Here is a 71,587-nt window from a genome sequence, read left to right as displayed (position 1 = left end):
TAATAAAAAAAAATGAATGGAGCTCCAACTTTAAAAAATTACATGTCTTTTTTTTTTTTACATGTAATTGAGTCAAGTGAGTCAAGAATTTTTTTATGAAACTGATGTAAATACAAAAAATATAAAGTCACCTTCTTAAAATGAAATAATGGCCAGTGTTTTTGCTTTTTTTATTATTTTTTTGCCAAAAGTGGCAAAAACAAACAAATAAAAACAACAACAACAGAACAGCAAAGCAAACAAAAAAAAGCACTTTTGGCAATAATGACTTTGGTATTTGAGTTATGCTTCTTAAAAAAAAAGAGCTGCACTTACCCGGTTCTCCGTTAGGGGGCGGTGTAAATCAAATCGTTCTCTTCCTCCCGCTGATGGCCGAACCGGGCCGAGCAGAGTGAACCTAACCGAGGCTGATTCGCCATCACTCCTCCTCAGAGTGTCTGCCTCTCACCCAGTCACAGCCGCAGCTCCGTTTGCCTCTCAGCCTCGGTTTACCTCGCCTTCCTGTTTGCAGGTGGTTTGTTCGCTTCGCGTCACAGAGTGAATATGGACATCACTGAAGAGTCCTGACAATAACAGGAAACAATAACAGTCACTTTATTAGGGTGTCATCTTAAAACCACTGAAGATGGAAGAAAGGAGCAAATTTCTGCTACAAAAACTGAGAAATTTTGAGATTAAATTTTTATTTATTTATTATTTTTAAGCAAAAACAAGAATATCAGAAATCAAAAGAAAGAAATCAAACATTTTGAGATTAATCTAAAAAAAATCTAGAAGAAAAATGGAAATGTCTGTTTTAAAAGTTTAAAATTTGCTAGAAAAACCTCAAGAATTTTGAAATTAAACTCAATTTTCTGGAAAAAAACTGATTTCTGTCTTAAAAGTTGAAAATTTGCTAAAAAAAATCTAATAAATATTAGATTAAACTCAGAAATTTTCTAGAAAAGAAAGCTGAAATTTTTTTACTTTTAAAACTCAGAAAATTCATTTTTTCCTGGAAAATTCCTCATATTAATCTGAAGATTTCAGAGTTTTTTTTTCCAGTAAATGTTGAACTTTTCCAGCTCATAAATGTTCTTGTTTTTTTATTATTTAGAAAATTTACAAGATTAATCTTTTAAAGCTCAGAATGTTTTTTTAATTAATTAAGCAAGTTTCTTAGTTTAAAGATGTTTTACTGGATAAACAATTTATTAGTATTTTGTCTAGTGTTTATATGTCCTAATGACATCACTCCTCAGAATATGTAAAATACCCACTAATAGTTTACTTAGTAATTGATAAAAAAAACTTTTAATATTTAAAAATCACATTGTCAGACAGACCAAAATATAAAGTTAAGTGGAAATTTTTGTATTTTAAAAATGAAAATGACAATAAATCACATAAATAACAAAATCAGGCAAAAGAAAATTTTTCCAAATCAGTTTCTTTCAATAAAAAATTTATTAAACTTTAACAAAACTGTAGATGTGTGTCTGTTTCTGGTAAATATTTGGTTAAAACATGTTTCTTTTTCATCCAGTGGGAAGAAAATCCAGAAATTTTACTCAAATAAGAGTACAAATACTTCATAATAAAATTACACAAGAAAAAGGAAAATGTACAGCGTGGTAAAAATACTAGTAAAAGTAAATTTTCTCAAAAGAAGTTACTCAAGTCGATGTAAATGTAACTAATTACTCTGCACTGTTCTGAAAAACTCGTCCTAGATTAACCGTCCGTTTGGAGTCCTGAAACAGGAAATAAAACACAGCTCATTTTGTGAGCATTTTAAAGCTCATTTTGTGACAAATGAAAAAAGTGGTTTCATTAATTGCCGCTGCTGCTGCCACAATGCATTGTGGGATATGTAGTTGGACAATCAAATATTTAACTTTTTTAACTTATCAAGCATTCCTTTTAATCCAAAGGTTCACACCACTTTTTTTAAGACGAGTAAACAGTTAAGTTCACTTTAATCTTTTATTAAACAGAATGTTTTGTTTTACAGTGTTGCAGCAGGAGGGACTGGTGCACTTTAAAAACAGATTATGAGGACATTTTGATTTATTCAGTCAGCAAGCTGAAGCCTGGGCTTTAGTGACTTAACAAGAACAAACCGTTTTAAATTTCCTCAGGTTCAGATCTACGTTAAACGTTTTTCAACAAGCCTCATGAAGGAGTGAGAGCGAGAGCATCTTTTATTTACCTGAATCTGATTCTTCTGAATGTTGTGGCTTAAAGAAAAGTAACAGGATTTAACCTGGAGAAGCTCGTCTGAACGTAATGTGCCGTCAGACGTCTTGTTGTAACTTTCCACCAAACTGAAGTGACACAAACTCACTATAACCCACTAATTAGACTTCAGTAATTTCATTTCTCAGGATAAAATTTTAGTTTATACACGGTTTTATCACAAAGGCGGTCTATAAATACCGCAGGTCTCAGAAGCTTGCAGCACTGTTGCTATGGAGTAGAAACCTGAGGAGGTCTAAACGGCAGCAGCAACGTTTCTGCAGCTTATATTAAACCAGAGAGCGCTTGATTATGGCAAAGGTGGTGCAGGAATGAAAGCCCAGAGATCAATCCCACAAGTTACGGAAAGTTTTACTCCCAGAAGTTTTCCCTCCTGAATTTCTGAATCAGTTGCAGAGTAAGTCTGAATTAAGTCTGCGATCACCTGGGAGTATTTGAATGTTTCAAGGATTAAAGAGCGAATGTCTGACAGGTGTAGCAGAGCTGCTTCATGCAGCGGACTTGATGACTGCAGCTGAGTTTTATGGTCTGCAGGAGAGGCTGATGGGACGGCAGTGGCTCAGGAGGCTTCACCTAAATCTGAAAAGTGCGTCTGAGCTCTCTACGCTGCTGGGGCTGATTTTTAAAACTGATGGTTTAAATGTAAAAACTCAGAACTTATTTTTTGTCTCTCCATTGAAGTTTCTATTTAAAACATGTTTATGTTTTATTATCCAATGTTACTCCTGTTCAAAGAATCAAAAAACCCAAACGCCCAGGGCTGAATTTAGAAGAATAAGGGCCCTGGGCTGCAGCAGTCAGTTTTGGTGCCCAATACCCCCAGAAGAAAAAAAACTCCTTTTGATCATATAAATTGCCTTATATTAACAGATAATCAGGTCCATTAAAAAGGGCAGAAATCTGGGGCAATAAATACAAAACTACAAGAAAGAACAAAAAGAATAATTCACCAGGTGGAATATTTATAAAACACCAAAACATTACTGGTAAAATCTAAATTGTTATAAAACTATGAATAGTTCTAGTTCTTTACAAAGCCAAAAAATAAACAATTACATAAAAACATTCAAAAATTGTTTAAGACCAAAAAATTGAAATTATAAATTCAGGGAGGAATCAGAGTTTAAAATCAGTAAATTCAAAGATACTTGGAAAAACTTTTTGCATCAGTAAGTGAGTTAAACTGGAAAAATTTGAATTTTGAACTTAGATTATGTCCAAACATAAAACTGATCAAATTTTAAACAAATGATTATAGCTGGATATGATATATAATATTATTATTGTTATTGATGCTAGATTTTTTTTGTTTTTGTTTTTTTTGCATGAAACTTTAAGAAATAATGATTGTAATAATGGATTCAATATTAAACATAGATTTAATTATTATATGTTACTATTATACATTAAATAAATGTAACATTATGAGGATAAGGACTGGGAATATTGATGAGTTTTTGCTTCCACCCAGTTTATTAAATATGTACAACAAAAGTTTTGACATTATGGTCCATGCTGTATTTGTTTGTATATATTCAAACAAATAAACAAGCTTTTCTTCTCTTTTTTAATCTTTTTTAACCTTTTAAAAACAAACTCTTGGTTATCTTTATTACTTTTGATTTTTTTTCTCCTTTTGTTTTGGTGAAATTAATTTCCAACCACTTAAATTATAAAGAAAATGTTTCCATGAAAAAGTCAAGGTTCATTTCACTTGAAGAGCTTTTATTTTTCAGATTCACTTGTTGAAAAAAAGTTTTCAGTTTGATTTTGACACATAAAATTATACATTTTTCTTGTTTTTCCTTCTACATAAACCTCTGATTTGCAGTCTTTGACCCAATGGGTGGTTTGTCATTTTGGTTTCAGGAAAATGGTCATTTATTCAGGTTAATTCTTAAATGGAAAATATATTTGTTAAAGGTTTTTCATTTTTAATTGTGTTATAGTTGAAGTAAAAATCTGTTGTGAAACAAAGAAAATGAACATAAGGAAGACAAATTTCTAAGATTATTAATCCTGCTTTGCCCCGACTGTTGTAAAAACCTTTTGTACGTGTTTGAATAAGAAAGATCTTGACCGTCTCCATTCAGTTCAGAAACCCGCTGTCTCTTTAGTGTGTTATCAAACACACTAAAGAGACAGTTTTACTCCCTTTATATGTCAGAATTAGTTTTAAATTTGACTCTTTTCTTTTTGAGCCGCGCCGGGTCAAGGTTCTGCCTCCGTCTCTGACCCTCTGGAGATCTTCCAGTCAAAAGGTGTTAATGGTTCCACCAACACATTTTAAGGCAAGAGGGAATAAATCCTCCATGATTGTGGAAAGCTTTACTCCCATCTTTGCGCTGCCATGTTTCTTTTAGAAAAGGGTCAAAGAATCATTTATTCAGACTGGATTTTACGCTGTTTTTAATATTTGATTTAATGTTTTTAGCCTTTGTGATTTTAATTTTGGTTTTCTGTAAACCATTTTGTATTTTTTAGCCTGTGAAAGGTGCTACATGAATAGAGTTTATTTACTTACTCGCTAGAAGAGGAGGAAGTCAAGAGAAAAAAGAGCAGTAGCCTGAAGACCTCACAGACCGGCACCCTGTCAGGAGATTTAAAGGAGCAGTGTTATGTAAAATCAACTTTTTTCAGCTTTACATCATGTCATAATGTTATACAGATTCTCTTCTGACCTTCAAAACACAACTCAAAACTCATCTGTTCAAGTTAGTTTTCTCATTTTAATTTCTTTAAGTAATTTTGTGGTTTTGTCTCAATAGCCATTTTTTTGTTGCCGTTTTAATTTGTGTTTTTAATATTGTAAAGTGACTGGGTGTTTTGAAAGAGGCTGTCAAATAAAATGCATTATTACTATTATTATTACTCTTTCATCAAAAACAAACCTGGAGTGTTTCTTTGATTCTTTCGCGCATGTTTGAGAAATCCTTTAATCTCCATGGCAACCAGCCAGCTGTCCAAAACGCTTGGGTGGACCTAGCTCCGCCTTCGAGGCGCAGCTCCTCCTCAGAGCTGCAGCTCCCCACTCAGCTCCTTCAGACTAGCCACCAGTGAGTAGCAAACACCTGGAGGAACAACCCATCAGCTGAGCTCATTATAGCATATGTGTCTGGAAAACATATAATACCGCCCCTTAGAGCTCTATGGCAAGATTAGTCTGTCTGTAATTCACCACAGTTCTCTTTTAGAGAAAAGTGGCTCCATGCATTTTTTTGCACTATTACTATAATAGAATCAAAAGGGACTTGTATCCATCTGGACAGGTCATTAGTTAATCAGAACGTCAATAAAGACAGAGCAAAAACATTTAAACTTGTACTCACCGACCCTGTTTAGTCCGCTTTCATCAAACTCTAGTTTGTTTGTTTGGGGAGAAACAAACTCTGATACGGACCAAAACAGTGATGTCTGCTGCGGTTTGAATGCATATTTGGATGCAAGCGGATCGGAGACGCTCCAAAAGCAGGAAGCGGATTATAGCGCAGGGCATTCTGGGTAAATACAATCAAAACAAGCGCTAGCGGTAGAAATGGGTTGCTGTCTTTTACCGACGAAAAATGAGAAATCGTGCCGCCAAAATCTGACGCTACACCATTTTTGTTTACATTTTGTGAAGAAGGAAGTTGCGCTGGTCTTCCTCAGAGGTTTTTGTGTCGTTTCCTTTGATCGTTCTTGGTGCAGCGCCCCCAGAGGCGAGGAGGGGAACAGGTTTTTCTAAGGGATTTGATTCGTTCGACACTGAAAATGTAACAATTTTGCACTTTTGGTCGCCAAATGACTCAAGTATACCGGATTATCAAGTGTGAAAACACCCTTAGTCGATTAAGGAAACTGGAAAACTCAATTATGAACCGGAAGAACTTGCAAGGTAAAGGCCCAAGGACCCTTCTTACCTCCAATCCACCGCTGGTTCAGCACATCTGCCATCCTCCGTTCATATTATTCTTCTGGCAAAACTAGATCAGGTTTTATCAGGACCGGAGACAAAGCCCAAACCTTCACCTTTACAAGCTACATGAAACCAGCATGATTCACAACCAAAACATTTTCAGTTTGTGGCCTTCTTCAGGGTTATCAATTCAGGAATTACTGTTTTTGGGGTTTGATTTCCTCCCAGAATTCAAAAGTTGAGTTCGGTGGTGATAGACACCAAATTGCCTGTAAATGTGTTTCCTTGTTTGATTTCTTTTAAGTATCTCTGTGTGAAAGATTGACTGAAAATGTTCAGGGTGTTTTGGAAACAGGCTAATTTTACAGAGACGACTCAGAAAGATCCACTTTATCCAGATGAGTGTGCTTGTGCACATTTGTGCTTGTTTGTTTGGAGCACAGGATTAGATTCTTTCATGTGGGGTCTCTCAGTGTGAGACAGTCTCGACTGTGGCCCTCCAGGACAGAAGTAGTTCACCTCATGGGGATCGGAGAGCGCGCAGCGGGAGATTGTGGGCATAATTACGGCATCTTTGGCTCATTAGGAGCGAGGAGGCATGACCCCTTCTGTCCACAGGACTGACAGCTGAGGAGCACCGATGGTGGCAACAATCTCTGCTTTAAAGCTGCATTTTGTAACTTTTTTTTAAAAAGAAAAAAAACTTGTTTTTATATATTTGTTAAATATATCACCATGTCATAACAGCTTGTTGCAAGACTGATAATATGTGAAAAGCTCAAGCTTGTCCACCTCCTCCCTGAGCTGCTATGAAATGCACCAAAAACAACCAATCAGAGCCAGGAGGAGGGGCTTAGCGCTGTCAATCAACTGTGTGAACACATCGGTCAATGTGCTAATGGCGGAGAAACAACTTACCATTACAGGAAAACCATCTGCTGTCATCAACCATTTATCATCTGCCATGCTAACTAGCGTTAGCATTTTTTGTGAATTTTTTTGGTGAATTTTATCTCAATACAATTCATATTTTATTGACATAAAATCTTTATTCACATATGAAGATGTCAGCAAGGAAAACATGTTGCTGTTTAACTTGTATTATGGTTATTTTCATCAATGTAATTCACTTCAAGATGTGTACTTTTAGCTTTAGCCTGTTTTGCTTGTAAAATACTGTGGCATTTTTGTGACCAAACTAAAGGGTTAGAAATCTCTTCACTGCAGTTTGATAAACTAGGGGGCCCCTAACAGCATCACAAAGCTAGACACGGCCCTGCATTCTACCTCCATAACTCTGTTAATCATCAGTGATGTTTGTTAGTTCAGTGGTTTTTGTGTCGCAATCCAATAACCAGATCTGTAGTTCATAACATTCACATGGATCAGTTATTTGACACAAATAATCAAACTGCGTTTTGAAGCAGTTTGATTTACCCAGACTTCATTTAGTCTGGATAACATCAACCCAACGGTACCATGTTAACCCAAACCGGGTCAATAAACCTTAGTGTGTAACCACCATGTGTTACTTATAGCTTAGCTTCATGTTTTTGGGTCACATTAAAAAAACAGGAACTTCAGCAGAGTCTCTCAGATTCTAAATCTGTGATAATTTTTCACATTAGACAGACTGAAACAAACATCTACATCTGCAAACTAACAGATACAGATAGCATAAATAAACTGGAGACGTAAAACCTCTCTTTAAAAAGTAACTGATTAATTTAAATTCATTAAAGCAACAAAGGAATCTGAATGTCTCCTAACGTGTTTGTACTTTCTGAGGCAGAACAACCAACTTGGAGATTTATCACAATTTCAGCTTTTTTACGACAGAAAATGATCAGTCTAAAGAGAGATTGTTTACTACAGACCTGATAACTTCACTGCCTTTACTTACAACCTTGTAATATTTCAAATCTCACACAAATGGCCTCTCTGATGTAAAACACAAAGTTATGTTCTTAAGCTTTACAGTTGTGGGACTCTGTATTATGAAATTCGCAGCTATCTTGACCTCAAAATTCCTCAAAAAGTTGCGACAAGGAAGTTCTTGCAACACTTTTTGGGGAAGTAGTCCTTTGAGAAGGAGAATCTGTGTCCTGCACTGCAAAACATAAAATCTTACCAAGCATTTTGGTTGTTATGAACACTAGTTTCTAGTGTTAATATCTTAGTACACTTGAAATAAGACAACCAACCAATTTACAGGTAACTTATCAGCAAGATACAGGAACTTGCTTTAAGTCAACAATTGTTTGATAATGTTATATAAGTACTAGTTATAAGTTATATACCTTGAAATTGAACCTCTGTCTCTTTAAACCTTCCTGCTCTTTCTGAAACTCCATCACAACATTGGATGTTTTTACTGGCATTACGCTAAGAAGTAGCTCATATAGTGAGATCCACAGATGTGCACTTCCAACAGGTATTTGCTAATTGCTGCTGGCTAGTCTGAAGGATTTCTCTGTGGCAGAAACTTAGAAACTGCAGCTCTGAGGAGGAGCTGTGCCTCGAAGGTGGAGCTAGGTCCACCCAGTTGTTTTGCCCAGATGAATGGTTGTCATGGAGATTAAAAGATTTCTCAAATATGCATGAAAAAAATCAAGGCATGTTTTTGATGAGGGAATGACATTATAACATGATGTAAAGCTGAAAAAAGTTGATTTTGCAAAAGGCTGCTGCTCTAAAACAAGCTGCTCCATCTCACTGAAAAGTTTCTTGTCAGCTAGTTTTGTTTTATTTGAAAGGGTAAGAAGATATTTGCACTAGAAGCTAGGCCAAAAATACTCTGTAAGATTTTGTGTCTTTATAGTGTTCTTTCATGTGAAGCAAGAAATCTTGAATATTTGGGTCTTAAAGCTACTCTTTTGAGATTAAAGCAGGTGCAGAAATGCATCTTGGGGAGTCTGTAGTTCAGCTTGCGTGCAGGCCAGTCCTGAGTGAAGAGACAACATGGAACCAAATGATGAAATCAAATGAAATAGCACGGAAAGGCCTTCGTTCTTCACTCCTCTCCCTTCCGCGTGTAATCCGTCTGCCGGACAGACACAGAAACAGGTTGGAGCTCGGTGCTTCTTGCAGCTGACGCCGTGGAGAGCGACTGATCACCCAGTCGAGGTGGGGCTTCTTGGCCCAGCGCGCGGCCGTCTGAGTCAGGATGGAGCGATGAGGATGGGGCATCCCACTCACCCTCTGCACGGCCGGAGACACTGCTGCTCTGCTGTCATGGAAACAGCAGCAGTCACCACCACCAGCATGGGCCCATAATGCTCACAGACACACACACACACACACACACACACACACACACACACACACACACACACACACACACACACACACACACACACAGGGAGCAAAATGAGATATTCTAAGTGTGCTGCTTCTTCCTCAAACATCTGCACACATTGAAGCAAAAGCAAAACACCTCAGCGGGCTGCTGAAGCCTTTAAGATGAGAGACAAACAGAAAATACACGACAACGCTCTGCGTTCGTCTTTCTGACTGGGACACAGGCTCCACAGGTGATAATTCACCACTCAGACATGCTGGTTTTTATTCATAAATCAGAGTGTAAACTCCTCATGAGGAACAACACTGATTTATAACAACTGTCCCATACAGAGTCTTTCAGAAATATTTGAAATCTTAAACATTTTATTGTTTATCAGGTAATTTATAGGGATTTAATGTGACAGACCAACACAAATGTGTAGAATTAAAGAACGGATAGAAAATGAAAATGGTTTTCAAAACTGTATCCAATAAAAGTGAGACATGGTGGTGGCAGACTCATGCTAAGGGATGCTTTTCTTCAGTTTTAGGAGCAGGGAGTCTTAATCAGAGTTGATAGGAAGATAGTTGGGCAATAAAACCAGTTAGTTAAGATTTCAGACTCCAAACGTTCAGTCAGTTTTATACTGGAGTGATTTAGATTAGAAAAAAATATTAATGTGGCTGAATGGCCCAGTCAAAGTCCAGAATTAACTTAAATTGAGAATCTTGCTCAATTTAAAAACAGAAATGCACAAACCGGGGCGTATTTACGAGGATTTGGGGCCCTGGGCTGGAGCCAGTTTTGGTGCCCAGTCAACTACAGAAAAATGTTCTGCTAATGCAAATTACATTGCATTTGTAGTCATAAATATCAGCAGGTATGAACTGATGCATGGCAGGTTTAATATGGCTCCCAGTCAACAGCTCCATGTTGCTTCCATAGAAATCAACTTCATCACTGAAGTTATAAGTATTCAGAAAAAAGGGGCAGTATGATGTAGCGCCATTTTATAACACATTAAAATAACTATTTATCAAACATAACATAAAAGAAATCAGATTTTTCTGTTTGCCGGCTTTTAATTGACCCTCTGTCTCTTTAAAATCCTCCTACTCTTCCTGACACTCCGCTCCAGCAATCATCTCAACATTTCTCCACTCAGCTGTTTACAGCCGTTCTTAGGCGCTTCAGACTGAGAAATAGTTCATCTGATGAGCTCAGCAGATGCGAAAATCCACCAGGTGTTTGCTAATTGCTGCTGCCGCTAGTCTGGAGGAGCTGTGTGGAAAAGGCTGTCAGGGGAGATTAAAGGATTTCTAAAACATGCATGAAAGAATCAAGGCAAAACTCCAGGTATGTTTATGATTACAACATGATGTAAAGCTTAAAAAAGTTGATTTTACATAATACTGCCCCTTTAAGGCAATTCATCAGATGTTGGCCTATGACTTTTACGTGAAGTACAAGGTTTGCAAAACATGCAAGAAATAAAACAAAAAGTCTTTGAGGTCCCCAAAATTGGGAGTCCTGGGATGGTGACCCAGGAAACCATTTAAAGTCTGGCCCAGTTCATAAACGATCTCATCCTATCAGAGTTAATGCAAACCACCAAAGTAAATTGTGCACTTTACCTTCAACAACAGTACTTTAATGCTCAGGTCCGATTTTTTGTGAAATCCTATTTTGTATCAATGACGTTCAGGTCGGATGACCTGAACGTCATTGATACTGTTTCGTCATTGATACTGTTTCTGTCTGACCTGGCCAGACAGAAACAGGTCACATTGGAAAAGACCAGATAAGTATCAGATTTAGAACCACATATCCAGGTGGGCTGGGTCGCATGTGTAAAAAGCTCACCTGTGTTTTTCAGATTGTCATGAAAAGACCAGATACAGGACAAAAAACTGGATTTGGTTCCGCTCAGGCTGCAGAGTGAACATAGACTGAACCCATACCCGCGGCCGGGCCAGCAGGAAATGTCCCGGTGCTCCCGATGGCCGGTCCGCTGCTTATCTCCATGCGGTCTAACGGATTTGTTCTGGGAGGAAGAACTGGCAACCGTAATTCATCTCTGCGTGTGCAGGGCTGATATAACCCAGCAGAAGGTGGCTAAATTAAAACTATGCATAATTTTCAGAGTTGGTCGATCACATAAAACCCTGTGAAAATACATTAAGTTGGAGGTTGTAATATGTCAAAATGTGTATAAAGTTACCGCGGTGTGAATGTTACCATGACTTCTGCCACACTTTCATAAATGAGTGTTTTTCACCGGATGATTTCTCCCACCTGCCCCAGTCTCGAAATCGGACATTTTCCTCCGCGCCTACATAACGCTGCCTTTTCCTGCAAATTAGCCAATAGTAGAGGTCTGCGTGTGCTTTCCTGCGTGTTAGCGGGGATCCGCCAGCAGCGCAGCGCAGCGCAGATCCCATTCAAACAGGTGTGAGGAGCAGAGACGGTCCCAGGTGGCGCATGTTGGTCGGATACGTGGCTGCAGCCTGGAGCCCGCAGGAGCAACGGCGTGAGCATCTTCGGCGCTTTTCTGAGGGCTGAGCAAGCCGCATCCGAAAATAGTGTTGGCTGTTAGAAAGTAGGTCGATAGGAACTGAAAGCGACGGTTGTTTCCACGCTTTTGTCTCTGTTCTTTGTTGTTTAGCGAGAGGACTGTGGTCTCTTTTTTTTCTTCTTCTTCACAGCCCACCCTTGTGTGTGGAGCCTTTTTACGCACAGGTGGGAGAAACCCGCTCTGCGTGTAGGACAGCCCCCCCTCCTCTTCTCTCTCTGCTCCTCAGCGGATGATATGAGGAAGTGACATTTTTTTTTAACCGCTGCGGTTCGGGACAGCTCGGCTCCTCTGCAAACAGGTGTTCCGCTTCTCCGGGTCACTTTTCACCACGAAGCGTCCCAGAACCTGAAGGGAGGCTTCTGGGTTCGGGACAGCCGCGGGTTTTGGGGGGGCGGGGGGGAGTAAAAAAGCCAGAAGAAGTCAGCTCTTTATTAGCCTGGGCTGCCTGGTCGGGCTCAGACGGAGAGAGAGAGAGAGGAAAGAGAGAGAGGAGAGAGGGGAGCGATGGCAACGAAAAAGGCGTGCGTGGATGCGCCCAAGAGGAGCCGGAGTCCGGTCGTGCTGGAGGCTGAGATGTTCCGAGAATTTCAGGACTGGTGTCTCCGAACTTACGGGGACTCCGGCAAGACAAAGACCGTCACCCGGCGAAAATACAACAAAATCATGCAGACACTGTTGCAGAACGACGAGCCGGACGGGGTGTACGTGGACAACAGCCACATCAACGCCAAATTCAAATTTTGGGTGAAGTCCAAAGGCTTCCAGGTCGGAACCAACGTTCTGGGGGAGCACAACAAGAAGGGAGCGCCGGGGAAGCCCGTCCTTTACGTCCCGGTCAAGTCAACGGTAAACTGTATTTTTTTTTTTTCGTGTGCATGTTTGCGTTGCATGTGTGTGTGTATGTATGTGTGTTTGTGTGTGTGTGTGTGTGTGTGTGTGTGTGTGTGTGTGTGTGCGTGTGTGCGTGTGTGTGTGTGTGTGTCTCGCGAGCTGGCGCGCTGTAAGTAGTTGTCATGATGCGGGCTGCGCCCACGCACCCTATAAAGGGGAATAAAAACGACAACTTGTGATGCTTTTGTGGTCCTGATGAATCGCCACTTTGTCCATATCCCAACCAGAACAGCCCAGCACACTCTCCACTCTCATCCCTTGCTGCCATAGCAACGCCGGTGCCTCCTGGCGATGGCAATTGCAAAAAAAGAAAAAGAAAAAAAAAAAAAGAAAGAAAAAGGTAGGCCATCGTGAGCGCCAGCGAGGTTGAAGTCCTGTCAGCAGCAGGCTTCAGAGAGGGAGATAATTGATTATTTAATTATAAATGTTTATTTCTGCTGATGTCTCGTGCAGCCCGGTGTGGTGCGCGCGCACGTGGATGCAGCGGCATGTCGGTGGGTCTGCCAGGGTCCACTCCAAGTGTCTACACGGGCTGTAACGCCACTTTATGGACTGTGAACATTTCGCTTTAAACGTCTGGCTTTCAGCCGGTGACGCGCTGTCCCGTCCAAACCCGCAGCTCGTGCTTTTTATTTTTATTCATCTGCTAAATAAAAAACGACGATGTGATCCAAAAACTGTCACGCATGAGACGTTTTTTTAAATTATTTTTTTAGAGGATGTGATGCTGTGTAGAGCGCTGCGTTGTCACCCCGCTCCTCATTGTCCTGGGCAGGATGCGGCTCGGCTCGGCAACTCGTTGCTCTGGCAACACCTGTGTGCAACCCAGGACAGCCTGCCGCTGCCGCATTTTGTTATCTGGGCCACATTCCGACATCATGAAACGCGTCCCGTCATGTTTTTTATTAAAGGTTTCTTGCGCGTAAATTGGTGACCACGTGAATGGAGAGCGGGGATGGGGGGGAACAAAAGGCTCCGCTCGGGACTGAGAGCGACCCACGCCCACAGTTGGTGCTCAGACTTGGTGATAGGTGGCGATGCTCCTGTCGGGTCACATCCGTCCCGCTGTGCGGCTGCGCGGAGCGTGAAGGGTTAAATCGCAAGAAAGATAAACATGTTCTTGACAGACTGTCAGCCGGTGGTTTGGGGTGAAAGGGGGGCCGCCGCCGTGCCATCCGACACACAACCACCATTTTAAATATGGGCGCCTTCGGGGATCCAGCCATCGTTTTGTGTTAACAAACCGGACCGGATACTGGCCCGGATTAGAGACGGAGCCGTTTGATTCGAGCTCGGTGGCGCTGATCCCCTCCACAGGTGTTTTACCTGTGTGAATGGACGATTGAGATTTGGGCCAACCGCCTTCGCAAAACTCCTCTAATCTCTGCAGGATATTGTGTTTCCCTGTGGGCAGGTGTGCAGGTGCAGATGGCGCCTCAAACGTGCTGTTGATTAGCTTTTTGTTGTTTTGTTTTTATCTTTCCTGATCTAAAATCCTGCCTGACATATGCACATAAACCAGAAACCAATCACATTGATTTTATGTATATATATAATAAATGTGTCTTTTGACATTTGTCCACATTTTGTCACGTTTAAAATCACAAACTTGAACGGATTTTATCCCGATTTTTAGTAGTTAACCGACACAAAGTAGTTGTAAAGTAAAACAGAAAAGATTCGGGATTTTATTTTAAGGTATTTCATTCTTTTTTAGATATAACAAAAAAGATTTGGACAAATCAGTTCACACTCATTTTTATTTTGTGCCAAATCAAGATGATGAATGTTCTTAAAGAGTCGAATGTATTGATAAAACCTTTTAGTAAAAATATTATTACATAGCTGCATTTTGATAAGTGCTTCTTACAATTAAATAATATTAAAAATCTTTTCACACTGATCAGGATTTCACGATTGTTTCTGTGATTTTTTGTTATTTTAAAATTGCATATTTTGTGGTGCTATAATTTAGAAATATATCAAAGGGGTTTAGCAATATTAGTGCATATGTGACTTATGTGACTTTGTGTTACTGGCCATATCGATCAGTGATCGATAATTTGAAAACAATGAAGTCTGAGTCAAAAGTAAGAAATACTGCCACCTACAGGTGGGAGTTGGAGTCACTTAAACCAAATGTTTTTGACGATTTTTGCGGGAAATTTGCGATAAACTCACAGGTATAACAGCGCGAAGAATGCGGGAATCTGTTGATGTTGCTTGAATTTCGTGATCACAAAAAACTACATTTATATCGAATTGATTGATTGTAATTTGACGTCTGGAGAGCAGATCATCCGGGCCTTGAGTTGTGTTCTAGGGATTTAATATATTTTTTAAACTAAAAGCTCAGTCAGATTCGTTTTTTAGTTTTGAGACTTTGACTGGACCATTTAACTCATTATATCTATTGATCAAAGTCATTTCATAACTTCTGAACAGATTTTCTTCCAGTATTGATTTGTAATTCGCTCCGTCCATCTTCCCATCAATTATAATCAGCTTCCCTGTCCCTGCTGAAGAAAAGCCTCCCCACAGTACGATGCTGCCACCAGTATGCGCTGTATGGGCAAGATGCTTTACTAGATCATAGGCCAAAAAGGTCCAGTTGAGCCTCATTTAGGGAACTTATACTGTTTATTGTTGTACCAAAAACTAAATTTAGTGTCTTGGATGTTTACTTTTACTATCTTTTCCACTGCTGGTCACATCAGAAGAGAAATAGATGCCAGTATTTTTAAAAATATGATTAAATGCAGTTATTATGTGCTGTTTGTTCTCTGCACCTGTTGCCAAAAAGTTTGTATCATTATCAGAATTATATTTTGAAAAAATAGTGATATACTCTTAAGGTCATATTGTCTCTTTGCTGACCTTAGGAAATCTTCCGGATTACCAGAAATCCCAGATTAGTAGATTATAGCATAGACTAGTATATTATTAATGTAGGACTAATATTTGTCATTCTGACAGATTCTGAAGTTACACTTGGAGCTCACAAAGCATGATGCTGCCACCACCGTTGAGATCACTTTTGGTTTCATCTGACCAAATTACCGTCCTCAAAATATTTGTTGTGTGATTTGATAAATATGACCAAAACAAAACTTGTCGTTGTAACAAGACAAAATGTGAGAAAGTTGCAGAAACATCTTTGAAGGTACTTCTTCTAGAACACTGATAATACTTTAACTGTCCTAAATCGTAACTTAACATAAATGTTCTGTTTTTTTCTTCCAACAGAAGAGCTGCTAGGGTCAGATATGAATGTTTACACGAGAGAAAATCTTGTAATCTGTCGTCTTTAGAACAAAACTGGCCCGATTAGAGGCAGAAGAAAGCCAGAAATCAGCTTGGCAAAGTCTGATCAGCTCATCTCTGATGAAAATAGATCATAAAATCACGATAAAGGCGTTAAAACTGAGCACAAAATCAATACAAAGTAATACATAAGGTAAGAAGAAAGAAAAAAAATCTACATTTAATTTAAATACTTGGTATACAAGCTAATTAATTAAAGTAACAAACTAAACAAAATGGTTTCTAAATGGTGAAACTCTCACAGGAAACAAGTCCGAATTCTTGCCAGAAATTAGGTAAATAATTACTCAAAATGAGGTAAAATTAAGAACAAATAAAGTTAATTACTAAACTGCTCAAAGCCAAACTCTTAATAAAGTCTGGCTGATATTTAAGATGTAAGATTTAAATATCTGTTAGTTTTCCTTTAAAATCTGCAGCAGGTATCTTTTATGAAAACTACACATCTGTATTTTGACAAATATAAAAAATATATATTTATAAAATAAATATTTTTATATATTTATTTATATCTTGACAGTATAATATGAGACAGATAATCTGTGAAAAGATTGACTTCCTCCACCTCCCCCCTGACCTATGATTGAAATTAACGCTTTGAACAAAATCAACCAATCAGAGCCAGGGGGAGGGTCTTAGTGCTGTCAATCAGTCATGTAGTCAGTGTGCTAATGGTGGAAAAACAACTTACAGTGACAGAAAAACCATTTATCCGCCATCATTAGTGGCTATGCTAACTAGTGTTAGCAAGGGATGATTGACAGCACTAAGCCCCTCCTCCTGGCTCTGATTGGTTGTTTCTAGTTAGCACTGGGAGAAAGCAGAGGAGCTTGATTTTTTCAGAGATTATTTGTCTCATACCATCCTGTCATACCATAGTGACAGTTTAAGCAAATATATATAAAATGAAACATTACAAAAGTTACTGCAGCTTTGAAGCCTGGTTGACCACAGCAGAGCAGAGTTATTGTTGCTGGGTCAAACTGTATCGGGGCTGAGAAAAACTCAGTCCTCTCAAAATAAAACGTATTCTGCTGTTTACTGAGAGCAGCGCACATGTTTTGCAGCTAATATCATAAGGCATCGGGGGGGAAGCCTCCCCCTGACTCAGCTCCACTTGGGAAATTTAAACAACAAACAAAATATCAGCCAACACAAGCTGCTCCTAATGATGACTCAGAGGCCACAAATCAACCAATTTACTTGCATGTTCGTGCATCAGGAAAACACGACTCCGGCTTCAGCTTCTGTTTGTGGCTTTTATAAATAGGCTGTCCTGGGCCACTGGAAAAGTGACATACACGTGCAGACAGACCCACACACACACATGCAGAGAGACGCAGCGGTCGGTGGCTGCTCGCAGCGCTGCAGGGCCGGGGGCGTCTCTCTGCTCTCTGGAAGCCCCGCTGCAGCTGCTTCCAGGGTGTGCCAAGTTTCTGCATGGGGGCAGGACATGACAGGAGGCCGGGTGGGGGTAGGGATGGATCCTGGCTGATGTGAAGACAGAGAGGGTCTCTTCTGCGCGTTGCCGAGACACACAAGGGCGACTTCAGTGTGTGGCGGGACAGAAAGGGCAGGACGGCCTCAGCGCATTGCAAATATATTATTCTTTCTTTCTCTCTGTGCGTTTCTCTTTTTTTTTTTCCAGAGAATCCACGCAGGCCTCGGTGTGGAGATGCAACCTCGTTTAGCTCTCATTATGTCCTGATTAGGGGATGCTACAGAGGAGGAGGGGACCAGACACACACACACACACACACATGCACACACACACATTCAGACGCACGCCTTTCACCGAGTGCAGCCAGTTTCAAAGGAAACACTTAAACGCCATGTGCATTTTCCTGTTGCTTTCTGTTGCCATGTCAACTGAAATCTGTAAAATGTTTTTCATTTCTTCACATAAAGAAACGCGTCCCGTATTGTTACCAGGCCTGACGCTGGACTGACCGACAGCCGCTCAGCTGACGGACAGAAACATGTTTGTTTACCTTCACTGATGCGTTTGTTTAACAAACATCCCCAAACTGATAGTGGCAGATAGATATGTTGATCAGTTTTATTGATTCAATGTTTCTGTCTCTCTTGATCAGACTTTATTTCCTTACATTCATTTTTGATAAATTGACCTGCTTTAGTCTGTATCATTAGCATTTTACCCATCAGTATATTGATTCCTAAAAAGAAAAAAAAAAAGTCAGTTTCACTCTCTGGTCCAAGTTTAATTCAAAGCTGGAGTGTACCTGTGCTTCTAAAGCATTAAAATTAAAATTTTATGAAAGTTTTACAAACAAAACTGATTTACCAAAATTCACAAACTATTCTTTAAAGAATTTGCATGTATTGTGAGATGCAGATTTTTAAATAAAGTTGACCTGAGTTGATCTAGATGCCTCAAAAGCAAATGGTCAAAAGATCAAAAGTCAATTTCGGCATCAAGTTTTGTATTTTCAACTAAATTTAAAGCAGCTCCACAGATAATGTTGTACTCAAATGAGCTGGAATTTGATTTAAAAAAAAGAACAAAATCTAAAAAAGTGAGGACTGTGAATTGAAACCTGAAGGAACCTTGCTGCAGTATTTCATGCAGACATCATGCTCTGCAATGGATAGTGACGGGAGCTGAAAGAGTCGGTCTGCCCAGCATCCGTCCCACAGCAGCTGCAGGAACAGGGCCTGAACCTTTTCAGACTCCTCACAGCCTCTGGATGAACGGCTGCTGTCAGACAAATATAATCGCAGTTAAGTACTTTATATGATTGCTATGACAGTAATTTTTGTTTTTAAACTTATTTTGTATCTTTCCATATTTTTCACAATGATTTTCACATGAGCTAGTATGGAACTCTCATGTAATGATAACTCGTAGTAAATGGTTTTATTGTATTTACACAAAAATGTAAACAAGATTTTCAACTTTGTGCAATTAGCACAATAAAAACAAAAACAAACATTATTTGTTCTTTTCTACATTGACTGAATTTTAGTGAAGTCAGAGATAAAGTGAACTGGTTAATCTGGTTAATGTATTTATAGAGCAAAAATAGAAGGAATGCTTCGTCTTGATGCATTTAAGGTACAGGGAAAAAGCATATTTTATCTTCTGATCATTGAAAAATTGGGTAATTTTGATCTCTAGATGGCTGCCTTTTAGTTTCTACATCATAACTAAGTGTTCATGTACTTTGAACAGAAATAGTGCACAGCAACAGGTAGGGGAGGGGAGCAGTAATGCATCACTTACAGTCTATACAGCAAGAGAAAACGCAGGTAACTCCAATTCTTTATCTTGTAAAAAGAACCTAAAGTTTATGTGGTTTTGAAACCACAATATTATATAACTTATAACACTGATTTGTTGTACGCTATTATTTGTACAGTGAAATGGCAGACAACCCTAAGTAAGCTAATCGCTAGCTTAGCTAGCTTGCAAATTGGCTAACTTTCTACAGTGGACTCCGTGTATTTACGGTTCAGCATTCGCGGGTTTTTCTTCGGAACGTAACTCCGAATTATTTACGGAAAGTTCTGCCTAATTCTTGATTTATTTGGTAGGCCACATGTAAAAATAATCGATAGAAAATGCAGCTTTGGAAGCTCAAATATCTAGGCGGCGGCGCAATGCTACTTAACATGCTATTGGAGGACATTTGCAAAGCAGCCAATCCAGGAGCGGCGGCATTCATTGTCCATGGCGCTGATTGGCTGAAGAGCGTAGCTAATGAATCCCTTAGCTACGCGCTTCAGCCAATCAGCGAATACTGTGTGTACTCGTACCTATTAAAGTATATTTGGTGTTTGAACTAACAAAAAAATCAAATTAAAGCGTTTTTAAAATGGGTTAGGGACTGTGGAGGCAATTTTACTGCTGTAAAATAATTGTGATCTCTAACCCTGTGAATACCAGGAATAAAATGAATTTATTTGCTGTGAAATTTGAAGATTTCCATCTGCAGTTAATTGAGCATCTTTTGGTTTAAAATTTAAAATGAGCTCAGCTGAGTCTTCTACTGATATTTTTTTTCCAGATTTTTGGCTCTAGAGGCCTTTAATGAACAGTAAATTGACAGGAAATAGGTTGGAGAGAAAAGCAAATAGCCTGAGATCAGAAAGAGAACTCAGCTTAGCCCCCCTTTTGCAGATCTTTTATTTAAAATAAATTGTCTTATGATTAAGAATTAACAATTGAAAAAAAAAATTCTATCAGCTCTGCCACAAAAAGAGGTTTTTCAAGTGCTGGATTCAAAATGGCATCCTCTTACGAAAACAAAGGTTTGTCCTGGGACGTCCCCTTCTCGCTTAGAAATCACAATGGCGGTTTCCAATCTTTGTCCTGGAAATTAGGCACCTAAACGTTGGCGCCTCACGTCAGATGGGATGAGGAACATCGTCATTATTATCTGATTAATTAGTCCGAATTTCCCCTGAGTGCCCGTCTTTTATGGAAGGGCCGCAGAGTCAAAAGAATACTGGCCCTATTAGCCGGCAGCATTTGCATTAATGCTGTTTTTGCATAGTGGATCTCTGGCGCTTTTGTCCTGCATTTTTTTATACTTTGTTTCTTTTTGGTCTGGCGGGGATGATTAGGAGCAACACATGGCAAAATGCTCCTGTGGCTCTCAAAAGGATTCACACCCGGTTAAAATTCAAAGCTTCTTAGTCTAAGAAAAATTCATACTATGGTCATTTTCCCTTTTTTCATATTCAAATTGAAATATTCTGTACCATTCAATAGAAACACACATTATGTTGTGTTTCTGTTGTGTAAGATTGTATTAAATAGCAATAATACGAGCTTACATGTGTTTGGTTGCCATATTCAGTATTCAGGCCTGATTAGGGGATGCTACAGCCTAATAATTCAATGTGTTGAATTATTAGGATGTGAAATGGAGGAAAAATGGGACAAAAACAATGTAAGTGGACACTAAAGTGGTCAGGTACAAACATGTTTCACATGGTTTATGGTGTTCTTTTAATGATGTGCCAAACACGTCTTTGGAAAATGTGGGGTAAAAGTTTGCTACTTTCAGATCATAATATTTTTTTTTCTTAGCAACTTTATTTTAATTTTGTTAATGCAGAACACGATCAGTGCTTGTTGAAAACTTACAGGTCTTTCTTTTTAGTTATGTTGTTTCTGCCTGAAATCTTTGTTTTTCAGTTGACTCATGCATACCATGTGTCACATTAACAGTGGAAAAAATTTGAAAATTATTTTTTAATGGTTTGTATTTCACAAGTTTTGGTTTTCACCACAGGTGCTGTCCAGACCTGCTCTGAGTTTGGATGAGGCGAAATGTGTCAGTTTGAGAGCAGGAAGTCAAATTGATTGTTTATTTCATTTAGTCGTGTTTACAAAGCAGTCAAATGAATCAAAGTTTAAGAACTTGGAAAAATTGGTTTAGCGGAAGATAATGCTCAATTTTTTTTTTCAAAGTTAGCAAAACATTAAGCTAAAAATTGGCTCTGCTATTAGCGCTTTAGCGAAGGCTAAATATCCCTCTGGGACAGTTGAACTGTTCAGATTAATGAGATTAATTAATCTGATACATCACATTAATGGTGGAAAAAGTTTGGAAATAATTTTTTAATGTTCTGAGTTCATAAGTTTTGGTATTTTAACACAGGTATCGTCCAGACTTGCTGAGTTTTTCTGTGAACATGTTCAGTGGCGGATGAGTTGGACTCTCGCTGCAGGACTTAAAGATGAAGATGGGTCAGCTGGAGAGCAGGAGCTCAGCTCAGACTGAAAGTTTATTTCATTTAGTCGTGTTTATAAAACAACCAAGTAAATCAAAGTTTAAGAACTTATCTGGAAAGGTTAAATTTGTGGAAGCCAAATGCTGTAAACACTTTCATAGTTCTCAAAAGAGCTAAACAGAAAATTAGCTCTGCTACTAGCGCATTAGCAGATTAGCGAAAGTGGTAAAATTCCTGGGACAGTTGATTTTTTTTCAGGTTAGTGAGATTAACTTGGAGATATACATTTAACAAGACCATTTATGACAACTGATTTATTTGCTTTTTAGTTGATTCATACATCACTTTAAAAATGGAAAAAGTTTGAAGATGATCTTTTTAATGGTCTGAATTTAATAAGTTTTGGTATTGTACCACAGGTTTGTCCAGAGAGCTTTTCTGATGTTGGAGCAGGAGCTCAGCTCAGATTGATCTGGAAAGTTTATTTCATTAGTTCCTGTTGAACGTAAACTCGGACTTACAGTAGGTGCGTGATGAAATCCATACTGAGTGTGTGTAAGTGTGTGTGTGCGCGCAGGGAAGGGGGGTCGCTGATCGCCTGCTCTGTGTTTCCTCCCTTCAGCGCTCTCTCTGTTGCCATGGAGAGACCGTTCTTTGCTTTCCCATAGGAGGAGAAATTAACACCATTTTTAACTGGCCCGGGGGCCTCCCCCCTGTGTGGGAGATAGTCTTGAGTTGCGCTGTCACGTGCACGCGCGCGCGCGCTCACACACCCCTTAAGACGACAATAATCTTCCCACTGTCATTTTTAATACCTCTGCGAGGCCAACGTTTAACGAACTGGGACAGAGTAATGATGGCCTGAAAATGCCGAGGTGGACTCTGGGATGTGATGATGTATGAGGAGAGTCATTTACGTGCCGTTTCCTTTTTTTAAAGTCGGGCACTGGAACATAAACAGTGGCTGTCTGCAGGGGCCAGTGGGATACTGGGGATGTCACACACTCCATCAAACATCCCTCATCGTGGGAGCTGCAGACAGAGACACGCACACACACACGCTTACGTGGGACAGTGAGGTCGAGCTCGGTGCATCTAATGTGGATTTAATGACGGGGCTTTATGAACTGGAGCCGAGTGCAGAGCATGATGGTGAAGAAAAGGAGGGAGTGGTTTCATATGTACATGAATCTGTGCACACTCTGTCATCCCTGATTTCAGTCATGAAAACCTTCATGTTCACAACAAACACACACTGGCTATTTTTAAAGTGGTCACTATGGCTCACTACCCAGGGCAGACTGGTCTAGGGGTGGCCCAACAGGCACTCACCTGTGTGCTGTGTACATTAAGCAATGCCATTTAATTCTGCTCTAGACCAGTCGTGTTAATTGGCTGCAATATTGGCTTTTTTCTTCATTAAAAATGCAAAATTAGGTTTTATGTGAACTATTTTATTTTTATTTGCTCAACTTATTATTTTAATGTAGTCATATAATGCAAAATTCACATTTTGCACATTTTTAAACTTCCATTTGGGTCTCAACTGCTTCTAACACAGACCAAACACTTAAAAAAATCCTGCTGTTTATTTGGCAAAATTTTAATATTTTTTGTTGTCTGAAAAACAAGCCATTTCAAAAATCTCCTGATTTATTAAGTCACACTGTGCAGGCACTGTTCCGTTACCTAGCAACCCCAGCAAAGCACAGCCCGTTACCTAGCAACCCAAGCTGAGTTCCAGCACATTTGGTCAGCTGGATGTACTGGATAAAGGTTGCCGAAAAAGACGGGTGTTTTGTTGTTGACTTACCATTCAGAAACCACTTGCTGCATTCTAGTTGGTTGTGCAGGAGGCCCTACTGATACTTTTTAAAGAAGTACATTTGTATACTTGTACATGTGTTTGCAGCTGTTTTTACAAGCGCGTGTAAATGTTGAGTTGGGGGTGTGGCCAGTAGCAGTTTATTTGGATTTAAAGTGACAAGACGCCCTAAAACAGCTCAAAGTGGGCAAGATTGAGAAGATTAAATCTCATTAGGAAAGAATGGCTTTTGGCAAAAAATGTAATGAACATGTTTGTAAAGCCCATAAACCAAGGAAGCATAATAAGGGAAGTTTCTTTCCTTTTAAGGTCACCTTAAAAGGGAAGAAACATGCAAAATTGACTTTTTTGAGCTTTACATCATGTTATAATATTATTCCCTGGTTGTAAACATACTTGGAGGGTTACCGTACTTTGCTATTTTCATGCATGTTTAAGAAATCCTTTAATCTCCATGGCAACCATTCAGTTGTGCAAAACACCTGGTCGGACCTAGTTCCGCCTTCGAGCTGCAGTTTCTAAGTTTCTAAGCTCACCGCCTCACAGAGCAGCCTTCGCCAACGACTCCCTAAGTCAGCTCCTTCAGACTAGCCAGTATCAATTAGCAAGCACCTGGTGGAGCTGCACATCAGCTGGGCTTGTTATATAAGCTGCTTCTCAGTGAAACGCTGGTAAAAACGTTGTTAAAGGGTCAATAGAGGAGCGATGCGATGACTTCCTGAAGGCAGTGTTTCAGAAAGAGCAGGAGTTTTTAAAGAGACACAGACCCAATTTCCAGCCACTAAATTACAGAGTCAAATGTATTTTAAGTCATATTTGATATATACAGCATTTTTATAACAGCTGAAGGTAACATAGTTACTTCATTGTGCTATAAAACGGTGCTATGTGTCTGAAAAATACAGCTGCTTTAAAAAACCAGGATGTTTTAGGCTTCATGCAGGGAGGGAAGCTGTTGGTGGGGCAGAAACGTCTGTATAAGAACCAGGAGAAACGAGGCTTGTCCCATTTATGTGTTCATTAGCTGGTTGACAGATTTACTGCTGGAAAACGGGACTTTAAGAGGTGACCTGTTGTCACATCTGCAGTGAGATAATCTGAGTCATGAGGTTTGTTGACACAGCCATCTTTACTCCCCTCCTCTCTGAGCACACACACCTGAACACACACACACACAGCTCCCTACTGTTAAGCTACTTATTGTGCAGCCTCCTCATGAGAATAAAGTCTCCATCTATCTGCTGCTCGACTTTAAAAAAAGTTCAGTTCAAAGCTTCATTTCCTGCCTTTCTGATCTTTGGCTCGTCACACTCGCAATTTCTTGTGGGTCTCTTCGCTCCGCGGCTGCGTGCCTTTGTGACCCAGCTGCTTCCCCTCCTCTTCCTCCTCTTTCTGACCTGCCTGTGTGCAGGACTGCTCCTCTTTCCTCGCAGCTTCAGTGTGTGTGTGTGTGTGTGTGTGTGTGTGAGAGAGAGAGTGCCAGCGGGGGTGGGGGCAGCAGACTCAACCCCTCCAGTCTCCTAGCAACAGAGCGGTTTGTTGCGGGACGGGGGGGGAGGCGCAGGCGATGGGGTCTGGTTGTACAGCGGCTGGGGAGAGCAAAGTCCTGCGGGATTAGAAAGCTGGAGAAGAGGAAGGAGGGACAGAGTTTTGCTGTGCTGTTGGTGATTAGTGATGCTACCATGTGTCGTTTGCTCCGTAAAGCAGCGTGCTGCTGAGGAGGCTAAATGTTTGTAACGCTGCTCAGTGGCGCAAAAAGTGGGTTTGCACTAAACGCGACGCAAAGGGGCGCTACGCTAGAGGAGGCGCCAAAAACAGTGGTGGACATGTTATTTCTATTCCGCATTTTCTGCATTTGAAGGGGCAGTGTTAAGTGTTTTTCAGACATAGTAACATTTTATAACCGATTTATCGGCGCCAATTTCCTGAGTGTGAGAGATTGGTGATCGGCTCAAACTTAAATTTGAAGCCGATCGGTGTCCTGTTCTGCTCCCTTGTGAGAGACGTTTGACTGACAGACCGGCCCACCGGCTCATGTCTGCCGTCTGCAGGTAAGAATAGCGACCTCACTGTTACCAACTCAGTGACATTTCAGACAAAAAACAAAATTGGTATCGGAATCAATAACTGTAACTGGCGATCGGCCAGAAAACAGCAACGTCACTAAAAAAATCATATGTCAAATATGACTTAAAGGAAGTTTGACTTCATAATTTAAATGCCTTGAAATTGGGCCTCTGTCTCTTTAAAGACTCCTTCTCTTTCTGAAACTCCGCCTTCAGGAAGTCATCACAGCATGGCTCCTTTATTAATCCTTTAACAGCGTTTTTACCAGCGTAGCACTGAGAAGCAGCTCCTATAACAAGCTCAGCAGACACACACTTCCACCAGGTGTTTGCTAATTGCTGCTGGCTAGTCTGAAGGAGTTCGGGAGTCATGAAGGAGGGTGGCTTTCAAACCGCAGCTCTTAGGAGTAGCTTCGTCTCGAAGGTGGAGCTAGGTCCACCCAGGCGTTTTACACAACTGAACAGTTGTCATGGAGATATTCTCAAACATGCATAAAAAAGAATCAAAGCAACACTCCAGGTATGTTTTTCATGAGGGAATAGCATTATAACATGATGTAAGGCTGATTTCACACAGCACTGCCCCTTTGATGGCTGTTTGTGTTAATTAATAAATGATACGATCAATAACAGAGGTGGGGGTTCTGGGGCCTATAATGCACCTCACAGTGCATAGTTATGAGATATTTCAGCTTCTGGCCTGAAAACCTGCTGAAGTTTAGCTAAATGTTTGCCTTCGCTGCAGATTTGTGTTTATGTTTCAAATTTCTTTTGAAGACAAAAAGAGAAGACTTCGTATGAAACGTTTGTTTATTTTAGCTCATATTTTATAAGCTTATTTAACTGAGTCATATTTCTTTATTTCTTGTTTTGTTGCTGTGTTTGTAATTTATTTCTTTGTTTTATCAAAAAGCTCTCTCTAGTAAATCAGATCTATTATTTAAATGAGGCAACCTGCATAAATGAAGGTCAAATGAAGATAGAGATAAAAACAAACAAGGAGATCATTTATTCAGAAGGACATGAGATTTTTTTTAGCTTAAGTTATAAATATTATTTGTTTTTGAATTTTATTATTACATTTTAAAAAAAAAAGTAAATTATTTTAATTTGTAGTTTGCTTTAGGTTTTTTGTATAATTTTTAAATATTATTTAAATTTTTTGTCTGTTATTTTTCTTTTCAACAAACGTTTTTAAAAAATTCATGAATTTAGTTAAAATTTTTCTATTTATTTAATTCTGTTTTGACGTGTTTTCTAATTTTGAAATTTGTCATTGTTGTTTTAATAATTTCCATTTGCATTTCTTCTATTTTACTTCTTAAAAAACTTCTTAAGAAGAAGAAGAAAAGTTTTTTCTTCAGTTTTTGAGGTGCTAATCAGATGCTCCCAGTTGTAAAAACAATACGTTGTTACCATGGTTTCACTTCATAACAACGTAATCACATTTTTATATTATGAGACAGATAATCTGTGAAATAAAATCGAGCTCGTACTGTAATATTAGGTTGTTTCTCCACCATTAGCACAGCTGCAACTTGTACATAAGCATGACTGGGAGCGCTAAGACCCTCCCCATGGCTCTGATTGGTTGTTTCTGCCAGGGAGCATTTACAGGCGGCTGTAGGACCTCAAGAAGGAGCTGGATTTTTTTTTACAAGTTATTTGTGTCAGGACATAGTTACAAGTTTAACATCTAAAAAACACATCTTTAGAAAAGTTACCTACTGCAGCTTTAACTTGGTTCTGTTTTAAAGTTCCAGTGTTTTTGTATAATGTAGTTTCACCACCAAACCAATAGGTGGCAGTACCTACACAGAATCATCAAACAATCATGTAAAAAAGAAAAAAAGTCTGCATCAAGTCATGCCAGAGTGATGAAGCATTAACTTCTTAACTTATTTATCTAATTTCTTAATTTTGTTGAATTTTTTCTCTTTTTTTCCCTAATGTCTTCATCTTGGATTTTTACTCCCATTATTTTTCCAATTTCCTAATTTTGTTTTATTTTGTTTTAATTTCTTGTGGTTTTTTTTCTAACATCTTTGACTTGGATTTTTAATTACCAGTTTTATTAATGTTTTGGTACATTTTTGTCAATGTGATTATGTCATTTCCTGTTTGAATACAAACATACTTCCGTTATGCTTAAGAGAGTTACGAGGACAGGAGTTTGAAAGAAAACGAACATAGACCATGATGAAGACCAAGTTTGGTCTTAACTCTTCCTTCAGTTTTGTTTTTGTTCCCACTGCCCTGTAAAATATATTTTTTAAATCACTGTAGATTTTCCTTTGATTGTTGTCGGAACCAGCTTTAGTATTTACTTCAAGAAAGTTGAGTCCATACCTCAATAAACATGTTATGTATTCATTCATTTTGGGTTTTCTCGCAGTAAGCTGAAAATATTATCATCTCATACTCTTCAGCAGACAAAAGCAAGATACTCTGAGAATGATTTTTCCTGCAGGTTTATTAGAGAAAGTTGTAAAAGCGTTGAAGATGCTGGTCTCAATCTCTTGACTCCACACCAGCAGGGTTGGTGTGTTGCGTATCGATTGAGGTCAGAGAAAATGCTCCCAGCTGAATATCCTGTGTGTATGTGGAATATTTGGTGGAGGGATGCAGCAGCAGCAGCAGCAGCAGTGGGGATGTGGGTGCACCGCACACCTCACAGTCGTATGAGATTATCCAAATCCAGCGTGAATGGACCTGACACCATTGTCCCGAGCAGAAGCAGCAGCTTCAGCGGCGGCGGCGGCGGTGATGTCACAGGGCGAAAAAAGATGATGATACCTCCAAGAGCGATAGATTACAGCTGTGATGAAGAGGCGGAAGGTCACTATTATTTCATTTATTATCATTACGTGGCGGTCCGTGCTGACAGGACGGAGGGGTGGGGATGGGATGGGGGGAGTACTACGGAGAGAGAGAGCGAGAGAGAGAGGGCCGGATTAAAAACAAACCCGCTCTGTGAGCTGGTTTTAGTTGCCATGGTAACGATCATTACCTCGCACTTGGGAGAGCAGGAGCAAGAAGGGAGGAGAGAACAGGAGGAGAGGGTTGCTGGTGGAGGGGAAAGAAAGAAAGAAAGAAAAAAACGACCGGGATGGGAGCTGCTACGGGATGAAGGCTTGGGAGGTTAGCATTTTTGATGGGACAAGTTTTCACAATCACAACTTCCAACTTGGATCCAGAAAATGTCAGTTTTCATCTGAGGCTTCGAGGGAAAAGAAGCACTTTATGAAGCTTAGCACCTGCTGGGACAGCCGCCCTATGCTTGAAGAAATCAACATGTGAGAGGGAAAAGTGTTTATGTGCTTCTTCCTGGGGTCAACTTACATAAAAAACATTATTATCAGAAAGAAAATCACACTACAGATGAAGCATTAAAGGTGACCAATTATGTTTCCTTGTACAGGTTATAATAGGTCTATGGGCGATACAAAAGATGAGCAAAGTGATTCTAAGATAATGAGATTTTAGTCTGTTTTGAGCTCCTTTCAGAATAAGCTGTTTTAGGGTCTCTTGTCACTTTAAATCCAAATAATCTGCTGCTGGCCACGACTCCCAAACTCAACATTTACACTCACACATGAAAATGGCTGCAAACAGATACGCAATTATACAACTGTACATCTTTGAAAAGCATAAGTGGAGCCTCCTGTGCAACCAACAAGAATGCAACAAGTGGTTTTTGAATGGACGCTGGGAAAACATTTGTCTTTCCCAGCGTCCATTGTAAAGCACATACAGCGGTAAAACCAGCTGACCAAAGGTGCTGGAGCTCCGCCTTGGTTGCTAAGTAACTGGTTGGGTTCTGCTGGGGATGCTAGGTAACGGCACAGTGGAGGTTTCTGAAACTGCTGCTTTTCCAGACATCAAAAAACATTAATGCCAAAAATCAGCTTGGTGGTTTGTAGAAGCTTTTAGCCCTTTTTTTTAGAAGCTGTTGAAATCCAAATGGAAGTACAAAAATGAGCAAAATGTGAATTAAAATAACACAATTAATGTTCCAGAAGTTATAAAGACAGAGACAGACTTTAGTTTAAGATAGGAAAATATATTAGATTTCCCTGAAATAAAAAAGTATACCTTCATTTGACTCTCATGTAAAGCACATACATTCATAAATACACAAATATTAACTCCTTCAAATCCCATGTCCACTGGATTGGACATGATGTATATTTCTGAGTTTAAACCAATAAATTTCAACGCTTCTTGTTACCGATTATTTTTTTATAACCAAAAACACTGAGTCTGAATCTTAATATAAGTGAACTTCAGAACAAGCATTGACTGAAACTATAGAGGTTGAGAAGGAAGTGTTTACTTTCCATTAAAAACACAAGTATCAGTGCATTATAGCCTAATAAAATTGCTCTCGGTGTAATTTTAAGTATTTCCAGTGATAGAATTTGAAGTTATTATTTATCATTAAATTGCTGGATTTTTTTCAAAGTTGAATGTCCAACCCAGTGGACATCAGGAGTTGGGATATACTAGCCAACGCTGAATTACTTAGTGTTACCATGCAACGAAAAAAATAAATAAATCTGAAAGCAGCTTATTTGTAATTTCACAGTTCATTTAGTTATTTCTATATTTTCATTTGCATAAACTCAAACTTTCTTGGAAAAGCTTTATTTCACTGAAGGTGGTCAAAATTTGTTGATTAAAAATAATATTTTTTCTCTGTAGATAAAAATCAGGTCTGAATGGGTTAGAAAGGGTTAAAATTATTTTCATAGTATATTGTCAGTTGTTTCTGAAAACTGTAAGCAGTACTTAGTTTAATGCTTGTGGTAGTGAGTTCCAGTCATCCATTGCTCTAAACATTGCTAGTTTAAGCTAGTTTTACATCTTAGCAGAGTGAAAGTCCAACGACGGCCGCGATGGGACCGAAGAGTTGTTTCAGAGGAAAACATGCGGGATCGGAGGCGCTGAGAGCCCCATGTGGTGCTGCGGATGGAGCCTGTTGTCCTGGCGGTGTGTCACATGACCTTCTGCCCGGCACACCTGCCCGGGAGAAATCAGTGGCAGTTTCTATGGCGACAGGGTCAGCAGTACGGGAGGCAGGATGGCTGCCAGAGGTGGTGGTAGGAGGGACTGCTGGTCTCGAGCGGTGTCAGTGGTGTTATTTTTAAACATGGCAGAGATGAGGGGATGCTAGCAGACCCAGCCAAAGATGAGACTCCTCCAGAGGATGGAAAGAAGAAGAAAAAAAAATAAAAATCTAAACTCGGCCGGAAGATGGACACTTTATTCTGTCTGCGTCAGCATGACCTATGACTCACGTGCTTTAAGGTCACGTTCACACAGATATTGATGCTCAATTCTGATTTTTTGCTTGAATTGAATTTTTTATTTTGTATTTTTTGCGTGGCCGTCCGTACTGCTAAAAAAAACCCCGACCGCAATCAGACTTCAACGTCAACTGACGTTCCTCAAGCGCCCCGCATGCGCAGAAGAAGAGTGCCGACGTCACTCAGCAGCACTGTTTACGGAAGTAATGCTGGATTCCGCCGTCTATGGATCAATTTTAAAGTTTATTCAGTATTGGGGGCCGACAGTATCGTCACTAGATCATAACATCACGAATGAAGCCATTACAAAATGCACAATTTATTAGAAAGCAAGAGCTTTTTGTGGAATATTGCCTTTAACTTCTGTAGGAAAGTTTGCTTATATGTGTAGTCCGAACCAGGAGCGATTTTACACTGTAATGCGCTTTAGTAACACAAACATATTTAATAAGTTTATGATTATAATTTTCAGCCGTTGTTCACATACATATTTACGGTGTTTTGAGTTTTCTGGTGCAGAATTGTGATGCATGTCAAAACAATCGGATATGTATCCGACTTGGTACCACATATGAAGTAACGCAGACCGGATTTTTTTGGAGGGGGGTGAAAATATCAGAACTGAGCCGTTCAGACTTCCGTGAAAAAGTCTGATGGGTCATATAAGGGCAAAAAACAAACTGGGTTCGCATTTGTATGCTTTGCAACGAGCACGTGTCAAACTCAAGGCCGGGGGGCCAAATGTGGCCCATTGTAGCGTTTTATGCAGCCCTGTAGACGTAGACGCCAAATTACATCAATTTCTCCAGTTTTTTTGCCATCATTAAAATTTACGCAAAATCAATAGATCCCTGCATTTTTTCCTACTAATCTATAAAAGTTCATTGCAAATTTCTACATCAAGGGACCGCTAACTCCCACCTGTAGGTGGCAGTATTTCTTACTTTTGTGACACTTTTGCTTCAGCCTTACTTGATACCAAGTTATAGTTTGCGATCAATATAAAAAGTTCATTATTTTATCAGTTTTGTTAATGGGTTTTCTCAATACATTCTAGAACATTCATGATCTTGATATAGCCCAAAATAAAAATGAGTTTCACATTCCTATCACGACTTACACCGACCACAAGCCTGACTACGAACTGAACTCTTGTTTTTGATCCCATTTTCAGTGTTCGGATGGCAATTCGGCCCAGGACAACTCCTCCCTGAAGCGCGTTGCCGTTGTCGAGGACTTCTTCGACATCATCTATGCCATGCACGTGGAGATGGGCGCCGACCCAGGCCGAGCACCCAAACATGCGGGGCAGAAGAAAACCTACAAAGCGGTGAGTTAAAACACCAGCATGGATCTAAAATCAACTGCACACTCACGTTTTGCTTCCTTTTGTCCCGTCCGTGGCCCTCAGTATGAGTGGTTCGGTTTCTGCTGATGGAAAAACAGGACAGTAAGCACATCCTGCCCCAGTTGGCTGCAGGTGCACAATTCAAAACCACGTTCAAAACCACGTTCAAAATAAGAGGTTGTCCATGCACAAAAAATGTGCAATCTCCCAGCTCCGCCGATTTGCCTGACCTACAAGATTTACTCAAACAGTTGCCAACTATCTCTAAATGCAAACCCAGGTGGAGCAGAAGGGAATTATATGAATTTACTGAAGAAATTCAGACCTGAAGCCTCTCTTTAAACACATTTGAAGATGTAAAATCCAGAGAAAAAGTGATAAAATTCAAAGATGGATGAGAACTGCTTTATTATAAAGTATGTAAACAGTCGTATGAAGATGATTTTTTTTTTAGATTTTTGCCTTAGAGGTGCCCCATACATCCTGTACCTCACTTCCCTGACAGAGCCCTCGTTTTCACACAACAAGCAATTGAATTTAAAAAACACAAGGTCAGAATTATACATACAGACTCAAATATTGATTTGAAAATCAATATTTTCTTTGCAAATATTGATTTGAGTCTGATTAATTGTTAACTGGAGTACACAGGAAAAGGCCATTTGCTGAAAGAATAACAAAGTTAAGGCAGTAATTAGGCCAAAATTATACAAAACATACAAACATTTTGCATTTAAGATAAAAACAACTTTGTAAATATTTTTTACCCAGAGCTTCTCAAGTAGCATAGTTTTAGCTTCACCTGCTTCATCTCATAGTAAGTATTTGGTATTAATTTATTGAGGTATAGAGGCCTGTCCCAATAAGCAATAAATCAGTTAATCGCATGATCAATAAAAACAAGCTCAATAATTTCCATTTGCATAATTTGTTGTTTTTCTCTTTTCTCTTTCTACCAAAAATTGGATGATAAAACTCTTCAGTCTGGTGCTTTAGTCTCAAATAACCTTTTTTAAATGACAATTTTGCTTACAGAGACTTCATAATTCCTTTTATATGTTGTTTCTATTATTTTGTTTATTTTGCATATTTAAAATATCTTCCACTTCCAGCATTAAATATTTATTAGAGTTTTAAGTTTATTGATCTTTCAGAATGTGTTCCTGCATTATTAAGGCATTACTGTTATATTACTTGAAAATGATCTCAAAACAACAATATTAGCGTTTGTCACTATAACAGTTATAATTTATCACTGTGACATGTTTAAATATATATACAGCTCTGGAAATAAATAAGAGCCCCATTGAAAACCTCCTGGTTATTCCACCAAATATTGATTCCTGAAATCTTCCTGAGTTAAAATATTAATATTGTTGTTTCTAAATGAATATGAACTTGTTTTCTTTACATTATTTGAAAGCTGAAAGAACTACATCTTTTTTGTTATTTCTCATTTTCTGCAAATAAATGCAAAATTTTTGCTTTGAATTTCAGAGACATGTTGTCAGAAGTTCATAGAATAAAATAATAATAAAGTTCATTTTACTCTAACATATATCTATAAAAAGTAAAATCAGGGGAACCGATAATTTTAAGTGGTTTCTTAATTTTTCCCAGAGCTGTATATATAAATATATATATCTTTATCTTCTAAAGAATCCAGGTCAACAGTATTTAGTCGAAGTAATTTGATGATCAAATGTGGTTCAGGTCCTTTAAAACCAATTCAACAGCCCTTTAATTGAGCAGTCCTCTTGCTGTCCCCCTGGCTCTACTGCCCTGGGTGTAGAGCCACATCAACCACATCAAAACCACCAATTAAAGATGAGCAACATCAACGTTTAGTTTCATTTATTAAGTAGTTGCAGCAATCTTCTCCTCCATGTGGAGTTTTGAGTCTCCCGGTTAGCTAATGCTCCTTGGTGATAGATGATGGTTGTAAAGGTTTGCAGGAAGACTAACAGTTAAAATATTATGAAGATGCAGCCGCGACGGAGGCCATTTTTAATCCACCGTGGAACCGGCGGTGAACTATATGATATTTTTCACATTTAAAGCAGAGAATAAGACCAGCTCTGGGAGAATAATGTTTCATTTATAACATCAGGAGTTACCAGGGTAACAACCAGCAGAAAAACAAAGTACTTATGATGCTTTTTTTGTGCCACATAGTCCATATTTCTGGAACAAAGGCAGTCTGTTATCATGAAATCACTGAGTTGTGATCTTATGGTTGCATGTGTTGCCCTGACGGTGCAGCAGCAGATCTTTGTTTTCAGCCTCAGAGGTGCAGATGGGAGTATTGGGGTTGTCTAGGGTACCCCCTCCTCTCCTTCTACTCCACCAGGAAATAAAAAAGAAAAAAATCTTCCTGCCCTGTAGAGAGGTCCTGTCACGTCTCATAGAGTGTACCCTTTTGAGGAGGCAGCATCTCTGGGGCAGGGCATAATATGGAGCTGTCACTGTGGCCTTCTGGGAGGTGCACGCTCCTCTGGGTGGCCTTTCCCTCCCCGCTGCCTCAAGGGGCCGTGAAGGGAGGGTGGGATGGTGGAGGCGGGCTGAACGGGATGGTGGGCACCCCCACCACCTTCTCCATGGTCACGTGAAGGTCGCATTTTGCAGGAAAATGCCAGAGGGGGGTGACACGGGGAGGGTGGCAAAGCAGCGGAAACAAAAACAGGGCAGGAGATGCACCTGAGGAAGACGGAGAAAACACAGGGTTTACTTGAAAATGCTTGAATTTTAAGTAGGTGTTTTCAAGGTTTGGAAAGTGCTTGATTTCTGTTTAAAGTCCTTTAAAGTGCTTGATTTTTGTAATACAGTGCAATCTAAAATTTGATTAAAAGCCTAAATTTTTAAAACGTTCTTGTATTTTTAATACATTTTTTTCTCACTGTGTGACGTTTACTCAAACTTGTTTTAGGTCAGCTAGATTCACCATATTTATTTCTATTTGCTAAATGCCAGAAAACAAAATTAATTTAATTATTAATTTTTATAGATTGTCACTTGTGGCCTTTATTTTGAAAGTAAGCCAACAGGAAGGGAACAGAGAGAAGGAGGAAACGACATGGGCAAAGGTACAGAGGGGAACTCATAATGCCAGATCATCTTTTAGAAATATTATGTGAATATATGTAACTTTCTTTATTGTGATTAAGCATTTAATTTGAGCAGGAAGATAATTTGCCTTGATACAGTTTGTTTGGACTGTTTCAATATAATTAATATTTAGCACTCTTAGCGCTCAATGCAGTGGCGCCAAAAGTAAGAATGTATGGTATGGCATACAAAGAGGCGCTGCGCAAGAGGGGCGCCAAAACAATGACGTAAAACTTCTAGTCTGCATTTTCTGTATTTAACAGAAATATGGAAAATTTCTGAGGTGCATGTTACTCCTCATATACGTATACTCCTCAAAAAGTACAAAGTTGCTCACCTTCTTAATGAATTATTGATCTCTGTAACTGAAATGTTAAAAGTTGGACAACATAATGAAAATATGGAGAACATAACTGTTATATTTTAGTTCATCTTATCTCTTTTGTAGAATGACAGCAGTATTTATTGTCGGATATCAATATCGGCTAACATTTTCATATCTACGCATCGTTTAAAAAATTAAACGGTTATAATAATATATTTTAAAAATCAACTTGGACAAAAAAATTACATAAAAATCGGTATTTTCTTTTTTATCAGTTAATGAAATCCCCCTGATATCCTGGACAGAATGTGAAAAGTTGACAAGTCCGAGGACGTTTGTGTTATGCTAATAGCACTTAGCCTTCGTTAAAGACTGATTAGCGGAAGTGAGAGCGGTGTGCAACACACATAATTATCCGGTCGGAAAACACGCAGGGTTGCCAGATTTTTGACAGTTTCCGACGTAAAATCCGTCCAACTAAAACAAAACAAAACAAACAAACAAACAAACAAACAAACAAAAACCCCATCTCGAATCATTCGATAAGACGTTACAGCTCTAATGCTGAATAAATAATAAACAGCGAATTAAAAGTGTCTTTCTTTAATACAGTTGTATTGTTTTTAAATCCAAAGTTTGGTGCTGAAAAGGTTTGAAAACTTACCGTGATAAGTGCTTCAATTTTGCTGAGGTAAAAGTGTTCAAACCCTGGCGGAAAGGATTCGGAACTGGGTCGTCGGATTGCTCCGGTTCCGGCCTGAAGGGAGGATTCCTCTCCGTGTCATGTTGAGATAACACCCAAACTTTCACACCAATATAAAATAAAATAAATAAAAGAACCCTCCTCCTCCTCCTTCACACAGTTCTAGTTCATCCGCAGTAACCCTCGCTTCTCCCCCGGCGCAGATAGCTGAGACCTATGCCTTCCTGCCCAGAGAGGCGGTGACTCGGTTCCTAATGAGCTGCGGAGAGTGCCAGAAGAGGATGCACATTAACCCCAGCACCGCGGAGTTCAAAGGTAAAAGCATCATTAAACACAGCTCTGTTTTTAACACCAACCAAACAAGTTTGTTAACGCCGATTCTTTCACATAATGACGCATTTATTACTTAATTATGTAGCAATAAATCATACAACTAGACTTCTCTGATTTATAATCGTGTTTACTCTATTAGGATGCCTTAACAGCATGGAGTGTAAGTTCTTCATCACCCTGTCAGACATTAAAATGAGCTGAAATAATCTAATGTGTTTGAATAGTTTCTGAATGGAGCTCCCATTAAATAAAACATGCGTATATCCATCACTGACATGATGTAACAAAGACTCAAGAGGATTGGCTCGCTGGGTTTGACTACACCGCAGAAACGTGATCGCAGAGTCCCTCTAGTGGCCGGAGTGGAAACTGCAGAAACCTGCCGCGCCATTGTTTCCTTCCAGGTGTGACAGGCTGACAACAGAGGGTTGAATTTCTACCTAACAATTCAAACTCACCTTTAAAATGCTGCCTGAACTGTAGTAAACAGACACTTAGCTTAGACTGTGTTTGCTGCTGAGCTGAGAGGAAAACCGGCTGCAGCAGGCATCAAGGCAAAGTGTTTCTCTGGTGCGCAGCAGCTTGGTGCCTCTGTGGTTTTATTCTTTGCTCTTTTGTGAAATTTTAAGACATTTTCAGAGGTAAGCAGGTCTGGACTGCAGGTTTATTTTTCTGTTTAGGAGTCATTCTGCTGTGTGTCTCATGTGTGGAGTGGAGTTTTGTGTCCTCAGCATGAGGAAAGCAAAGGTGTGCGTCCATTTTAAAGTAGTTTTTGTATTAAAAAAAATCCTTTTGGATCTTGTCATTGCATTTTTTCTGAATTCATTACGTTTATTGATGAAGGAAAAAAAATGGCTACCATGTCCTAGTCTAGTTTATAGTGCAGATAACTTAGTGCACCTGAAATAAGACAAAACTAATTTACAAGTAACTCTTTAGCAAGATATAGGAGCTTGTTTTAATTAAATAATTCATTAATATTGATGAAAAAGTTCTAGCTCCAATTGCAGTATATTTCACTTAGAAGATGGGAAAAATGTTTTGTTATAGGAGAAATAATCTGCCAGTGGGACTGGCAGATTATCTTCTTCTAGTATGAAGATATTTCACTAAAATGTAACTAGCTCAATATTAAATAATTATTTATTTAAAATAAGACCCTGTCTTGCTGAAAAGTTACTTGTAAGTTAGTTTTGTCTTTATTTCATGTGAACTAAGATATTTACACTAGAAACTAGACCAAATTTTTTTTTTGCTTTTGCAGTTTATTCTTAAAAGTTTCTAATTTTTTTCCAAAAAGTTACTGAAGTAACTGTAACCACCCATCTCTGGTAGAGTGATTTATTTCTGTATTCATGGAAGATGTGTGTTTTTGCTGCTTGTCTTTGTTAGAAAACGACCGACCCACCTCGCTGGTCCCCGACCTCATCGACTACAACATGCCTCTTACTGCCACCTACCTGAAGCAGATGAAACTGCAGTGCATGACAGCCACTGAGAGGGTGAGTGAATGTTCACATCCAGCAACAAAATGTATATAAATAAAAGTCTTTAGGTTTATTTTCTGTTAAAGCTGTGGGAAGAGAAGACTCCCTGTGCAGCTGAATCAGAGACGATTCCTCTGTAACTTTGGATTGAACGTTAAACGAGGGGAGCAGCCCTCCTGCTGGGAGGAGGAGCGATGTGTAGAGGATTTAGGGAAGCTTTTATGACAGTGACGTCACGTGTTTAAGACCCTCCCACGTGTCGCTGCTGTGACAGAAACACTCAAGAACTGCTCTCACTGAAGTGCAGGGAAGCAGCACTTGGTCATGATGGTGTAGGCCTCAGTCTCTAACAGTTAGGATTACGCAGCCAGGATGAGCCGGACTGGGATCTGTGGGTGAGTACTGGGGAACCGATTCCCATCATTGAGTTTTAATGGGACAGTTTTTAAATAATTAAGCTTTCAGGGTGGGACGTCAGCATTTCAGGAGACCTGGAGGGATGTAGTTTAAAGCTCAGAATGCTCTTTGGAAAAGTCTCATCAATGCATTTAAGATCTAGATGTGATGCAGAAAACTAATGTTAGAGTGAAATTTTGGAGAAATATTTTCATACTACACCGTTCATCATCTACTTCACGTGGGATATTTGTGATACATGTGCAAAGGATGCTGTAATCTTAACCTTTCCTAATGTATCAGTTCTCGATTCTTCCAAATCCTGGATATTAATGTTATGTTGAGTTGTTGTGATTAGAGACTCTCCTTAATCCTGCACGGCTCACTTGGTGCCTAATAGAGCCGTCAGTGAGCATTCCAGTCCGCCACAAACCCTCTCAGAGCGGGATGGACTCGTATTCCCAGGGGTCCGGGCCTATTTGTCTGTTCGTGTGAGGGGAATGAGACGACAGCACGTATTTCTGCTCCCTTCCAGTCACACAGTCGTTGCTGCGCTGCCTGTGAGCGAGACGCCAGCTGACACTGAACGGAGTGAATGCTTGTGAGCAAACCGGCCCGTTTCCCCTCGTGTTGAAGAAGCTTTTGTTTTTGATCTTGTCTTGTATTCTTGAAGGTCGGGTCAGATTTGGAGTTGTTTAGCTTGGGTTTCCAAATCCTTACCTCAGTGATGGACTCGTGTTTTTTGTTGCGGTACAACAAGCATCTTCAGGGTCCCTGCGTAGCAGAGTTAAAAATAGCAATGCTCCAAGAAACATAGTTAACACCAAGACTCCTGCAGACCCTCTGATATTCTCCTCATCCTCCTGAAAGCCAAATATTACATTTCTATTTCCTGGTCCTGAATTAAACGTGTTGAAATATTTTCTTACCATAATTGCCTGTATCAATCAATCGATCTTTTTTGTGTAGCACAATTCAGCAACAAGGCAGTTCAAAGTGCTTTAAATCACACAAATACAAAATAAAAAAAAAAAACATAAAAACACCAGTCACCAATTTGAGAAACTAATAACAAACATCACTATAAACATCAAATATGTTGATCAGTGCTCCATTTGTTATGTTTCAAATGGGATTCTAGAACAATTATTTAAAACAAGGGAGTTTGAGGAAAAAAGTTGTAGGACTGAAACGATTAATCAGAATAATCGTGATCAATCGATTACTGAAATAATCGCCAAATAATTTAGTAACTGATTAATTGTGAACTGAAGTATGCGGACTAAAACAAACACAATTTTGCTGAAAGAACAAAATAAAAAGTAAAAAAAACAACATTCAGTCACCAATTTCAGAAACTAGTAACAAACATTATTAATGCCATCATCATAAACATCAGTACAAATATGTTGATCAATGGTCCATCTATTAATATTTATTATAAAATAGGATTCTAGAGCCATTATTAGTTTGCAAGTAATTAATAAACAAGGGAGTTTGTGGCAAAAAGTTATAGGGCTGAAGCGATTAATCAGAATAATCGTGATTAATCGATTATGGAAATAATTGTCAACTAATTTAGTAGCTGATGAACTGAAGTATACAGACACTCAGAGCAGTAATTAAGCCACAACTGAAAAAAATATACATACATTTTGTATTTAAGATTAAAAAAAACTTTTTCTGTAAATATCTTCTACTCAGAACTTGTCAGTATAAAAAATCTCCTATTCAGCACCTTTTGCTATCCAATTATTAACTGGTTAATCAAAAAAAACCATCAACAGATCAGCTCTACACTGTAAAAATGTTAAATCAAGCCAAAATGTCTCAGATTTTCACGTTGACTTTAGAATAATTTTTTAGCTGCAGATTCCTGTTTTGCTACAAACGATCCACCGTTCACTAAAGGAAGGGTAGGCAGTAACATGTTTACTTTGTTATTTTAAAAGGCATTAAATTATTTGTTTATTTGCATATTTTTATGTATTTCTAATGTGTAAACGTGCCATTAAATTAAATTATGTACCAGAGCTGGAAGAAAACCTGTTACAATCAGAGAAACAATAGAATAAATCATATCCTGGTCTGTGCTGAAGTCCTAGTCAAAGTCCAGACCCGGTCTCCATTTAATCAGACTAAGCTTTGGCTACTTTTTGCAAAGAAGACTGTAAGTGAGTATGTGGTTATATTTGCTGCCTGATTGGCCCTCAGGATGACAGTTCGGTGAGCAGCGAGGACATGAACAACGCTGAGCCCGCCTGGGTCGCAGCGGAGCAGCCAGCAGTGCCTGAACCGAGCCCACCCAACGGGGAGCGGGTTAGCAACCCGACCGCCATCGTCAAAGAGGAGGACGGTAAGACCACAGAGTGAAACATGCACTACATTCAGTTCTAGATTCATTTATCAATACATTTTAAAATGACACAGATGGCGAAAAAAGAAAAAGAGGCAAAAATAAGGAGAGATAATAATAATAATAATAATAATAATAATAATAATTATAAAGTATTAATGAACTATTGACGTAAAGCAAGCTGCTACATTGTACTGAAAACTTACTTCTAAGTTACTTTTGTTTTATTTTAAGTTTAGTAAAATATTTGCATTAGAAACTAAACCAAAATTGTTTTGTTTTTGCAGAGCAGGTCTAACTTTTCAAATGTTAAACGTCTTGCAAAGCGTTTTTGCTTTACCACCTGATTGTTTTTTTTTTATATCTTTGTTTATATCTCTTCTGCTGTAGAAATGACGTGTGCGGTACAGATTGTGCAGATTGGTTCTGTGCAGGAAACAGCTTGCCTGTTTCTTAATCCAGATAAATCCAGTCGTTCAGTGGGTGCTGCCTGCATCCGCTGTGCACCCCTTGCTTCTAGGGTCCACAGCTTTAGGAAGTGGGACAAAGGCCAGATTATAAACATATTCAGAACGCGGGGAATTGGTTTTCAGGATGATGGAAGTGATTCATTGGTCAAACAAGAATAAATAATGTGAAATACATTCACTTATCTTTCTTAAGAGCTACAATTCTCCTCATTTCACTCTTTGATATGAAATTCTCTCCTTCGACTTCAGCTTTTATTTATCCTGACAGCTGACCCTAATGCACACTTCCTTTACAAATCCAGAGCGTGCAGCAGGAGGCAGGAAGCCCCTTCCCCCTGCAGCAGTTCCCCCCCTCCAAAGCTTTCTGTTGCAAACAAAGCTGAATTAATGCTAAAGGATGACAGAGCACTCGCACAGCTCATCGGTGCGTCTTCGCCCTCTCTGCCAGATGATGACTCCTCGGAGAGCGGCAGCGCCAACGGGCTGCCGGCCCTGACCTCGCCGGAGGCGCTGGCTGCGGGTGCGAACCCCCAAGATGGCGGGGCTTCCTACAGGGAGGTGGCAGAGAACGGGCTGAGCGCGCCGCTGGACTTCAGCACCACCTCGTCCTCGTCGTCCTCCGAGGATCAGCAGCCGGTGAATCTGAGTGACAGACTGCTGCCGGCCGGGAGCTCGCCGCCGAACAGCTACGCAGCAGAGCCCAACAAGAAGTTTCCCATCAAAACAGAGTTCTCCAACAAGGTGAGGCGCAAACCGAGCTTCTCTCTGAGGGATCTCATTCTTCGCTTGTAATTTATAATAACTGAAACGATTAATCAGCCTAAATCAACTATTTAAATCAACCAGTTTAATGATCGATTAATCGATAATATGCCCAAAAGTGTTTGATTAATCGTTAACAGATTAATCAATTACTTAATGATTAATCAAAAGTATTTTATTAATTGTTAACAGACTTAAAAGTAATTGATTAATCATTAACAGACTCAAAACAGGCCATTTGCTGAAAGAACAATATTAGGTGAGTAAACAAGCCAAAATGAGCAAAAATAAATACATTTTGCATTAACGATAAAAAGAAACCTGTCTTATCTGTAAATATGTTCTACTCCGTACTTCTCAAGTTGCATTGTTTTAGTTTCAAGTGTTTCAGATCCTATTATGCACCTTTTGATATCTAATTATTATTTAGTTAATCCAAAATGAACCAACAGATCAGCCCTGCACTGTTTTATGATGCCATATTTGGGCTGTTTAGATGGAACTAAAAGGAGGAGTAAATATTCACAAAAAAACTTAGACATTTTAAGATTAATCTCAGAAATTGTCTAGAAAAAAAAAACAAGTAAATTTTGACTTTTGATATATTTAGGGCTAGATGATATGACTGAAAAACAGATCATGATTATTGATTAGGTTTTGTTTTAAATATCTGAAATACTGCCAAACATTTGGGCTGACCTTTCATGTTTTATCCACAGTTTTCTCTCCAACCTGTTGTTTTTTACTTTGAAGTAGTTAAGAGGCAAAGTGGAGGAACTTTAAACTGCTGCTGGCAGGTTACCCAGCAGCTTGTTGCTAGGTAACCAAAGAGCGAATGAGTTGCTAGGCAACCACAGAGTGAGTGAGTCAGTTAATTCCACCAACTTTGTTTAGCTAGCTGTTAGAGGTTGAGCGGCTAAAGACTTTCCTCTGCTTACATGTCCCAGAATGCTTTGCGGTTCTGGATGAGAGTTAAATAAAATTATTGAATATTTTATCAGACATATTATCTATTGATCATGTGAGATATTGTAATTGATTTATTGTCCAGCCTTAAATTTTTATATTAAAGACTGAGTTAAAAAAATCTGCAAAATGTGCCAATTTTTTTAATCCAGTTTATCGATTTATCGTAAACTGGATCAATCTATTGATTAATCAATAGATTAATCAATAACATAATTCTGGTTTGTCTTCAGTCGCCTCCTTACAGCTCAGGGAGTTATGACTTGGTGAAAACAGAGTTGAGCATGAGCGCTGAGGACTTGACCTCCAGTCGGGCGCAAATAATCGACGACGATGACGACGATCACGACGACCATGACGACAACGATAGGATCAATGACGCTGAGGGGATGGACCCTGAGAGACTCAAAGCCTTCAATGTGAGTACCCAGTCAAACTGATACTGCCAAACATGTCTGCCATATCAAATGGGAAATCATGTAACTTCAGGAAACTAAGTTAAATCCATCCCCTTTAGGACTTTCTGCTAAATAACAGAACAAAATTGGCCTGTTGCTTCACTTTTGGAACCAGCTGTATCTCTCCAGAAGTCCTGCTCCCATAATCCTTAGTTTGACTGATGAGACAATCTCAGCAAAACAGCAGTGGATCCAACCTAAGGTCACTCACACTGAAAAGTGTTGGTACTGGTTCAGTCCTTGGATGTCCTTAGAGCAGAGGTGCACAAACTTTAACAGTTTTTAACAGTTCGATTACAGTTTGTGTTAATTGAACTCCCTGTGGTGGTTGTTTTATGACATTGTTTTAGTTACCCTGAGAAAGAAAACAGGGGAGGAGCAAGCAGACAAATCCAAGATGGCCGAACATAATGCCGAATGGTCATAACTTAAGCTGACATCAACCATGAAATATTGCTGGTTTGGATAACATTTGTCCGTAATTAATAATTTTTTAACGGACTTGGTATAAAGCAGTAGTTAAATGGTCGATCTTAAGGCCTTGAATAGACAGGTATTCAATCTTAAGCCCTTGTTCAGTCCACTTTAATCAAACTCTAGTCCATTTGTGTAGAAAGTCTGGTTCATTTGGGGAGGTGTGAATGCATGATCGGACCAAAAAAGTGAATTCTGGTCCACCTGAAAACCTCTGTCGTGGTTAGGTAGACGTGAACTTTGGCGCGGTTCGAATGCACGATGTGAATACCAACCAGACCAGAGATCGCTGCAAAAGTAGGACACCAACTGTAGCGCAGGGCATTCTGGGTAGATACAACCAAAACAAACTCAACAGTCTTTCGCTAACTGGATAAATGGTTTAGTGGTCTTTACCAAAGACAAAAGTGAAATCCCACAATCACTCCAATCTGATGCTACTCCAGCTTTGTTTACATTGTGTGAAGAAGGCAGCTGTGCTCAGTGTCTTTGTCAGGGGTTTTCATGGTGTTTCCTTCAGTATTTCTTTGTGCAGCGCCCCCACAGGCGAGGAGGGGAACAGGTTTTTCAAATGATTTGGTTCATCTGACACAATGCAGTGTGAAAGCAAATCACAGCAGCTGAAAATGCAACGAATGTTGCAACTTTGATTACCAGTTTATCTGAGTCTACAGACTATGAGGTGTGAAGACACCTTTAGTGTTTATGTCTCTTATGATGAAATGTGTTATTACTTTGAGCTGGTATTATACAAAGATGAGAGAAATGCATCCCAAACTGTTCTGTTTGCTTTGTGTGATTTACTGTCTGAGCCTGAACAAGCCTCAGAAAAACCAATATAACAGGAGAGTTGCAGAAATGCAAATGTGAGGGAAAAAGCAAACACCAGAGATTTTATCCACTGACTTTATTTCTACCCCTCCACCCCCTGCCTCTCCTCTTTCGCTCCCCATCATCCCCGCCTCCTCTTTTCTGCCTTTTGTTTCTCACCCATCATTCGACCTCGCTCCCCCTCTCTCCATTCTTTTTGCTCCACATCCCCTCTCTCTCTCTCTCTCTCGCTCTATCTCCCCTCCCCCTTGCTCATGGTGTCTGTCAGATGTTTGTGCGTCTGTTTGTGGATGAGAATCTGGACCGCATGGTGCCCATCTCCAAGCAACCCAAGGAGAAGATCCAGGCAATCATCGAGTCCTGCAGCCGCCAGTTCCCTGAGTTCCAGGAGCGCTCCCGCAAGCGCATCCGCACCTACCTCAAATCCTGTCGCCGCATGAAAAAAGGCGGCTTCGAGGTAAAAAAAGAAAAAGAAAAAGAAAAGTTATCACCCCAGTTAAACTCCTTTCTATGAAAAAGTATGAATAATGCTGCCAAACATGTCAGCAGATCCGTCCAACGCCCCCTCACCTCACCTCTGCCATGGCTGAGAACATCCTCGCTGCCGCCTGTGAGAGCGAAACCCGAAATGCTGCCAAGAGGATGCGGCTCGACGTCTACCAACCGACGGTAAATGTCTCGGCAGGCGGAGTATCTGAATACACCCAGGGGGGATTTAGGAGACTGCACAACCATCAGTAACCAAAAACTGCACAAAACAAACAACACACATACACCGATGAGGCAAAACATTACGACCATCACAAGTGAAGTAAACAGGATGGACGGCATTTTCACCATGGCTGTTGGGTTGAATATATTAAGCAGGAAATTACTGTTTTACTGCAAAAGTATTTTTGGTCTAGTTTCTTAGTACAGATATCTTACTTGAGGTAAGACAAAACTACCTTACAAGTAACTTTTCAGTAAAATATAGGAGCTTGTTTTAAGTCAATAATTCATTAATATTGATTAAAAACACTAGTTCCACTAGCAGATTACTTCACTTATAACAAATTTTTCCCATCGTGGCAACTTCCTGCTGGAGGGCAAAAAGTTGCTCGCCAACAATGACTATCATTGGTTTTAGCTGTCCAGTTGTCAATATAACACGCTAAATCTTAAATGTATCTGTGATACATAAAAGAAAAAGGGATGCAGTGCTTTGCTAGCAATTGTCAATTCTATGACAACTAGATAAAGTTTTAAATAAGAAAAAAATAGTGAGGGAGAGGGAAGTAGCTCCTTTATGCTAGCTTGACTTTGACAACCTTAGCATGTAGATGTGTTGCAGAATTTGGTGTTTCGGTTCAGTTAGAGAAAAGACGGCCAACACACCAACTCTGTGACAGATCAGATCAGTACAACAGTTTATTTTAGTTTTGATTAGCTAATCGTCCACCGCTGTGTTCAGATGATCACTTATCAATAATTACAAAATAAACATCAAGGCTGAAAACATAAAACTGTAGCAGACCTAATGTTCAGTTCTTTGTGTGGGAAATGTTTGCGTGTTTTTTGGTGTTTAATCTTGATACATTAGTGGAGCTGTTGTCAGTCAGTTGCTATGACAACCAGTCTGTGTGTAGTGTAGCCGTCATAGAGTGAAAAGTAGAATACAGGTTATTTAATGGTTTTTCTGTGTTATTTTTCCCTTTACTAAATTAATAACACCAACATCTCCAGGTATTATTTTGTTAGCAGATTTGTTCTATAGCAACAGATGAAAATAAAAGAATTGTCTTTTTTCCCTCCAGCGTCGTGCATATGCACGACATTTCCACATGTAAATGACAACACGAAACATGCCTATAATAGAGTCCAAGCATCACCAGGTCATTCTGTTTAACAGATGGTCGTAATAATATGCATAATCTGTGTACATTGTTCTACCCAAATTGAAAACAAGCGTCTTTCTCCCAGGACGAGCCCGCCTCCGTTGACAAGCCCATCACAAGGGATCCAGCTCCTGTGGTGCCGTCAGGGTTCACTATCGCCAGCGCAGCTTTTGCCCAAGACCAACTTTACACCAACGGAGGCCTCAACTACAACCTGCGGGGATACGGGACAGTCGGCAGCACCCAGCAGAGCTCCAGTGCTGCACAAACCAACGGTGAGTCCAGAACAAACATGTCAGACTGAGGAGTAACTTTAATGCTTTTTTACGCCTGGTTCAATTAATTCAAAAGGACATCAGAAAATCTGACCTCAACTTCCCTCTGTTAGTGCTTTTACAATTTTAAACAGTCTTGATGATAAAAACGAACCTATATCGATAATCAGAGAGGAGAAAATGTTGAGTCACTGGTTGCCATGGTGATTCCTGGCTTTTCTAGAGAGCTCTCAGTAGAACAGCCAACAAGAGCTGAAGCCTCGAATGAACAAGAGCTGTATGAAAACTGCAAGTCGTTCTGAAAAACCTGTGGAGTCAAGAGTTGTAGAGCTTTCTAATGGAGACATATGCAAATTTATATGTTCCTGCACCATTTTATACTGGAAATCTGACAGATTTAAATGCCATTTAATTCTAAGTTGAAAACTGTGAGCTGAAACAATAGAACTGAGGGTTGAACAAACTCAACACAAAACCATCAGTTCAACAGCAGCAGGGTAAAATAAGACATAAATCCCTTCAAATGGATGTAGGAACTGTTTTGGTGGAGACAAAACTAGGAACACCTGAAAGTATTTTAAAAATATTTTTAACTTTTTTTTTGCAGTTTAATGTGTGTAATGAGTGTGAACATCACATGGACAAATCTTTAAAAAATGCAATAAACCATGACTGTTTGTAATAAAAAGTATATCATAGATATGTATATAAAATGCATGTATATAAATTGAGAGATTAAAATAAGAATTGTGAGATAAAAGTCAGGATTATAAGAAAAAAATCTGAATTCTGAGATTAAAATCAAAATTGTGACTTTTTTCAGTGGCCCTATCCTCCAGTACTCTTATATTGGTACCTTTAATTACATACATACAACATTTTCTTGACATTTGAACATACATGGACTAGTATTCTTTGGATCTGACTTGACTTTCTTTATCTCTAAATTTTTATCAAATTTTGTCCATAAAATCCATTGTTTTGTTAGTCTTCAGTTTCAGATTGATGATAAATATACTCTGTTTTCCTCTCTTAAGCTTTATACTTAAAACTTGCAATATGAAATAATAATAACCACAGTAGTATATTTCCTAAATATTCAAAATTTTCATTCAAACTTTATAAGTATATTTTTCTTTTCATGTAGTTTCTACAGTATGAATCCCAGCTTGCTCCAATATTTAACTCGTATACATTCACATATTGCAGGTCTTGCAGCTTTCGTTGTCCACCTTCTGCTGTTTTCACTGCTCACACTGTTACTCACACTTCAACCACATCCGCAGTTTTAATGTTTAATCAGTTTTAAATGTTTCAACATGAAGATTTTACATAAAGCTATTAAAAAAACATGGGATGTGTCAAAGAGAAGGCAGATAAATGCCAGAATGCCCCACTGAGGGAATGTTTTTAATTTCATCTGCCAATGACTTGCTCAGAAATCTACTTTATTTAAGATGTATGGAATAAATTGTTCAAAACGCTTGACACATTTATAGGCACCGCTAGTAAATATGTGCAAAAAGGTTTAGTTTTTATTCATATGCAGAAGCAGCATTATCTTCCACTAAAGAAGTCGATAGAGTTCCTCTACCGTCCTGCCAGGCAACGGAGTGCAGACTAAATGTACTCAAACTAAAGTTTAGATTATTCTGTGTTTTCAGTGTGGCATTGTGTGAGGGCTTTGCACCTGTGGTGAATATGGATAATTTTACAACATTCTCATGCAGTTTTGCCCTGAAACTGCATTTCTGAGGCCTTTTCTTTGTACCACCAGTTTAACTGTGCAGTGAAACTGATGTGAGCGCATATATTTATGTAAACAAATAATAATTTGTGGTGTTCATTTGGTAAATAAATCCTTGGCATGCCCCACTGCGGCCGTCCAGCTCCTATGGAACAACAAGAGGGTCAAAAAGATGCTAAATTTGACGGGTATTTTACATTGTTAACATGCAGAAAGCTGCATTCACCACAGAAAGCCTCTGTAAATAAACCACAATGCCAGCCAATCACAGATGGATGTTCTTCATCCAATCAGAGTATTCCTTGGATGAAGGAGAACCAATCACAATCAGCTACTCAAAATACTCCAGGAAGTTCCAGAAATGAACAAACAAAACTGTAGGATTTAATAAAAACACAACAAACCATAATACATGTGAATTTTATGTAAAATTCACATTTTGCACATTTTTGTACTTCAATTTGGGTCTCTAGTCCTTGGGAAAAAAAGCCTAAGCTCTTAAAAAACCACCCAGACGTAAAGTAGGGCTGGACAACATGGCTGAAAAACGTGTAATGCAATATCTGTCAGTGTCAATAATTATTGGTCAGTTTTTAGTTTCAAATATCTGAAATAATCCCAAACTGGTGGCGTGACCGTTCCTGTTTTATCCACAGCTTTCTCTCCACACTGTTGTTTTTATTTTTAAACAAATATGAGACAAAATAAAGTTAAACTGCTGCTGCGGCAGTTACTCAACAGGTCGTTGCTAGGTAACCAAACAGTGAGTGAGTTGCTAGGTAACCAAAGAGTGAGTGAGTTGCTAGGTAACTCACTCACTCTCACTGAGTGAGTTGCTAGGTAACCAAAGAGTGAGTGAGTCAGTTGGTGCCACTCAACTGACCAACTGTTGTTGGTCAGTTGAGTGGTGCCACTGAGTTGGTGCCACTCCACTTTGCTTTAGCCTTTTGAGGTTCTGGATCAGAGTTCAGTGAATATTCTATGTATTGAATCTATCAGATGTATTGATATTGATCATGTGTCGATCGTGATTTAAGTTATTATTGACTTATTGTCCAGCATAAAGACGTGTTTAGTTTAAGAAGTAAGCCGAATGTTCAGTCTGTTGCCTCTGCAGGTCCCACAGATCTGAGCATGAAGTCCGTCGGCCCAAACTCCTCTTCGTCCTCCTCCTCGTCCTCCTCTGCCTCCAACAGTCATGGTCAGGGCGGCGGCGGCGGCGGGGCGTCCGCCCAGCTCAGCCCTCCGGAGGTGACGGCGGTGAGGCAGCTCATCGCCGGGTACCGGGAGTCCGCGGCCTTCCTGCTCCGCTCGGCGGACGAGCTGGAGAACCTGATCCTGCAGCAGAACTGAGTCCAAACCAAACCGTGCCAACGCCCCCCGGCCTCCTTAGCCTGTCCTCTGTGTCTCTCACATCCTGGCAGACGTTCACACACAAAGACACGATCCTACACGAGCGATGCCGCAGTGCATCGTGGGTAACGTAGACATGGAGCCCCCACCTGTTCCCACACGGCTATGTTCTGAAACATATCACGGGCTGAAACATGACGATTTATGCATTTGGTTGACCTTAGTGCCCTGCTTTGTGTAGCCATCCCATCAACTTCATCACACCAGTGGAAACCTCCATTTGTCTCAGGAAGCGATGATCAGAAAAAAAAACAAAACAAAAAAAAAAACCCGATGTGTATTAATGAGGTGTTGGATTAGTTTAACCCCAAAAACATAAAATTAGCGAGTCAGCACCGTTATTTCTGGTGTTAAACCAGAAAACGTGTGCAGTGCAGGTTTTATCAGGTTTTATTCTGAATCGAGTCATTTCTAACTTTAACCCCGTGTTAACCTCAACAGCTGCTGATTTTACAACGTACGCCAAAAAAATAAAATAAAACATACAGGAACGAACGAAAGGATTAACCTAAACACAGTGACAAGAAAAATCTGACAGATTTGTAAGAATGTCTTTAGCTAGGTTGATTTTATTTTCAGTTATTTTTTGTGTAAAACTCTCTATGGCAGGCTGTTTGTTGTCATGAGTGAATAGGCAGAAAAATTTTAGGAAATGTGGGTCAGAAATCCATCCTGATGAATTAGAAAGTCATTGAATTGGTTATTTATTCCAGTATTTCAAATCAAAGTGAAACTCATGTCTTATTTAAAATTATACATTAATGTTTCTGTAATTATTCCAGTTTTTCCTTCCACTCAACTTTCCATAAATGCATTTCTACAGCGCTCCGTGAACATGTAATATTCAAATGTTCTGAGAAACTGATTTCTTTATTACATATACTTATAATGAGTCCCTCCAGGATTTTATGGTGATTTTTTTTAGATTGTTGTGGCTAAAAATGACAGATTTTTCAAATTTAAACTTAACATGATCTTACAAAAACATTTAGATTGCAGCACATAACCTTCCCTAAAGAAATGGATTTTAATATAGTTAATATTTAAAGTGCAATCATGATTTTCAAGTAGCTTTTTAATGGAAAGTTTGGTGAAAGAAAAAAAGTACAATAGCACTCTTGAGATAAGAATATTGGATTTTGTGCCTCCATCACATTGATAAATGCTTAAAATATGTATGGATGTGTAATTAATCTGAGTTTCACAATTTAAATTCAACTGGTGGAATAAATAAACTTTTCAGTGATATTATTATTATTATTATTATTATTAACTGAGATGCACCTCCACTTGTCAGGGAGAAAAAGATTAATATAATATTTAGACTGTTTGGTCAGGAACCAGTGCTAGTGGGAAGTAAAAGAAAAAGGTGCAATATGGAGTTAATTTGTTTTTAAAATGAAGGAGTTTCACCTCAGCCATCTTTTGCTCCAACAGTCGAGTTTGTAAAAAGAAGAAATATCTAATGCAGCATTGTAGCCAATTTCAATGTTGTTGTTCGTCGTCAGTGCCGACCTCATGACTGAGGCGCCATCAGTCGTTCTTGTTGTGACAGAAAGGACCTGGCAGAAAAACGAGACTCGATGTTGCACGTCTTGTTTTACTTTTGCGTGTTTTGAAGCGTTTTCTATAGATTTCTTTTTAAAAAAAGGCACACAGTGAAGCTTAGACGCGTCTGCTGCTGGCAGGCGGCACACACTCCTCCTCCGCCTCCCTCCGTCTGCCCGTCTGTCCCGACGACCTCGGCGGCGTCCCCGCGTTCTTCATCGCGTCCTGACACACGCTGTTCGACAAGAAGCAAGAGACAATCTGAAGAAGATGCGATCGCATCGCAGTTTACTCTCCCGGCTTTCTGCTACGGTGTGTGTTTGTACAGAGTGTCAGAGCACAGACGAACATCTCCTACTGGTGAGTCACTCGGCACAAAACTGTTTGTCTGCGTGTGTGTGTGTGTGTGCAGGTGTGTTTTCCAGCTGTCTTAATGTTGTGCTGATTTCGTGTTTGCAGAGTGGAAGTGGAATGACCCAGTTTGTACAACCTATGAAGATTTAATTCAGTCAGCTGAAACATTCCTAACAGAAGCTGCGTTTCCATTACAAATGTGCGTAAATCTTCCACTAATGTCGCAAAATACACAATTTCGCAACTGTGGTGTTTCCATTATAGGAGAAATGAAATTAAAATCACATGTGAATAAGCTTGTTCATGCGAAAAGTCTTTTAAAAAACATGCCAGTGACGGATGTAAACAGTTAAATGAGATATATTTACAATTCAGTCACCAATCAGAGGAGACGTCTGCGTTTCATTCAGGCGTTGGCGCGACAAGCCCCGCCTTCCTGGGAGCGGCTACATATGCGGCGTTTTGGGGATTTCGCAGATAAACTATGGATTTAACACATTCGATGATACACAACTTTTTATAAACTTTTTATGCTGTGAGAGCTCTGGAGGAGCCAGCTGCAGATAGCCTGAAGAAAACAAAACACACTATCATCCTAATACCACTTCCTGTCGTCTTCTTCTTTCTGCTAGTAGTAACATCCGGCGGCTCATTATATGACTCGTGCGCTTCATTGCAGTTTTTTTAAATATGTCTATTTTGATACGGCTGAAAAGCAACCACATCCTAGCGCAAGAATGTTTTATCAGAAAACGGGAGGTTTTTTAAATTGGCCTGTTTCTATTAAACAAATTTTAATTTGTGCAATGCTGTCAATAGAGACGCCTGTGGTGCTACCAACTGCATTCATTACAAATGAGCACAAAACTTTGTCAATATTCTACTAATGTCGAAAGTAATTAAAAAATTTAGTTGTGATGTTTCCATTTAATAAGAAATGCAATTAAAATCACCCATGAATAAGTTTGTTCATGCGATAAGTCATTAAAAAACATGGCATCGCATCATCTTCCAACTACTTCCTGTTGTCTTTTTTGTGGTTTCTGCCAGTAGTAACATTCCGTTGTTGATCATGTGACTCCAGTGTGTCTATTGCAGATAAACCAATTTCGCTACAGCCATATAACCGCCTCACCCTATAACAATTTTTTGGACAAGAGTTTTCTTGAAATTGCCATGTTTCCTTTAAGCAAATTTATTTTCATCATTTCAATTTGCGCAATTTTATGGTTAATGGAAACGCAGCTACTGACTCTTCGAGCGGCCACAAAGCGGCTTGCACCTTATCGATTAGTCTGAGATGATAGGAAATATATTTCTGTATCTTTAAAACTTTTCACACGCGTTTTTCATCCGTCTGGTTTCCAAGTTGGACACGTTTGACCTAACAGTTCTTTTATTTGTCTTCTTATGACTGGGCCGAGCAACATTCCCATTTACTTTCTATCATCTATTGCAAGTTTGGAAGCACTTTATAGCTCAGGATTAGGGAAATTTAAGATGGTGGCTTCAGCGTGTCGATACCTCATTTGAGATCTCAGCTTCAGTTCACACACAGATATAGCAAATATGTCCTTCTCCGTCCATGTCCCGTCCGAGGGGTGTTTCAAAACAGAGGCTCAGACCTAAACTCTACATTCAGAAATGTCTGCAACATTTGTTTGGTTTGCAGCGGAAATTAAAAATCTATTGCAGGTTAAAATGCAAAGTTTCTGTGATTTAAAATGAGGCAAAGAGATATAATCAAGGTATCAGTCAGGAGAAGGCTTCCTAGAGCATTAGATAGATGTGGGGCTGGGTTATAATCAATTTTAACGATTAATCGAATTTTTGGTTTTTGAAGATTTATTTTTTGGAAAATCTAGATTTTTCTTCACCAATGCACTCTGGCTTTCCATAGTTTAAAGGGCGGCCATTTTGTTTTACAAGAGTGTTTTACGGTTTCTATTTATTTTTGATGTTGGATTTGGGTCAACTCTATGATGGAGGCCAATATTTTTTTCTTTATTGTGAGAATAAAGTCATACAACTACAAAGCTGAAATAATACGAGAATAATGCCACAATATTATCTGAATAAATTTGTAATTTTAGGAGAATAAAGTACTAACAGATAAATTTCTGAAGAAAACCAATACACACAATACATTTATAACAAAATTTCCACCTTTCAGATCTAGGGCTTAAAAAATCAGGACATTATAAAAATGATCTGAGTCAAATCTAACTTTGTCTATAAAAATACACAACAGACTCCATATTATATGTGCCATTACTTATTAAAAACTGAAGTAAAACCATATATGGAGGAACTAAGCACACCATTTGTCGGAAGGACGTTGTTCTTTGGTTTGCAAACATAAGTCAAGCTACCTAAAACGTTAGTTACGCTGACCCCAAAGCACTAAACATTAGTTCTACTAAAGCTCGTTTTTTCCTTCAATTCCTGTTGATTCCTTTCAGTAGTTCTTGGTGCAGTGCCCCCACAGGTGAGGAGGGGAACATCCTTTTGTAATTAGTTTGGATCGTTTGACACAGTGCAGTGTGAAAGCAAACTGCAACAACTAAAAATGTAACAAATGTTGCCGTTTTTGTCCTTAATTGAACCAAATGTACCGGACTGTCTGGTGCCGTTTATAAATAGGAGTTTGCATAGAGGCCCTCAAAACCCAGCTTTTATTTTGATATTCCATTTCTGCTCATCAGGAAGCCATTTTCCATATTACCTAAATATTTAGCTTGGATTTAAATATTTTCTTATAGGCTAAGTATTTAGCCTATAAGAAAATATTTGACTAAATATTTATCTATTAGCTAAGTATTTTGCTTATAGCTATAAGCTAAATATTTAACTTCTGAATTAAATACTTAGTTTGGAACTCTGACATTTATAAATGTATGAATAAAATGGTGGAAATATGACTGAAAAATTACAAAATTTACTGTTAGTTTTTTTACAGTGTAACTTTACTGTAAAAAACAGCCTCAGTTTTCCAGTTAAGCTTCATTTTTATCTAATTAATGACAATGTGGGATCTGTTGTGTGCTTTTCTACACAGTTTAGGTTTAAATATTGATCTGATCTGATCATTTTTACCGTCTTCAGCTCTGAATCTTTTCCGATAAAATCAGCTCGCCGCCTCCTCTGGTATTTTTGCGACACCTCTCAGGACGTAACCGCAGACGAGCGCTCACACGTCTTCCACGTCCTATTTGTTAGCGTAGCAGAACCTCTCCTCCTCTCCACCTGCAGCTCAGCGCCAGGCTGAGGCCCGTCCGTCCAAACCAAACCCCCGCCTGCAGATCGGCTCCCGTGCCCTCCGACCCCCCGCTGAGCAAACACGTTTAGCTGTGTGCTGAAGTTACTGTGACCAACAGCGAAAAAACTTGTCGTCATGTTGTTGTTTTGTTATATTTCCCTACGACGCCCAATGATTTTTTGCTCTTTGTATTGACTTGACAATGTAATCTATTGGTGTTGACTAAAATGCCCTGGTAGCTTGTGGATTGCTAAAGTGGTCAGATAAATGTACTGTATAGCTGTACAAAGAGTGATAAAAGATGTTTTGAACCTTTTCTTTTTCTGTGGGTACAGCACTGTTAAAAAAATCAAAGTGGTTTTAGCCCTTGCCTGTTTTAACTTATCATTTTGTGATGGTCTGTATAACTTCTATTGTTATTTATATTATTTGAGTTGTTGCCTCTCCTGCACTGGTAAGAGACTGTAGCTCTGTGCAGGGGTTCGTACTGTAAACCTGTGTGAAGCTTTGTATTTTCCCTCTCTGGTTTTGGACTCAGTGAAAGTGTGATGTTTACATGTACAGTTTTTGAGAATATTTTGCGTTTTTTGTTTGTTTTTTGCATCTTATTCTTTCCCCCCCTCTCGCCCGCTCCTCTCATCTATCCTCCCCTCGCCCTGATCTGTGTTCATTCGCTTAGAGAGTTTTTGCTTTCTGTTGTTTCACTGCATCGTGACCTGTCCGACGACTCGGTCACGCGGTCAGAGTGAGCCGTGCACGACGGCGCTGTGGTGGCTTCCAGCATTTAAAATGGTAATATTTAAGAGAAAAAAAAAACACAAGGGGGAGCTTCACAACTTCTCAAAGTGGACCAGCAAAGATTTATAAAGGATTAAGATGACTTTAACAGTTTTAAACCCTGTGGTGGCCTAAACAGAGTGAGCAGAGAACGGTGGGATGTCGGTACATTTATTATTCTACTATAAGTGCTCGTATTGACTTAGTATCCTGGCGTGTTGTCGGGGAAAACTCCTCGTCCTTAATCCGACTGGTNGCCATTTTGTTTTACAAGAGTGTTTTACGGTTTCTATTTATTTTTGATGTTGGATTTGGGTCAACTCTATGATGGAGGCCAATATTTTTTTCTTTATTGTGAGAATAAAGTCATACAACTACAAAACTGAAATAATACGAGAATAATGCCACAATATTATCTGAATAAATTTGTAATTTTAGGAGAATAAAGTACTAACAGATAAATTTCTGAAGAAAACCAATACACACAATACATTTATAACAAAATTTCCACCTTTCAGATCTAGGGCTTAAAAAATCAGGACATTATAAAAATGATCTGAGTCAAATCTAACTTTGTCTATAAAAATACACAACAGACTCCATATTATATGTGCCATTACTTATTAAAAACTGAAGTAAAACCATATATGGAGGAACTAAGCACACCATTTGTCGTAAGGACGTTGTTCTTTGGTTTGCAAACATAAGTCAAGCTACCTAAAACGTTAGTTACGCTGACCCCAAAGCACTAAACATTAGTTCTACTAAAGCTCGTTTTTTCCTTCAATTCCTGTTGATTCCTTTCAGTAGTTCTTGGTGCAGTGCCCCCACAGGTGAGGAGGGGAACATCCTTTTGTAATTAGTTTGGATCGTTTGACACAGTGCAGTGTGAAAGCAAACTGCAACAACTAAAAATGTAACAAATGTTGCCGTTTTTGTCCTTAATTGAACCAAATGTACCGGACTATCTGGTGCCGTTTATAAATAGGAGTTTGCATAGAGGCCCTCAAAACCCAGCTTTTATTTTGATATTCCATTTCTGCTTATCGGGAAGCCATTTTCCATATTACCTAAATATTTAGCTTGGATTTAAATATTTTCTTATAGGCTAAGTATTTAGCCTATAAGAAAATATTTGACTAAATATTTATCTATTAGCTAAGTATTTTGCTTATAGCTATAAGCTAAATATTTAACTTCTGAATTAAATACTTAGTTTGGAACTCTGACATTTATAAATGTATGAATAAAATGGTGGAAATATGACTGAAAAATTACAAAATTTACTGTTAGTTTTTTTACAGTGTAACTTTACTGTAAAAAAACAGCCTCAGTTTTCCAGTTAAGCTTCATTTTTATCTAATTAATGACAATGTGGGATCTGTTGTGTGCTTTTCTACACAGTTTAGGTTTAAATATTGATCTGATCTGATCATTTTTACCGTCTTCAGCTCTGAATCTTTTCCGATAAAATCAGCTCGCCGCCTCCTCTGGTATTTTTGCGACACCTCTCAGGACGTAACCGCAGACGAGCGCTCACACGTCTTCCACGTCCTATTTGTTAGCGTAGCAGAACCTCTCCTCCTCTCCACCTGCAGCTCAGCGCCAGGCTGAGGCCCGTCCGTCCAAACCAAACCCCTGCCTGCAGATCGGCTCCCGTGCCCTCCGACCCCCCGCTGAGCAAACACGTTTAGCTGTGTGCTGAAGTTACTGTGACCAACAGCGAAAAAACTTGTCGTCATGTTGTTGTTTTGTTATATTTCCCTACGACGCCCAATGATTTTTTGCTCTTTGTATTGACTTGACAATGTAATCTATTGGTGTTGACTAAAATGCCCTGGTAGCTTGTGGATTGCTAAAGTGGTCAGATAAATGTACTGTATAGCTGTACAAAGAGTGATAAAAGATGTTTTGAACCTTTTCTTTTTCTGTGGGTACAGCACTGTTAAAAAAATCAAAGTGGTTTTAGCCCTTGCCTGTTTTAACTTATCATTTTGTGATGGTCTGTATAACTTCTATTGTTATTTATATTATTTGAGTTGTTGCCTCTCCTGCACTGGTAAGAGACTGTAGCTCTGTGCAGGGGTTCGTACTGTAAACCTGTGTGAAGCTTTGTATTTTCCCTCTCTGGTTTTGGACTCAGTGAAAGTGTGATGTTTACATGTACAGTTTTTGAGAATATTTTGCGTTTTTTGTTTGTTTTTTGCATCTTATTCTTTCCCCCCCTCTCGCCCGCTCCTCTCATCTATCCTCCCCTCGCCCTGATCTGTGTTCATTCGCTTAGAGAGTTTTTGCTTTCTGTTGTTTCACTGCATCGTGACCTCTCCGACGACTCGGTCACGCGGTCAGAGTGAGCCGTGCACGACGGCGCTGTGGTGGCTTCCAGCATTTAAAATGGTAATATTTAAGAGAAAAAAAAAACACAAGGGGGAGCTTCACAACTTCTCAAAGTGGACCAGCAAAGATTTATAAAGGATTAAGATGACTTTAACAGTTTTAAACCCTGTGGTGGCCTAAACAGAGTGAGCAGAGAACGGTGGGATGTCGGTACATTTATTATTCTACTATAAGTGCTCGTATTGACTTAGTATCCTGGCGTGTTGTCGGGGAAAACTCCTCGTCCTTAATCCGACTGGTGCCCTGAAAGGTTCACTTTGACCTGTTGTAACATCTCCTGGTAACATGAAAGCCATTCCCCTCTTCTGGCCTTTAAAGGGGAACCCATAAACCTCAGGAAATACTGATTCTCCGACTTTAGTTTTATCCACTACTTTCTTCTAAAGTGAGATTTAAGTCTCTAAACTTAAAAAAAAAAAACATTAACATTTATATGAGATGTCTATTGTTTTGTACATTTATCATTGTGATTTAAAGGTGGAGCTTTTTCCAGTACCTGTGACTTAATATTTTGGGTTTTACTTTTTGAGTGTTTATTGGTATTGATATTTATTAATATATGTGAAACTACAAAAAGGAAAAAAAAAAGACAAAAGAAAAGGTTGAACCTTTTTCTCATTGGTATGTTTCATGCAAAACCGTCCAGGTGAGATTTTCTCTGCCTCTTACATATCACTAACGAGGGACCTGTGTTCGTTTGGAAATAGCGCTTTTTTTCAGTGTTGCATCAACGCTATGAAAAACTAAAAACAAAAAAAATGGATAAAAGTTAAAAACAGTGAGAAAAAAAAACAGGAAGCAAAACAGTGGTTTGCCAACTGCAGAGCTGCGAAGCTCTCCTCTTCTCCTGAGATGTCAGTAATTGAATAAAACAGTGCGATGAGCTATCAAACTGAGATTAGTCTGGTTTTTATTTTCTCCTTTTGTCTGCAAATATGTCTGAGGTTTTACCGATGTCATCTACTGTCTAATGTATTTCTGTGCTTCCTACACTAGAGGGCAGCAGAGAGTCAAAAATCAACTGACGAGCTGCAGGAAACACACCAGCCTAATGTTCTTTATAAGACGATTTATCGGTAAGTGGTAATTAAAGCCTGATTAGATACACGAGTAAAATAAAGACGACAGAAACAGTTTGACTCTCTAAAGTCTGAACGCTTATTAAGGCCATTATAGAAGAAAAAGAAAGTACATTTTGACCAAAACGCTCAGAAATTTTGATTTATGATATATCAAAGAGATTTATATCATAAATCTTCTTGAACAAACAAGGAAATGTCATGCACTCCGAAAGTCAAAAATTTGATTTTTTTTTTATTAATTTCTGAAATTCTGTTGAGAAAAATTGGAAATTTCTTAGTTGAAAATTTGTGAGAAAAAACATTTTAAAATTTTAGATAATCTCAGAAATTTTCTAGAAAAAGCAAAAAACCTTGAGTTTGAAAAGTCAAAATTTGTGAGAAAAAATCAGAAGTGTAGACTAGCCTCAGGAGATTTTAAAAAATAAAGAAATTTCCAAGCTGCAAAAAAAAAAAAAAAAAATCCATATACATTTTTCAACTAATCTCTGAAATTTTTTGAGAAAAATTGGAAATGTCTGAGTTTGATAGGTTGAAAATTGTGAGAAAACAATTGAAATGTTTTAATTAATCTCAGATTTTTTTTAGGAAAACCAAGGAAATTTATGAATTTGAAATGTCAAAAATTTGAGAATTAAACCCAGAAACCTTTTTTGGCTTTTTTTTTTTTTAAGAAATAAGGAAATTTCTGAGCTCCAAAACTGTAAAACTCAGAAATTTTCAGATTGACTTCAGGAATTTTCTCTAAAAAATGTTAAAATTTCCACACTCCAAAAGTCAAACATTTGATATAAAACACTGAGAAGTTTTTAGATTAATCTCAGAAATTTTCTAGTTTCAAAAGTAAAAAGTTTTAGACTTTTGATACACTGAAAATTTCCAAAAGTTGAACATTTGTGACTTTTGAAGCTTAGAAATTTCCTTGTTTTTTCTGGAACATTTCTGAAATGGAGTTAAAGGAAGAAGAACTCGTTGCGTTTTGGGTCGTTCTGTTTTAGTGATCCATTTTCCTCCGGGAAGGAGTGAGTTCATGTGACCCGTTTATAGTTTCTGACAGGAGTATTTGTCATGGCGGTTTCATCTGGGTCAGCTCGCGCCTGGCAGGATTCTCAGCTGGTTCTGCAAACAGAGCTTCGTGTGAAATGGACATCGTGTTTCCCCAGAACCGGGCCAAGACACTGACCTCATTGCTGCATGTGAACACTGTTTATTTACTTTAGCTCAGTTTTTTTGTCCACCAGTTATTATAATTAAGAGAACAAAGAGAGAAATTTCTGTTGGACTTTTTAAATTAGAGAAAAATCATTTTTACAATTTTGAAAATAAAAATTATTGATCCTGCAACATGTTAATTTGAAACAAAAATTTAATTCTTTACAAAATTCACTGCACATTCAGCTAGAACATCTTTGTCTAGAGTCGTTATCTACAATAACTGAAGAACTTGAACCAACATGAATTACAATGACATTTAATTTCCATTTTTAAGCAATGAAGTATTTTTGAATGGAATTAAATTGAATACTTTTATAGTATTAAATCATATAAACACATGCAGAAGTAGAGCTTCTGTCCTAAATAAAGAAATTAACTAGGGCTGCAACAAAAGATTATTTTAGTTACCAATCAGTTATACTGACGATTAATCGATTAAAGAAATTTGGTATATTCTGCTGATTTTTTGTTTTTTTGTTTCAGTATTTCTTACACATTAGGAATACATTAATAGATGCAAAATAACCAATAATTCAATTCCTTCTTCATGATAAGATAAACATTATGGGCTAAAATTCAACAACATAACATTCCTTTAGTGTTTTTTTATATTTTGAATTGAAAATATTTATCCTTTTTGTACAATTTTGTCTTGTTTATCTAAGGATGTTGTTCTTTTGGCAAATTTCTTTTTTTTTTTTGTCTGGATTTTCTAGTTAATGATTAATTGATTACTAAATTAGTAGACCTTTTTTTTAAAAAATAGATTGATCACGATTAATCGTGATTAATCATTCCAGTCCTGAAATGAACGAGCCTAAAATGAAGGGGAAACACCTTTAATCATGTTTATTGATCAACTTTGAGCATTTTTTTGGGCAGCACGTTTCAGTGTTTACAGCTCAGCTGTGAACCGAAAACAAAATGGATTCCCTGGACTCATCTGAGCGACCTTTCACCCAGACCCTGGACGCCTTTTGGGATACAAACAGAATTAAAGTGCTTTTATCTCAGTTATTAGTTACATTATTTATGACAAAACTGATGAGGATTTTAGTTCCTGCATGAAAGTTTTATTTTCAGTATTTTAACGTTTTCTAGATCGATTTTGACTTGTTGATTCCAAAATGTTTATTCTTTATTCATCAGTAGAATGATTTCTAAACAACATTTAGCAAATTATGAGATGTTTCAAGGGGAAATTTTTGAGAGCATAAGATATTTTTAATAAAAACCCAAACAAATCAAGTGGATCGTTGTTTTTCTGACAGAAGAAATACGGAACAAAAGAAACCAAAGAGAGTAGATCTGGTTTTACGCAGAAACTATTTATTTATGTTTTATGTTCTTATATTTAGTGAGAAGTTTTAGTAAAAGATTTGACCACAACTGGCCTTTAATAGGACGTTCCTGGTGTTGTTGGGGCTCGAAATAAAAATGAGTTTTAAGATGTGACAAAAACTCAAGAAAAAAACCCTTTAAACTGCAGATGAATTAAACATCTTTTGCAAACACTTATTTTTTTGGGAAATGAGCCTCAGCTAAATTCTCTAAAACTGCTGCAGATGTTGGTGTTGAAACGTGTTTTTGTTGCATTTAAGACCAGAGAAGTTGGCCAGCAGACGGGAACACAAACAGAAAACACAAACATGCTGCGGCGATAAACTGATGCCAGCATGCAGCTTTTTCTGTGGACACAGAAAGTCCCTGAGTGGCTCGTGGGCCCAGCGGGTCCATCCGTCCGGCTCGTGTTGCTGAACAAATATAACCCTAAAACAGGATGACACTTTAGACCCGGAACAGGAACGAACCTTTTCACCTGAGCTTAAAATATACAATGAGTCACTGAGTCCGGTAAAGTCTGCATGTCTCTTTCCTCTCATCTTATCTGTGTGTTTGGACCCCGGATGTCGGGCCGGGCCGGGTCGGGTCGGGTACCTTTGGCCCAGATTCTTTTAGAGCCAACTGAAGGGCAGATGCAGTCTGAGCTGCAGGAAGCAGGCAAGAGCTGTTCCAGCAAATAAAGCAGAATAGAGAAATTATAATTTATAACTAAAAACAAAAGATATGATTGAACTAAACGTAGATAGAGAACAAGATGAGGAGAAAATTCACATCAAAAACAATTACATTTTTGTTCTCCATAAGTTTAATATTTCTGAGAAAAAAAATAAAATTTTCTATAAAAACAAGGACATTTCTGAGCTTGTAAAGTCAAAAATTTGCAAGAAAAAGTTAAGATATTTTTGGATTTATATCAGAAATTTTCTTGAATTTGCTTTTGTTTTTTTGGAGATTTAGTTTAGAAAGTTAAAAAAATGACTTTTGATAATATCAGTTTGAAATGAGTTTGGAAAGTTGAACATTTTCTACTTTTCAAACTCATAAATTCCCTAATTTTTCTAGAAAATTTCTGAAATCAATCTCAACATTTCTGAGTTCTTTCTCACAGATATTTCAGACTCAGAAGTTTCCAAGTGTTTTCTAGAAAATTTCTGAGTTTTTTCTCACAAATGTTCAACATTTGGAGCAAACATTTTCTTTATTTTTTATAAAAAAATTCTGAGATTAATTTAAAAACTGACATAGGAGTACTCTGTATTTAAATGAAAAGTAAAACGTTAAAACTGTCAGAGACAGAACGATTACACTGCAAAAATGCAAAATCTTACCAAATATTTTGGTCCAGTTTCTAGTGCAAATATATTTGAAATAAACAAAACTATCTTGCAGACAAATTAGTTGTAAGTTAGTTTCCTCTTATTTCAAGTGTACTAAGATATTTGCTGTAGAAACTCAACCAAAACTATTTTATCAAATTTTGTGTTTTTGCAGTGTGGCAGCAGTAGGAAGGTTTCACAGACACCTTAAAGCCAGACGTAGCTTCTATGGAGAGAAAAATATCTGAGCGAGAACAAAAAGTTGTCAGTTGAAAAAAACAGAAAATAATGCAAATTGGAGAGTAGTAAAAGAAGAAAGTGAGAGAAAGTGATCAGTTTCAGTAACTTTCCTTCTTTCCTCCATCTCTCTGTGACTTTTAGCATTATGAACAACATTTTATAACCTAAATCAGCTGCAAACATCTCCACATCTCCGTCCCTGATCCGTCTGCTAATCTTCCATTAATTAACTAAACTTCACAGGCGCTGGATTTTATTTAGGGCTGTCAGGGTAAATGTGCATCTCACTTTGAAGTTTTTTTTTTATTCTTAAAAAGCATTTCTCTCCCTGTTTTATCCCAGAACGATGTCTGATCCGGTTCCAGAGCCAGAGTGCTGTTTGCATTTCATGTTTGAACAGAAAAGTAATCTTCCAGCAGGACTTTGGTCGGTCTATTCTTAGTTATCAATGTTCATTTTGGCAAAATGTTCACTGTTTGTTGTAATTCTCAGAATAGCACGTACTGAGAATCAATGATTTCATTGATTTCTTTCTGCTGCCAATATGGCAAGATTTCTGAGTTTTCAATGTTGCACAACTCTAAGTTGTAGATAAGAAGACCCTATGACTCAAAACGTGCTGTTTTTCATGCAACTTAATCTTTATGTAAAGTTTTCATATCACTGAATATTGTGATGGCAATAGTGAAAATAAACAAAAATCAAATTATGGTTGTTAAATAAGGGGTTTGTTTTGACACTGTTTGGATTTTTAAGTAAAGTTTAAGCTCTAAATTATTCATACCGGCTAAAATTTTAACCAAACTAAGACCTGCTTTTTTCTTTCTAATGAGACGTGCATCTCACAAAAAATAATAGAACAATGTAAAGCTAACTTACAAGTAACCTTTCAGCAATAGGAGCTTGTTTTAAGTTATTATAGTCCCTTAATATTGATCAGAAAGTACAAGTTCTACTGGCAAATTATTTCACTGATAACTTGGGAAAAATGTTTTGTTATTTAAGTGAAACAATCTTCTTGTGGAACTAGAACTTGGTTGCTAGGTGACGAGCTGGGCTTTGCTGGGGTTGCTAGGTAACGGCGCACTGCCCGGCCATCTATCGTGAAATAATCTGCCAGTGGAATTAAAACTTTTTCATCAATATTAAGAAGTTATTTACTCAAAATAGTCCCATGTCTTGTTGAAAAGTTTAAGTTTTACTAAAAAGTTATTTAATATTGATGATAAAGTACTAGGTCAACTGGCAGCTTATTTCACTTATGACCAGACGTTTTTCCATTGTTTTAAGTTAAATAATGTCCCAGTGGGAATAATGCTTTTTCATCAGTGTTAAGGAACTATTTACAAACTTCTATATCTTGCTGAAAAGTTATTTGTAAGTTATTTTTGTCTTATTTCAAGACAAAACAAATTTGTCTTGAATTTTTTGTCTGGAAACCAGACAAATACTTACTACAGTTTTCTGTTTTGCAGTGTGTGTATTGACCACTTTGTATAATTAACAACAATAAAGGACGTAAAGACATCTGGGTGCAGGAAGCACCTTGTTATTTGGTTTAAATTAATCTCCCTGACCTTTCCTCTCCATGACGTCTTCCTCAAGCTGCTGACCCACATTAAAGCTAAACTGAGACGTTGCATAAACTGCATTACTGCTTGAATTAATCGTTTCTAATCATGTCAGCGTCATAAACAGATTAAGTCCATTGTTGAGTCACCTGTGTTCTTTCTAGGTTATATAAGCCAAAGCTTTGAATGTGACGTTTACTGAAAACATTAAGTTATTGTTAATGTTTTATATATATCTGTTAACCTTTTATATAAAGGTTAACAGATAAAAAAAAGTGGTGGACAAAAAAAGCGGTGTTTAGAATATAGTTTTATTATCAGTTGTAATTTATTACAACATATGCATAAAAAATGTTTTTACATACGAGCTTTTTATTACTTTTGGTCAATATATAAACATACTATATACAGGCAAAAAGGATGAGGAAACCCCATCAACACGACCACCATCGTTACATCTCCATTGCTGGACTATGTGAGCGGTGGCGAGTGGATGGTGAGGAAGGTGCAGAGGAGGAGGAGGGTTGAGGACTAGGAGGAAGTTGGTGGGGGGGACATAGGTTCATGTTTTCCACCGTCGCTGCTTTCGCTGAGTTGTCTGGTCCGAATCATTTCCTTGGCGATGCAGGTCACCTGTCCGTTGGCTAAGGTGTAACCGTTCCTGCAACACAAACCAGCCTTTAGTTTACCATCAGACAGCATAAATGCCCCCACCCTGCAAAAACACAAAGTCTTACCAAGTATTTTGGGTCTATTTCTAGTACAAATATCCTAGTACATTTGAAATAAGACAAAACTAGTTTACAAGCAAGATATAGGAGCTTGTTCTAAGTAAATAATTTCTTAATATTGATGGAAACGTGCTAGTTCCACTAGCAGATTATTTCACTTATAACATGAGGAGAAATGTCTTGTAAGTGGCCCTAGTATTTTTTCATCAACATTAAGGAATTATTTATTCAAATTTCCAAATTCAAAATTCAAAAATACTTTACTGATCCCAAAGGGATTTTAAATGTTGTTGTAACTCATATTAATTCAAATTCTTTGAAGAGTTGATGTAGAAAACATAATATTGATGAAAAAGTATCAGTTCCAATGCCAGACTTTGCTACTTATTTCATGATCCACGGCAGGGCACTGCACCGTTACCTAGCAACCCCAGCCAAGCCCAGCCCGTCACCTAGCAACCCACCTAGCAACCCAGTTCTATTTCCACTGGCAGATTATTTCACTTATACAAGATATTCTCCCATGTTATAAATGAGATAATCTGGCAGTGGAACCAGTACTTTTTCATCGATATTAAGGTTTTATTTACTGAAAACAAGCTCCTATTTTCTTGCTCAAAAGTTACTTGTTACCTTCATCTGATTTCAATCATTGTAGTGGAAAGTAGACCAAAAATATTTGGTGAGATTTTATGTTTTTTGCAGTGTAAGGTGGTTACATCTGCATAAGTCACTCACTTTTGATTTTCAGATCCGTTTTGCATAGCGAGCTGGTTCTGCTTTGCAAAGAAGAACGAAGTCCACCAGTGACCGGAGTCTTGCCTTGGAAGAGCTACGAAGAACGAATGTTTATTTTTAATTCAGATGTGATTCATTAAGACGCCATTTTGAATACGTTTCAACAATTTGCTGCTTTCCATACCTGGATGGTGTGGAATAACCTCCCCAGTGTACTCGGCGCTCCCACAAGAGCTGCTACTGGAGTTGGATCCGAGACGTCCTTTTGGAAAGAAATGGTAACGTTTAATTTTTGTAGACTTATCCAAAGATACAAAGCATTATATTCGCATTACTTACTTCTATAGTAGTCATGTGTGGCGACGAGGGAACCACTTGATGGAATTGATGCCATTTTCTCCGACTTTAAATGGGAAAATAACCTAAAGAGGAAAACAGACACGTCAGACTCAACCATTTAATTTCCATCTTGGAGCCTGTTCAGTAACACTCTTGACCCAGTTATGTTCACAGAGTTATAAAACAGTAACAGGTTGCTCTGAGTGTCAGGTTTCCCCAAACTCAAATTACAGGAATGTATGGGAGAACGTGCCCATGTGTACAGCAGGCTGGTGTGCATGCACTGGCTGCATGACACACTGGCTGTATTCAGACCCAACTTCCAAAGTCATAAAAGAAATATAAATCCTTATTTTCTACCATTGTTAATTGAAAAATGTTTATTATTGTGCAGAGACCAGAACTGGTTCAAGGCTGTACAGCTTAACTGTCTGAACAGCAGATGGCTTATAGGGATTTCACTGACCGATGCCAACACTGCATGGCCTATAAGCACAGCAAATGACGCACAATCTAAAAGTAAATAATGTACATTTTGCTACAATTCTTTACATTTATTTATTCAGGGTTAATTACTAAGGTGAACAATTGAGATTCTTTTTCATGCAAAACAGTTTTAAAAAAACACACACACACAAAGAAAATGTACTCTAGAATAATTATTTTAACTTACCTTTAGAGTGGGTGGATGATGCTTGCACCAGGTGCGGATGGCTTGCAGTAGAATAGGGGGTAGATGCAAGCTAACTATGGACCATTTGTGGACGAACAACCTGTCTGGACCGCTGTGGATCACTGCACTGCTGTGGTCGCATAGGTTGGCCCACGAACCGCTTTTATAGCAGCAGGCGCGTTCGTCCTCGGCTCATGGGCGGGGCTTGAGTGGGAAACTTGAGGATGGAAACGTGTTACCCTGTGGTCCGTCCGTGACACGCATAAGGTGGTCACGGTGACACCAGTGCGCTTAGGGAGATTACACAGGCTTTACTTAAAACCCGATGGCAACCAGTGCAGGACTTATCCTTATCTGTTTGTCAGAACTAGAAAAGTAGTCATGCACAGAAATGGGCACCGGCTGAGGCATAAATGCCTTAACACAGGTTCTCAAAAAGAAAATAACTACTATCATCCTCAGAATGCCAACGCAAAGTTGTCTAAGTTCCATATTCAATGTGTATCAGCCTTATGGCGTATATCCCTGGTGGTCTAGTGGTTAGGATTCGGCGCTCTCACCGCCGCGGCCCGGGTTCGATTCCCGGTCAGGGAACTTGACTTTTGTACTTCTAGAATAGATTAAACTTTATTAATCCCAGAGGGAATATTTATTCATTGACAAACTACTCCATTCAAAGTATTAGCAAATACAGGTATAATCAGGCACATATGAAATTTAAATACATATACAGAAGTGTTAAATTATAAGCAAGTTAAATATGACCTAAATATAAAATAAATAAAATAAGCAAATTAGAATTTCTTTTACATTCTGTTACTGAGCCCTTAAAAGGCTGTTGCACAGATAAATGATCCGAATGACCTTATTTCATATATAATTTTCTATTTATAATGAATGAAAATAAGTTTCTCCGTTTTTAAGACCTGGGACATGTCAATACTTTTACATTTAAAATTTCCATATTGTTTATTTAAGCTTCAGGAACTGTAGAAAAAGTAAAGAGCACTTGTAAACTGACCTAAATAAAAACAAAATATATAAAATAAAAACGAATTATCTAGCGCCACCCAACGGTACATATGGGATATGTCACTTATGACGTTTTTCAACTATGTACATTTATTTAATCATATAAATCATTACTGTTAAAAACTATTTAAAATATAATAAATATTTTTAAAAATATTGATTGCATAGATGTATTTAGTTATTTTAAAGTTAAAAATTAAATAAAACAGAAGGCATATGAAATAAGCCACCTAATATTTGATTTTTCACTTTTAAACAATTGTATTATAATTATTAATAAGTTTATTTACAAATTATAAAACAAAAGAAGCTCCAATTCTTGTCAAATTATATATAAAATATACAGGTTCTTTATTTCAATGCTACTTTAGCTATTTTTATGTCCATTTCCAAAATTCATAGAAGTCAACAAACAAAGCCATTGAATGTATCCTAAAGCCTTTACTTGAAAAATCTGACATTACAAAAATACCTCGTAGTACAGCTGATTTCAGAATATGGAGATACAAGCATGTCAAAAACAACCAGCATATTAAAATGAACAGATTTCATCACGTTATGAAACATTCAAAGGTTTAAATACATCTTAATTTTTTACTTACACAACTAGTATTGTACATTCAATTTCTTAATCTGCATCAACAAAGAAACTGGAAAAAACAGACATACATATTGATGAGGGAGATGATTCACATTTTTTTGAACTTTGAGAAATTTTTGTGATTTGCATAAAATCGATTCAGCTCAGGTTTGGTTGCGTGAGGATCTTCTTTCAAATCCAGATGCCTCTTCACTGTTTGACACGCCGCCAGTCACTTTATCCTTTTAATTCAGAAATAATTGATCATAACTTAAGCAATATAAATCATATATTGTATTTTTTATGTTTGTTTAACATTAACACTCACCTTCATACTGCCAACAAGTTCTTCAATAGACTTGAATGTGGATGAATGCCTAAAAATAAATATTAACAATTAAACACTCCATTAAGGACGTTGAATACCAACTTGTTTTTAAATATATTGTGATGTTTTACCTCATAGATGGCACACTAATAGGGTGGTTCAGGGTCCTGAGTGGAAAAAAAAAGATACAATTACAAAATGAGGGTAAATTGTAAATTTTAAGGAGGAAAACTGCTTTTCTTTTGCACAATGCTTTGAATGATCACATATTTAAGTTTAAACTGAGCAGAATATAACAAATATGACCCAAAAGCATTATGGGCAGTTACAAACTAACATCTTCATTTACTTCCTTCCTAAAATGAAGACGTTTGAAGCTCAGATCTTACCGTGGCGGGTTTGGAAGAGGCAAGGCTCTGTTGAGTTTGCAGCATAAATGAGAAAAGAAAATGCAAAACAATGTTGTTATTGGATTACAGTTTGAATATTCTTTAAAAACGATAAGGTGATGCTCCAACTGCAAGGTTGCAATGAGGTTAATCTCTGCATTAACCTCATTGCAACCTCATTGCAGAGGTAAAATAAATAAAAAAAATATTTAAAAAATGTCCCATTTAATATCCAATTAAAAAATACTTTATTGATCCCAAAGGGAAATTAAATAATTAACATTTGACAACAACAAATAAATACTTCTGTGTATCTCACAACATCATTAAGATCCAACTTGACATGTTTGTGGTTCTTTATTGAAAACACTCAGTGGTTTCCCACTAAATGTGAAGCTGACGTGTCCAAACCAAATCCAGAACCAAATTAACGTCACAAGATGTTCATTTTAATGCTTTGTTAATTTTTTTTTGAAATTCTCAAACTTAGCAATTCATTGTCCTAATATTATTATTCTATTTTAGAGGTGGGTAGAGTACTCCAACATTGTAGAGTAGCACTACCCCAACATGTTTCTAGTAAATTATACTCAAGTCAGTGTAAAAAAAAGTCTACTCAAGTTCTGAGTAACTGAACAAAATCATTTAAAATTTAAAAATTGCAAAATTAGACAGACTAAAATATAAACTTAAGCAGATATTTTAGTATTTTAAAGATGAAAAAATAATAAATCATATAAGTAAAAGAAAAAATCAGTTTCCTTCAATATAAAACTTTAACAGCAGGTGTGAGTCAGTCTGGTGAATCTTTCATTAAAACATGTTTGTTTTTCATTCAGTGGGTAGAAATCCAGAAATTTTACTCAAGTAAGATTAGAAATACTTAATAAAATCACTCAAGTAAAAGCAAAAAGTACAGCATAGTGGAAATACTCCTAAAAGTTACTCAAGGAAATCTAATTGAGTAAATGTAACTAGTTACTACCCAACTTCACTCTATTCTGGTAATATGACTTTACTCTAGTATTATTTCAACATTATTCTGATTTTTGTGATTAATTTAGTCTGTTTTTAGGTATTTGTTTTTCCTCCTTACACTTAGTTTAACTTCTACATTATTATTTTTGTTGCGACCCAAAGTGGGCTACTGCCAGACCGGTGCCAGAGGGACAGCCTGTCAGCCTGACCTCAGATTGACCTTTGGCGGATTGAACTGAGGAAACCTGAGCAAAGGTTTTGCTG

General features: G+C 38.3%; 3 protein-coding genes, 1 long non-coding RNA gene and 1 other non-coding gene across 8 annotated transcripts in view; 2 read left to right on the top strand and 3 right to left on the bottom strand.

The window, feature by feature from the left end:
• Positions 1 to 12,244: 12,244 nt before the first annotated feature.
• nol4la (nucleolar protein 4-like a) lies at positions 12,245 to 52,910 on the top strand. Of its 2 annotated transcripts, none has more exons than XM_007553566.2 (11): positions 12,245 to 12,837; positions 32,284 to 32,439; positions 36,794 to 36,905; positions 38,316 to 38,425; positions 41,021 to 41,162; positions 42,081 to 42,373; positions 43,594 to 43,779; positions 45,392 to 45,580; positions 45,670 to 45,792; positions 47,086 to 47,275; positions 50,140 to 52,910. In XM_007553566.2, the coding sequence occupies exons 1-11, from the start codon at positions 12,496 to 12,498 to the stop codon at positions 50,373 to 50,375; spliced, it is 2,079 nt and encodes a 692-aa protein (XP_007553628.1). In that variant the 5' UTR covers positions 12,245 to 12,495; the 3' UTR covers positions 50,376 to 52,910. The 2 variants fall into 2 exon arrangements, with proteins under 2 accessions (XP_007553628.1, XP_007553629.1); XM_007553567.2 differs by having other exon boundaries at positions 12,246 to 12,837; positions 45,673 to 45,792.
• LOC103139087 (uncharacterized) lies at positions 34,299 to 36,848 on the bottom strand. Its single transcript, XR_476361.2, has 2 exons — positions 36,552 to 36,848; positions 34,299 to 35,154 (listed from the first exon to the last, which is right to left on the bottom strand). It is a non-coding gene; the product is annotated as an uncharacterized LOC103139087 (long non-coding RNA).
• Positions 52,911 to 62,371: 9,461 nt separating the features above from the next.
• The window catches only part of LOC103139085 (tumor protein D54-like), a 14,345-nt gene continuing 5,129 nt past the window's right edge, over positions 62,372 to 71,587 (bottom strand). Inside the window, exons 6-9 of one of the 3 annotated variants that reach the window (XM_007553562.2) lie at positions 70,346 to 70,372; positions 70,088 to 70,123; positions 69,957 to 70,005; positions 69,470 to 69,870 (exon numbers count right to left, since the gene is read on the bottom strand). In XM_007553562.2, the coding sequence (XP_007553624.1) occupies positions 69,793 to 69,870; positions 69,957 to 70,005; positions 70,088 to 70,123; positions 70,346 to 70,372 (190 nt within the window). In that variant the 3' untranslated portion in view covers positions 69,470 to 69,792. Of the gene's footprint in view, positions 63,079 to 69,469; positions 69,871 to 69,956; positions 70,006 to 70,087; positions 70,124 to 70,345; positions 70,373 to 71,587 lie in introns of those variants that run through there. The other 2 variants (XM_007553564.2, XM_016672191.1) reach the window with 2 other exon arrangements.
• ppdpfa (pancreatic progenitor cell differentiation and proliferation factor a) lies at positions 65,828 to 68,161 on the bottom strand. Its single transcript, XM_007553565.2, has 5 exons — positions 68,017 to 68,161; positions 67,344 to 67,426; positions 67,189 to 67,266; positions 67,005 to 67,098; positions 65,828 to 66,196 (listed from the first exon to the last, which is right to left on the bottom strand). The coding sequence occupies exons 2-5, from the start codon at positions 67,396 to 67,398 to the stop codon at positions 66,067 to 66,069; spliced, it is 357 nt and encodes a 118-aa protein (XP_007553627.1). The 5' UTR covers positions 67,399 to 67,426; positions 68,017 to 68,161; the 3' UTR covers positions 65,828 to 66,066.
• trnae-cuc (transfer RNA glutamic acid (anticodon CUC)) lies at positions 68,539 to 68,610 on the top strand. The gene has a single exon. It is a non-coding gene; the product is annotated as a tRNA-Glu (tRNA).

Source organism: Poecilia formosa, unplaced genomic scaffold (assembly GCF_000485575.1).
Source record: "Poecilia formosa unplaced genomic scaffold, Poecilia_formosa-5.1.2 Scaffold57, whole genome shotgun sequence".
Taxonomy (NCBI): domain Eukaryota; kingdom Metazoa; phylum Chordata; class Actinopteri; order Cyprinodontiformes; family Poeciliidae; genus Poecilia; species Poecilia formosa.
Note: the sequence above shows the minus strand (reverse complement) of the source record. Positions and strands in the feature narration are given on the sequence as shown.

What these genes read in the sequence shown, in the direction of transcription:
- nol4la (XM_007553566.2), top strand. Translation starts at nt 12,496, where the DNA reads ATGGCAACGAAAAAGGCGTGCGTGGATGCGCCCAAGAGGAGCCGGAGT. An exon ending in AGAAGAAAACCTACAAAGCG is followed by an intron (nt 32,440 to 36,793) that starts GTGAGTTAAAAC and finishes CCCCCGGCGCAG; the next exon opens with ATAGCTGAGACCTATGCCTT. An exon ending in AAACAGAGTTCTCCAACAAG is followed by an intron (nt 42,374 to 43,593) that starts GTGAGGCGCAAA and finishes GTTTGTCTTCAG; the next exon opens with TCGCCTCCTTACAGCTCAGG.
- ppdpfa (XM_007553565.2), bottom strand. Translation starts at nt 67,398, where the DNA reads ATGGCATCAATTCCATCAAGTGGTTCCCTCGTCGCCACACATGACTAC. An exon ending in CACACATGACTACTATAGAA is followed by an intron (nt 67,267 to 67,343) that starts GTAAGTAATGCG and finishes TCTTTCCAAAAG; the next exon opens with GACGTCTCGGATCCAACTCC. An exon ending in GGTTATTCCACACCATCCAG is followed by an intron (nt 67,099 to 67,188) that starts GTATGGAAAGCA and finishes CGTTCTTCGTAG; the next exon opens with CTCTTCCAAGGCAAGACTCC.